Here is a 72,089-nt window from a genome sequence, read left to right on the forward strand (position 1 = left end):
TTGCCACGTGATACCGCAAAATATAGAACAAAAAATGACGTTAGGAGAACGTTAAAATAAATCAGTTGGTGCTTAAAATACTTGTTGCGTTTGTGAATCAAGGGAGATGACTATTCAAGCAAGGGTTGAAGGGAGGCAACTCTGCGAGATTTTCTTAATCTTTTAATTATTTTAAAACAATAATTTTTTTATTATTATTTTAATTATTGTTTTTCTTATGTTTTAAACTTATATTATAAAAGCGGAGCTCAATTCCAGTCTATTGTTTAGTGTGGGAGTATTTTTTTAAATAATTAAAGATTCAAGAATACGAAGTTGACCTACGTTTCTTGAAGAAGCAAGAATGTCGATGTGAAAATCCGGTTCTGAATTAATGCAAGTGCGAATATGTTTATAGAACGACGAAGCAGTAGTGTTTAAATGCTCTTTAATGCGGTGGTGAAGCAATCTGGTAGTGCTTCCAATGTAAGATGCACTGCATTTAGCGCATTGTAGGTCGTAAACAACGTGGTTCTTAAAGCATAAACCTGTGTGTGATATTGGGCAATTAGAGAGTGAACAAGGGGAAGGTGTATGCGATGGATGTTTTCGGTTGAGCTGTTGTCTTAAAGTAGATCCAGTGTGGATGAGTTGAATGTTGAGTCCCTCGCTGCGGATGGCTTTTCGGATTGAAGATGAGATTTTGTCACTGAGGAAGGGTAGTTTTAGAAAACAATTGTTAGAGAAGGCTCGGGTGTTGCGTTTTTTCTTTTTAAGTGAGGATAGGATCGTATTAGGGTAGCCGTTTAGTGAGAGGGTCTGTAGGAAATTGTTAGTGTGTGTATGTTTGTCGGAGATGTTTGTGCATTTGTCTTGTATGCGTGAGATTTCGGCATGTGCGTAGTTTAGTTTGTCTTTGAGAAGTAGTGCAGATTTGAAATGTACGAAGAGGCGTTTGCTGGCGGGTTTTCTGTAGAATTCAGTGCATATGGCACAATTTTTTTTATTTGTATTTTAAAATCAAGTAGAGAAAGAGATTCAGAAGAGTCTGGGTGTTCTATAGTAAATTTTAAGTTTGGGTCGGCGTTATTGAATTTGTGGAAAATGTTAATAGCTTCTTCGCGGGAGTATGTGATAATTAAAATGTCATCGATATATCTAGTAAAAAGGAGATAAGAGTAGCAAGTACTAAGGGTGTGTCTTTCGAGTTTGTCCATATAAGCAATGGCAAGAATACCGGATAGACTGGAGCCCATGGGTAGTCCAGATACTTGTTTGAACGTGTTTTGTAAGAAAGTAAAGTAAGGGTTGTCTACTATAATACGGAGGAGTTGTAAGAGATCTCCTAGAGTAATTCCGAAGCATTGTGGGTTTTTAGATGTAATAATGTCTGCCATGAGATTGATGGCTGGATGTGCAGGAATTGAGGTGTATAAAGAAACGACGTCTAGGCTAAATGGGTATCTGTATAGTTTGAGTAGATGGTGTGGTAGATCGTTGAGTCTGTTAATTACTTGGTTGTAACTACTAACATGGGCTGGGAAGGTAGAGAGTAGAGGTTTAAGTAGGCGGGATAATAACCAAGAGATTTTATGAAGGGGACCGTTAACGCTTGAAACAATGGGTCTTATCTGTGTGTGTGCTATTTTTGTGGGTTTTAATAAGGTGATAAAAGGTAGGTAATTCGCTGTATTTAGTAATAAGATTTAGTCTGTGTTGTTTTGGGAGATGTCTTTTAAAACAAATTTGAGACCATGTCTTGTTAATGTTGTTCTCAATACGAGCAGCAGTGATATTATGTGCTGGGGTGTAAAGGTCGGTATTGGAAAGATGCTCTATAGCAAGGTTGTTATAAGATTCCTGTGATATAACGCAAAATTCTCTGCCCTTATCAGAGGGTAAGTAAACTAAATCTTTGTCTTTAAGGAATTTAAGGGTAAGGTATTGGTTCCTGGTAAGATTGGGAGTAATATGGTGTTGTTCGCGTTCAAGTATTCTGAAGATTTTATGCTTTAACCTTGAAAGTTTTAGATCTAGTGCAATATTAGGAGGTGGGTATAAAGGGTGATCAAGCTGAAAAACAGGAAAAGAGGTGTTGTGATTACCTGAGAGGTTGAGGGGGTGTCATTGTTATCGTGCGGGGCGAAAGCGTGCAGCCATTTTAGGTGGTAAGCAGTTCTGCAGAACTGCGTTTCTATGTTGAGTTTAGCTTTATCCGTCAGTTTCATATATATGTAGTAATTTATAAAATATATATGGCGATTAAGCTACACTGAATATTCGACATTTCGTCCACTCTAGGACCCCTCAGGCTTATGCGCGAATTCTGCGGTTGTTTATCGTTCTCTGTATATCAAATTTCGAGTCTATAGCTCTACCTACGTATGTAACACTTTTGAAGTAAATACTTAAAGTTTACGCATAAATCTATACTTTCGTATATTAATTTTATGTGAGTAAATTAAGTATATATATATATATATATATACACACATATATATATATATATATATACACACATTCCACGTAATAGAGACAGTTAAATATATTACACAAAAAACAGAAAGTATACACATCCATATATGCTCGTAAATGTATGCTACGATTCGGAGTCTGCGACCGATTTTGTTCGAATAGGAATAAAATATCGAGAAAAAAATCAACATGCTAGTAAATGGGCCCATAAAAAAGACACGCACACAGAGAGACATTTTATATATATATATATATATATATATATATATATATATATATATATATATATATATATATACTGGCATTTAGCTCGGCCGAAAAGCGATCACATAGATTTTCCCAAATCTCTGTACCCTGTATATCAAATTTCGAGTCTAAAGACTAAAAATTGACAGAGTTATTGCGTAGGGAAAATGTACACAGACAGACACACAGATAGACACACAGACACACAGACACGTTCACGTTTATAGATATACTAGCATGGATGCCCGGCGTTGCCCGAGGGTTTTGAGGTGTATTCTCAGTAAAAAAAAAAAAACAAACAAACAAAAACGGTCAATTTTTTAAAACTTTCACCCCTATTAGGATGCCTTAACATTTATTGTTTCGGGTTCAAATCAAGTTAGTAAGTTAGATTCATGTCCAAGGAACCTATATATAATATTTCAAGTGTTTAGACCCAAAATTGACGTTGAACTTTGACCCCTTAACAGCTAAGCCGATCACCTAGATTTTCCCAAATCTCAGTACCTTGTATATCAGATTTTGAGTCTGCAACCTAAAAATTGACAGAGCTATTGCGTAGGGAAATGTACACAGACACACAGCCAGACACGTTAATTGTTATAGATATATAGCTAGATAGACTAATAGATTAAATCAAAATAATTACGTATACATAAATATATATGGAAACAATATAAAGATTTTACGCAAATATTATGCAAGTATAAATCATGTAGAATATCTGCAAAAATCAATGTTTAAAAGAATATGCAAATTAGCTAGATATTTTGCCCGTGAATGCATTTCTACAACCCATATATAAGAAAATTGGATTTTCTTTTAAAATAAATAGAAAACAGGGGTTTTAATATGAATATAAATACACACAAAAGAAAAACGAATAAATAAATCATATATATATATATATATATATATATATATATATATATATATATACACTTTATTTTTTTATTACCGTTACCGCAATAGTACTGAGCACTCTCTTCAGGTTTTTACTAAGTACCAGTTTTACCATTTATATATATATATATATATATATATATATATATATATATATATATATATATATATACATATGTATATATATATATATATATATATATATATATATACATATGTATATATATATATATATATATATATATATATATATACATACATATGTATATATATATATACATACATACATATATACATGATGATGATGATAATTGCAACCTTGTCAGACGAGTGCCACTCCCTCAGACATTTAAAATCCATGAGCCCAAATGTCTGAGGAAGTATCTATACAAATATGATGTTACAGAGTCTTAGCTTTGTACGACAGCTAAGTCTCTCTCTCTCTCGGTTCAAAATGTTGATATCCAGCAACAAGCAAGAGCAAGATAGCCAGCAACAAATTAAAATGCACGCCAGCTTAATGCGGGTAATGGTCTTCCGCTTTATGTTTTTTTCAATCAGAGATTTGCTTCTCCTAGAAAGATTGCCTTCACCACGGCTTACGGGAGCCCTCTCTATCCCAATACACATATACACACACACACAAATATACACGGTGCTAGTTGGCCGTTGACCCAGAAAAAGAGTTCATTCGCCCTTTGGAAGGTCTTGTTTTTAATCCTTCAGGAAGACTAGCCGCCCTCCTCACAAAACAAGTCTGGTAGGGGAACTAGTTTAGTCGCCGGTGACCCGACCATGAGGCAGGTAGTACTGGGTTACATGGTACCAGTAGCACATGACATGACCTGACATATACATATATACATACATACATATATACATACATACACACACACACAGACACACACACACACACATCTATATATATATATATAGGCCAGCGGAAAAAGAAGTAAGGCTCATTACTGTCGAGTCCCGATTTCGAATATCGCTAGATGCAGCCACTCTGATGAATCGTGGAAGACGAGACCTGTATCAGTGGATAATTATATTTAAAAAAATAAAATAATATATATTTATATAAAATGTATAAAAACAGCGTACACACAGAAAAACAGACGATAAAAACAAACGTTGCTATTTTTTTTTTTCTCTTTCCTCATGACGCTTATACCAAACCCAAGAATGATTATTCCTAAACGATGAAGACACTGGTTGGTCTTTGGGATATAGTGTTTAAGTAAATATTTGTGTTTGGCTTTCACATTCGCAGTGAAGAATTTTATTTGATTTCTTTTTATCAAATGCTGTCTCTCTTTCTCTCTCCCCTCTCTCTTTCACTCTCTCTATCTTATATATATATATATATATATATATATATATATATATATATATATATATATATAGTAATTTATAAAATATACATGGCGATTAAGCTACACTGAATATTCTGCGTTTCATCCACTATAGTATTCGTCAGGCTTAATCGCCATATATATTATATAAAGTACTAACTAGCTCTACCTACGTATTGAGCACTTTGGAAGTAAATACTTAAAATTTACGCATAAATCTATAATTTCGTATATTAGGTTTATGTGAGTAAATGAAGTAGTTATATATATATATATATATATATATATATATATATGATACAAAATAATTAAAAATTAAAAATTGACAATAACAATAGAAAATTAAGAAATAAAATAAAGATAAATACAAAAAATAAACAAGCATGCACATAAATAATTATACATACATATATACATACATATATACATACATATATATATATATATACATGTATATGTATATATATCACTACGGAAAACCATTACATTATTATAGATGACATCTTTCTCTTTTGGCCACATGGCGAAGAGACACTGATGGAATTCTATCAACACATAAACAGCAGTCACAACAGCATAAAATTCACAACAGAACATTCCATCACACACATCCCATTTTTACGACTATGGTTACCTTAATTTTAATAGTTACTACCCTATCAATATAAAAAAAAAATCTATTATATACAGCCAGGGCCTACGTTTCAAACGAATCTGCTCAGGCCCAATCGAGTACGAAAAACAAGTAGGAATTCTCGCCAACCACTTCCTTCATAGAATAATTAAAGAATCAATTAGGAAAGCAGATGAACATAAGCACCATCGGAACCCAAACACTTTTGTAAACTCCTAATAAATACGTTCTAGTGGCTTAGGCTTTTTACGCATTTCTCGCGTAGAAAATTGTCAAGTAAAAGTTCTAATCAATAGGTTAGAGGTCTGAAGAGTATGTCGGGTGATGGAAAGTTTCTTAACCCAATTTGTACAACTTTTGCATGGTCGGTTTAGCAACGTGAGGTTGTGGAGAAGAACAGTTTTTTCTGTTGACTAAACTTGGGTGTTGTTGTCGAAGTTTCTGATGCATTTTACCCATTTGTTGACAGTATTTGTCTACTGTAACGGTTTCACCTGCATTCAAAAAACTGTAAACAATGATCAAAGACAACATAATTGTCAGCATGACTTTCCTTTGGTGCAACTCTGACTTCGGGTAGTGTCGTGAGGCTTCGTCGGCGTCCAACCACTGAGCTGAGCGTCGCCAGATATCGTAAAGCATCTACTTTTCATCGACACCCCGGTTTAGAAACTGGTCGTTCTTGTTACGCAAAAACGAATATGACATTCTATAACGGTTTTCCTTATTACTGTCGTTCATTAGTGAGCCACCTATTTATCAAGTTTTTTTTCGTTCTAATCTCTCTCAACGTATTGGAAACTGTCGCATACTTTACGTTTAATTCAAAAGCGAGTTCTTGAAAGATTGTGCATGGATTAAGGCTATTAATTGATCGCCGTCAGCATCCGATTGCTTACCATTACAATCATCATCTTCAAGACTCTCGTCGACGACACAAAATTTCGTAAACTATCATAGCATCATCCGTAAGCTGGTAGATCTAGGGCCAAACGCTTCTTTTTTTTTTACACAGTGATCACCAAGGTTATTGCAAGTGCATTACGTTAGTGTGGAGATTTGATGAAGTGTTTACTTAAGGGGGCGGTTCATTAGGAATTTGTTAACATTGGACTTGAAGACCACAGAGTCCCACAGGCGTGCAGTTCTAAGAAAGAAGCTTTGTTCATAGAATCTACGTTTTGATTTAGGCACAGATAAAGAGTGAGGGAAATATTTCACAGTGGATTCAGCTAGACGGGTGTTTTTCGTGAAAGATTGGCGACGGGGGACCAAAGATTGGAGTTCAGACGAGCACCTGCCATGGAAATAACGATAAAACAAGGATAGGCTCGCAACGTCTCTTTTGTGGGAGAGAGGTTGCAGGGTAGAGAAAAGGGCATCCCCCACTAAGCCACGAAGTCTATTTTGTACTCTGTCAAGGCAGGATAGGCTATTTTTAGCAGCTCCTGCCCAGATATGGCAACAGTATTCCATCCTTGGACGTACTTGGCTTTTATATAGATAGAGAATTGCATCAGTAGTGAGATATCTTCTGAAGCGGTAGAAGGATCTCACCATCTTTCCAGCGACCTTGGCAACAGACTTGATGTACGTGTTCCATTTCAGATCAGGAGTAAAGGTCAAAAATATTTCGTTGATATCGCGAGTTGTTTCAGCTACTTTTTGGCCTAAATAATAAAATTGTGTAAATTTGATTTTTTACATCTTGTATTCAAGTTCTGAAAAGAAGATATACTATGATTTAATGATTTAGATAACACAAAAAAAAAACGCCCTTTAAAATCATATATTATAATGAAAACTTATTTGAAAACACATCATTTGGAGACAAAATAGAAAAAGATCCGCAAGAACTTTCTTTACAATTTAATATATAGCCGTTATGTAATAGGTCGAAAACAATATATTATTTGTTAGTTATTGATCTGTCTGTCGATCTATCTATTTATCTATGTGTATTATCGATATATCTATCGATCTATTTATCTATCATTTTCTGTATCTATCCATCTCGATCTATCTATCTATCTTACTAGAGAGATAAACAAGAGATGAATATGAATAATATTTATGAAAACTCTCAAAATATAACAAAACAAATCTAGATTATAGACAAGTTTACCGAGAGAGACTGGTCAGCTGACGGAACTATGTGTATGTTACGTGGATCCGGTTAGCTGGAGATCATAGGGAGTTGGAATTTGGACGTTGAGCAGAGCAGATGGTTTAACAGGTCGTCTCCCTCCTCACCGAGGAGAGGGCTGACGTGTCTCAGAATGTAGACTTAGAATTAATCACGCAAGCAAAGATATTCACTTTCCATTCTTCTGCGAGCGACACATGGAAAGTGAATAAACACTATATAAAACACACTAGCGTTCTTGTAAATAAATGAATATTTGTCCGAAGAGGTTCCAGCCTTTCCTCTAAGAACAAGATGACTTCCAGGTGGACAAGATCAACGACGCATGAAAGTTTGTCCAAAACACATGTACCACACACATGCGTGCGCACACGCGCGCGCATACACATATGGACAATTAGATATAAATATAACAAAAATAGACAGCAACCAAATATCTTAGGATTCAAATAGTGAAGAATCATCAGTAGACATCTAAGAATACTGCTGCCATATCTGGGCAGGAGCTGCTAAAAACAGCCTATCCTGCTTGACAGAGTACAAAATAGATTCGTGTCTTAGTGGGGGATGCCCTTTTCCCTTCCCTGCAACCTCTCTCCCACAGAAGAGATGTTGCGAGCATATCTTTGTTTTATCGTTATTTCCATGGCAGGTGCTCGTCTGAGCTCCAATCTCTGGTCTCCCATCGCCAATCTTTTACGAAAAACGCCCGTCTAGCTGAAACAACTGTCAAAAATGTTCCCCACTATTTATCTGTGCCTAAATCGAAACGTAGATTCCATGAACAAAGCTTCTTTCGTAGAACTGCCCGCCTGTGGAACTCTGTTCCGCCTGCCTGCTTCCCATCTGACTACAACTTGGATGTCTTCAAGTCAAACCTAAACAAATTCCTGATGAACAACCCCCTTAAGTAGACACTTTTTATCTTCACACTAACGTACTGTACATTAAATACCCCGTATCCCTGAGTGGCCTTCGGGCCTTGATAAGTGGTGACCACCTTGTAAAAAAAAAGACACGTACACACATTAGGATGAACTCTTCGCCCCAATTACACATATCGTCATATGGCGCTATGGTACACATTACACAACAGACCCTTTTTCGAAACCCAGCCAGACAACACGTCACAGAAGAAAATTAACACATTCATATGGACTAGTAAATATATAAACGCATAATATAAACTATATTACAAACTGACCAATATAACACGATTTGCGGAGGCTTTGTATAATATAACAATCGAATGCCGATTGCTTATTAAAATTTCATAAACTGTCCAAAACGGCTTCATTTCACAGGATAACACGGTAAACGGAAAACATTTGACAACAACCGTAATTATTTGAACGATGTTCTCGACGTTCAAGATGTTTCTGTTTTTAGATTATTAGCAAGTCAGCTTCTCAATATGATATCAATGTTGTGCAATTCAGATTACGTTGCGAGTCAGATTACGTTGTGAGTGCATCAACGGTCTTATTGAAATAATATTCTTACATATCAACCTGTCACCACAACCGAGCATATTATATTAACTGCGTTTCGGCAAAACGTAGTTTTGTACAGAATTCGCAATAAAATTTCATCACAGAAGACCACAAATTACAGCTGAAGACATAATGTAAATGTAATACCTTTCAGGCTAAAAGTCGAGAACGCGGAAACTCTGATAAATGTTTTGTTAATTAATATATAGGCGCAGTTCCATACCATAATACAACAAATCAATAACATAGAATTAAGCAAACAAATAGAATACAACAAACAAATAAAACATTTGACAAAAAGATTCATTGAGAACATATGAAAACGGGGTATCTCTATACCTTCAGTTTGACGATTACATAATGTAAGAAATATCATCAAATTCAGATAGCAATAAAACCAGTCAGTAAATTAACATTTACTTAACAGCATAGAATAGACATAGGAATCCCTGGAAAAGAGAAATAAACAGATAGACTGTTCAATTTTGACTTATCCAAAATATAAAGGGCAATCATTTGTCTAAATGTACGTATGTATGTATGTTTGTATGTCGCGCAAAAACTTTCGACAGAGGCGACGAATTTTTCACAAGATCGGTATCATTTTTAAGCAGGACACTTAAGACGACAAATATCGAAACATTGTCCCCCCAAATTAATTCCTTCACCCTCAACTTGGCACTTTACTACAGGAGGTGGTAGCAAAAATCGTCCCTTTATGAAAAGTTAATCAAACACAGTCGGTATAGTAGCAGCGTAATTATTTTTAGATTGCATGTTCGAACCTAGATATTAAATATATTTATATTTTTCGATTCCTAAAGTTTTAATATTGAAACAGGGATATTTATGCCATTCGTTTGGTTCGTTCTTTTTTAATTTTCCCATTACGTTCGCTGCATTTAAAAAAAAAATGCCCGATTTTTTAAAGAGGTTTTTACATCGTTCGCTTATTCTTTATTTACTATTTTGTTTCGATTTACCCCGGCCCCCCACACACACACCTCCAAACACCCGGGCAACGCCAGGTTCCCCCGCTAGTCTATAAGAAAATACGAACTGCACAAGCCTTAGTTCATAGCAGAAGAGAAGCTTTTTGAATGTTTCTTCTGGCTTTGGAATGGACCCAGTCAATGCCTCCATCACTGTTTTAGTAAACGCTATATATGTAATATATTTTTGTTTATTTGAACCTCTGTGATGTTAACACGCACCCTAGCCTCCTAGTTCCTATTTTGAGTCTTTATTCTGCCCTTCAACCTCACCATCGAAACCTTGTCCTCCATTTTATTGTTGCTTACCTATCTTCATCTTTTGGAAACCGCCGCTGATATTCAGCTAAGTGCTCTATATATTGCCTTTTGATATCCATTTGTCTGTTGCCATCATTTTTTTTTTCAGTTCAGGGCTAATATCGTGGGTGTCAATTTTCTCGCGAAGGATCTTCTATAGACTTTCTTATTGGACTTTGGGATGTTTGAATAAGCGAGGGTAGGTTATCTGTTGATCTGGAAGGCACTGGTCTGATGAGGTGAGTACACCTGCACTCGTTGCTGAAAGCAAACGCAGTACACCAGCGCTTGGAATCTGTCTGGATATGGGCGCCAGGAAGTCTGTGCCAGTTAGCACAGTTAAGATTCGGATTAAAAATTGTTATAAAAATAAATACAATTTAGGCGCGCAGTATGATTATGATTATGTTGGCGCGTGAAAAAGAAAAAATAACTCCCACGCAAATTTCGGCGTGCCCTTATATATTAAATCGACTCAAAACGAGCGGACGTAGTACAGAGCATCCCACGTGATGTTTCCGTCCAATGGGAGTTCTCCAAGGACATTTTTCTAAACTTTTCTTCTTAAGCTCACTGGGAGCCGGTCCAAATAGTATTTAAGCACACACAAACATCAAATCTCTCTCTCTCAACTGCACTCTCATTCGGACGTTCCACGCGTGTTACGATCACTCTTCCATTTTCACCGCTCCGCGCGCTTCATAAAATTTCACAGGCGAACATTACCTATTACCTCTCTTACCATGTTTTAACATATGGACAGTTCAACAAACAAAGACATTCTCCTTTTTTTATACGAACACTTAAAAAGGACTTCTGAACTCATTATAAAGAGAATTATATTTTATTTGTTAATGGGTGGTTTCTGTGAATAAACCTCCGTTTGTTTTGCATGTAAGTCTTCTTTTTATTTTTATTTATTTGTGGAGGAAGTTAGTTCCTAAAAAGGCCTGACGACCCCCACAAGTCTAATGCTAGTGGAGGTGCAAGTTGTTAAAACAAAAGTGTGGTATATGTGTGGAATCCCTTGGCATTACCAAATACAATTTGTAACCTTGACTTGATGTTATCTGCTGTCATAAGGGGGAGCATTGGTAAAATTCCTTTATTAAGAAACTTGCCTAACTTCTGCCGGGCAAACCGAACTATGACAAAATATAGAATAATGATAAATTTACTAGTAGAAAATTATGGTGGTAGGGAAAATATGTAGAAGGAAAGCCCGTTTTATGTTAAACACCTGTAAGAGTGTGTCCTGGACTATTTTGGAGCATGACACACCCAAAGGGTATAGAATTCTTCAAGCACATGTTCCTCTAACGAAGAATATATTTAACACGGGGCACATCTAAACACTTTTTAGTATTTTTCCATGGTTCTTATGTATAATTCGCAATAAATAACCAGTAAATTACCAACTTGGGACAATAAAGAGGACATGAATACAACTACGAGGATGACTGAAAAGTGCCATTGTTATACTTACCTTAGGATGACTCTAGATTGATGTTCCCTGTAAAGAACATCCTCAGTTACAGTACCTTGAGAGCAAGTCACCAACAAACTCATCTTGTTCTTGTGAACTGTTTTTGGAAGTAATAGATAAATTACTCTAACTGAATAGATTTTAAGTTGAAAAGGTATAAAGTTGCCCCAGGTATAGCATTAATCTTATATATATATATAAATATATATATACATATATACATATATATATATATATATATATATATATTCGCCGTTTGGAAGGTCTTGTTTTTAATCCTCCAGGGAGACTAGCCGCCATCCTCACCAAACAAGTCTGGTGGGGGAACCAGTTTAGTCGCCGGTGACCCGACCATGAGGAAGGTAGTACTGGGTTACATGGTACCAGTAGCATATGACATGACCTTACACAAAGGGCGAATGAACTCTTTTTCTGGGTCAACGGGCAACTAGCACCGTGTATATTTGTGTGTGTGTATATGTGTAACATCATCTTTGTATAGATACTCCCTCAGGCATTTGGGCTCATGGATTTTAAGTATCTGAGGGAGTGGCACTCGTCTGACAAGACGTTGCAATCATCATATATATATATATATATATATATACAGAGAGAGTTAGAGAGAGAGAGAGAGATAAATACCCGTTCACATACACCTTTCACGATAAAGCTAGAACCCAGAATTAGATAGAATCGAGCAATTGCATCGACAACGGACAAGGCCAGACCCAAAGTGGGTTTCGATGTACTGCATCTCATCAGTGACGTGCTCCGACATAGGCACGAACCCAGGTCGTCGCACTCATGAAGTGTGCAATACTAACGACATAACCATATGGGCCACGGCGCAATCTATTGGCTATGTCTCGATTTTTTAAATTATTATATTTTTTTTATCCAGTTCTACATTCTACGATGTGACAAACAACGCGCCCTATACAACTAAGATAGTTACTGCTGGTATGCAGGCGGTAGATATCACATCTACAAACATTAACTGAAATCAGCCGACTCCCCAGACACGATTTCGGAACAACATATAGGTGAGGGACATCACGTAAACGGGTATTTATATATCTATCTATATCTATCTATAATCTACTGTTAATGTCTTATATATATATATATATATATATATATATATATATATATATATATATATATTTAGTGGAAATGGTAATTAATAAAAACTGAATAAAGTGCTCAATACTGTTGTAGAGCAAATATGCGTTTTATTTTTTATTACCGTATCTTTCTGTTAAGTTTTTGTGACCGTCTGTAGCTTCCTCAAACTTTTACAAGTTTGAGGAAGCTACAGACGTCCACAAAAAAAACGGCCGGGTAGCTGAAACAATAATGTAACTTAAGAGAAAGATACGGTAATAAAAAATAAAACACACACATATATATATATATATATATATATATATATATATATATATATATATATATATATGTATGATATTTCTGTGGAAATATACTTTATTTCCTTATAATATCTACCAATCGAATACATCCAATACATATACACTTCTGGACAGTATCTGCTTCGTAGCACAAAATCAATCACTTAATTTTTATGTTAATTAGTGAATCTATTTTTCCCTTAACTCATCAGAAGAAATAAAAACAATCAATCCATCAGAAGACAATAAAGTCCGTTTTGACATGATTAAAAATGGCGTAATGTAAATATATTATAAAATATTTAAATCTTATCTTTCAATTTTCGAATTTTAATCTTTGTGTAGGATAGATTTATCTCGTAGTTGATAGAGATATTGAGTCTATACGGTTCCAGCTGAGCACTGTTGGAATTGTTATTGTTAGTTTTTCCTTACTTAATCGTTATTTGTATGGTAATTGGTCGACTGAGATTCAAACTGATTTCTCTTTTAAAATAATTAATATAAAATTAGTCTTTATATAACTGTGTTTCTCTCTTTCCCTCTCCCCCCTTTCTCTCTCTCTCTCTCTCTCTCTCTCTGTATACTTTAAAGCAAACGCATTTTCTATATGCAGGGTTTCTTTCCAAGAAATAAGCATCTGCTGAACGCACTACTACAAAACGTATTACCAGCTGACTACATAGTGTTCATTTCAAAGTCTAATATTAACAAATTCTTGTCGAGCCATTCCTTATGTCGAGTGTAAAGTATCCTTCCCAATCGCTTCATCGACCACTTCAAAATACGTAGACTTTGTACGGCATACTCACGTTGACTCACCGGTTCTCTTCAGCTCACCGAAGTTAAACAACGTTGAGCCTGGTTAGTAGCAGATGGGTGACCATTTGGGAATTCTAGGCGCAGTTTATATTTTCCGCGTAACTCGGTATTGTTTCCAGTCGTTCTGAACCCCCACTTACGACTGGTATTAAACAATGTCGACTCAGGAGATGTGTGGTTGGGGATTACGGAACTCTTGCTACAAAAATATTCACGCTAGGCACCCTTACTGTAAATATCCATAATCTGTTAACACTGAAAGAAGCCACTTAGACTTTATCCTTGAATGGCATTAGGGCTTTGATAAGCAAAGGTTAGATAATAAAACAATATCCTGGGGAGGCTTCATGTTTTGACAAGCTTCTGGGATTGAGCTTTACTCCTGATCTGAAATGGAACAAGTGCTCCAGTCTGGTGCCAAGGTCGCTGGAAAGATGGTGGGATTCTTCTACTGCTTCAGTAGATATCTCACTACTGATGCAATTCTCTATCTGTATAAAAAGCAAGTACGCCCAAGGATAGAGTACTGCTGCCACATCTGGGCAAGAGCTGCTAAAACAGCCTATCCTGCCTTGACAGAGTACAAAATAGACTTCGTGTCTTAGTGGGGATGCCCTTTTCTCTACCCTGCAACCTCTCTACCACAGAAGAGACGTTGCGACCCTGTCTTTGTTTTATCATTATTTCCATGCAAATTGCTCGTCTGAGCTCCAATCTCTGGTCCCCCTCCCCAATCTTTCACGAAACACACCTGTCTACTGGAAACCACTGTCAAAAATGTTCTCCACTCTTTATCTGTACTAAAACCAAAACGTAGATTCCATGAACAAAGCTTCTTTATTAGAACTGCACGCCTGTGGAACTCTCTTCCATTTGCCTGTTTCCCACTTGACTACAACTTGGATGTCTTCAAGTCCAATGTGAACAAATTCCTGATAAACCGCCTCCTTAAGTAAGACACTTTATCAAATCTCCATTACTAATGATTATCGCGATATTATCCCATTGATTACTGTACACGCAATAACCTTTATCCCTGAGTGCCTTCCGGGCCTTGATAAGTGGTGACTACCATGTATGAAACAAAAACAAAAAAACACTCTTATATAAACAGAAAAATAGTTCATTGTGTGTGTGTGTTTTTTTTTACCATATGTTTGTAACCATCTCCAAGACTGTCCCTACAGGCAATTATAATAATTGAATTTAGGGATGAGGCTAATGCTTATTGATGATGAGGCGTTTGCAGTTCGTTTTGGAACTCAATGATTAGATTTTATTGCTGCAATTGTAATTTATTGACTGATGAGATTGAATATGATTTTGAAAGTGCGATTCTCATAAATTTTATAATTCTATGAACGTATGCTAAAATGAATGTGTTATATTTACTAGACTAATAAATTGACGCATGTTTCCCTATAAATGTCTTGACATTGCCATAAAGCAGAGAGTTATTGTATGAATATAAACTTGGATTCAGACATTATTGCATTACCTAAAACGTCTCAGTTTCTCTACAGCGATGCCTGTATTAGATTTGTTCGTTTCTGTTGCTATTTGTTGTTTTTCCTTGTTTTTTTTTGTTAGTTGTTATTTTTCGTTTTTGTTTTTCGTTGTTGTTGTTGTAAGTTGGTCGTTTTAGTTGTTGGTGTTGTTGGTTGTTGTTGGTGGTTGTTGCTGTTGTTAATTGTATTTCTTTGTTGTTGCTGTTGATTGTTGCTTTTTCGTTGCTCTTTTTGTAGTTGTTGTTGGTTGATGTTTTCGTTGTTGTTGACGGTTGTTTTTCGATGTTGTTGTTGTTTGTTGTTTTTCATTGTTTTTTTTTTGTCGGTTGTTATTTTTCGTTTTTGTTTTTCGCTGGTGTTGTAAGTGGTTCTTTTTAGTTGTTGGTGCTTTTGGTTGTTGTTGGTGGTTGCTGTTGTTAATTGTGTTTCTTTGTTGTTGCTTTTTCGGTGCTCTTTTTGTAGTTGTTGTTGTTGTTGATTGTTGTTTTCGATCTTGTTGTTGACGGTTGTTTTTCGATGTTTGTGTTTGTTGTTTTTGTTGTTTTTTTGTCAGTTGTCATTTTTCGTTTTTGTTTTCCGTTGTCGTTGTTATTGGATGTTATCTTTAGTTGTTGTTGTTAGTGATTGCCGTTGTTAATTGTTTTATTTCTTTGTTGTTGATGATTGTTGCTTTTTCGTTTTTCTATTTGTAGTTGTTGTTGTTGGTTGTTGTTTTCGTTGTTGTTGTTGTTGTTGTTGTTGTTGACGGTTGTTTTTCGATGTTGTTGTTGTTGTTGTTTTCTTTATTATTTTCCGTGGTTGTTGTTAGTTGTTGTTTTCGTTGTTAGTAGTTGCTGTTGTTTCTCTTTGTTTTTATTGGTTACTGCTAGTAGTTGTTATTGTCTGGCATCACATGATTTTCAAATGAGTCAAATAACTTTTGTTAGTATTTGTATCTAGTTAAAATGTTTACTAGAAAGACATCAAGTACTTACTGAATAGCACATTTAAATGTTACCAATGTCGCTATTTTGATAGTTCTCTGGGAAAAACAAGATTCGAACTTAGGACACTCAAGTGATAATCCGTATCATTAACCACCTAGCCTCATTACCTCGCTTAGATCGCTGAGTTAAAATGCTTAATTAAAACCACTCATAACTGACTATTCGAATATTATTATAATTCAATTAAAAACAAATTACATTCATATGAATCCGCATAATAAAACTTTTAACGGCCTCTATTATCGTAGTTTCTGATTTAAATCACGGTATTTTATATGTTAACAAGATAGCACTCTATTAAATAAAATAAAGTCAACGAATTAGTAATTCATGAACAGAGAAAGTATATATTAAACGCAGTTTTAATAGCTAATAATGAAATTTACTAATCTCATTTAGTATTTGAATTGACATTTAGTTTGTATATATATATATATATATATATATATATATATATATATCATATAATCATGTATATATAATCATTCTACCAAAACCTCAAGGGGGTATTTGGTCCCATTTTAAGGGGGACATCTCCAATATTTTCGTCGGATGGCATTCTCCTCACTGATAAGAAAGAAATTACTTAGCGCTGGGCTGAACACTTTACAAATGTTTTAAACAAAGAATCGACAGTGGATCGAGGAGTGATTGATGATATTCCTCAGAGGCCAACCATCGAGGCGCTTGCTGATACTCCATCCATGTCGGAGATTGAATGGGCTGTGAAGCAACTTTCAAATGGTAAGGCTCCAGGTGATGACGGCATACCTGCAGAAATATACAAATGTGGTAGCAAACTGTTAATCAGGAAACTAAGTGCCCTGTTTTCATTAATATGGGAACTTGGTACCGTGCCACAACAGTTCAAAGACGCATCAATTATTCACCTGTTTAAGCACAAAGGAAATAAGTGTGTGTGTGATAACCATAGAGGAATTTCTCTTTTGTCTGTTGCTGGTAAGATTCTAGCTCGTGTAATCCTAAACAGACTCAATGGTTCAATCTGTAAAACTGTGCTCCCAGAAACCCAGTGTGGTTTTAGGGCAGGAAGAGGTACTGTGGACATGATCTTCAGCCTTCGACAACTACAGGAGAAAGCGAGGTAGCAGAATAAGGACTTGTTTGTCACATTCGTTGACCTCACAAAGGCATTTGATACCGTCTGTAGGGATGCCCTGTGGACTGTTTTGAGGAGGCTTGGTATTCCGGACAAGATGTTGAATGTGATTGTCTCCTTTCACTGGGGAATGGTGGCGACAGTACGATCTGGCTGTGAACAAAGTGAACCATTTGAAGTGTCAAATGGAACTAAGCAAGGATGTGTCCTTACTCCGATCCTATATGCTCTTTTCTTTTCGGTGATGCTTGAGACAGCTTTCAGGAACACCTCAGGAGGCATAGGTGTTGAGTATCGATCAAGTGGAGGATTATTTAACCAGCAACGGTTCAAGGCCAAAACCAAGACTTCTGTGCAGACTGTTCTTGACCTCCTTTATGCTGATGACTGTGCTCTTGTCACCCATAGTCTTGATGACATGCAGAACAACCTCAATAGCTTTTCTGGTGCATGTAAGACCAAAGGTCTTACAATGAGCATAAAAAAGACTGAACTTATTCACCAACCAAAACCAAACACAACGTCCTCTTCACAACCAGTGGTATATGTTGATGGTAAAGCTTTGAAAACAGTATCTTCTTTTACATACCTCGGCTCTATTGTGTCTGATGATGCTAAATTTGAAAAAGACATCCAATGTAGAATTAATAAAGCTAGTGAGGCATTTGGTAGGTTGCGACAAAGACTCTGGAACAGCCACGATGTGTCTCCAAAAGTAAAGGTGGCAGTCTACAAATCTGTTGTTCTGCCTACTCTTCTGTATGGTGCCGAAACGTGGACCTTGTACCGCAAGCATATAAATCAGCTTGGCTCCTTCTATATGAGATGTCTGCGTTTTATTTGCAATGTTGGATGGCAGGATTGTGTTCCGAATAGTGAATTACTGGAGAGATGTGAAATCACTGGTATTGAATCATTTTTGATCAGGATACAAATGCGGTGGTCGGGTCATCTTGTAAGAATGGATGACTCAAGAGTTCCTAAGAAACTTTTTTATGGGCAATGGACAAATTCTGTCCATCCAATAGGGCGTCCCCTGCTTCGTTACAAAGATAAACTAAAAGACAACCTGAAACGTTGTGGAATTTCTCTGAGTTCCCGGGAGAGTGCAGCAGAATATCGCAGAAAATGGAGGAATACGTGTTTCCTGGGGACCAAAGAATTTGAACATAACCGCCTTTGTCATAGGGACTTCCTTCGTGCAAATATGAAGGCAAAACACAAGAAACATCCACCTAAAAAATGAATATGTATGCCATTGTGGTTTCAGAGCACGCAGCAAAGCAGGGTTATCTGTTCATTCGAGAAGGCATCTTTGACCTACGAGCATATGAAAGTTCACCATCTGCGGAGGAGTGTGCCGGGCGTCTACAGGATTGCAACTACGCATGTGGTGTCACAGATCTTGGGAGCTGCTGAAGATTGCATACTGACCCATCATTCATCGTCTTCGATGAGAGAATCCACCATATATATATATATATATATATATATATATATATATATATATATATAACTACTTAATTTACTCACATAAAATTAATATACGAAAGTATAGATTTATGCGTAAACTTTAAGTATTTACTTCAAAAGTGCTTAGTACGTAGGTGGAGCTCGTTAGTAATTTATAAAATATATATGGCGATTAAGCTACACTTATGCCTGAGGAGTCCTAGAGTGGATGAAACACCGAATATTCAGTGTAGCTTAATCGCCATATATATTTTATAAATTACTATCTCTCTCTCCCTCCCTCCCCCCCTCTCTCTCTCTCTCTCTCTCTATATATATATATATATATATATATATATGTTGTGTATCAAATTATTAACGAGTTTATATTTGTTTAAATATATAAGGAACGGGTGAATAAAAATCCATGAAACTTTGAGAAAGTGCTTACGATACTATTCAAGTATTCCAGTGAGAAAATAAAAGTATTAAAAGCAGTATTAGCGAAACTATGGCAGAAAATATGAATATCTATTGATTTCAGTGTGTCAAGTTATTAACGAGGTTAAGAAAAAAGCACACTATACCCATAACTTTTTTATTGAAATAATTTTCAAACATTAAATGAACTACAATAACTGCATAGCAATTTCTACGTTGACATTATTAGTAGGGCATATGCGATCCCGTTATTTAATAAATTGCATGTAAAAGACGTTGTTCTACAGTATTAGTGAAATTTGTGATTTCTTCAACAGTTAGTCCTCGCGATACTTCTTAGAGAGCATCCCACAATTCATCTTTGCTCTTAAATTGGCGTCCACTTGCCAGCTGCATCGACTCATGATACTTCAAAGGTTTTCAACTGGATTCAAATCTGGGGAATTCGCAGGCCACTCCATCTTCCGTAGCCCAGAGAACCCCAGTTATTGCAAATACTCTTTGCTTTTGTTTGCTGCATGCAAGGGAGCATTATCCTGCATAAAAATAATGGTTCTTCTGAACGTCAACCTTTGCTTCTTCAGCCATGGTTCAAAGTGCTCCTTTAGAAAAGCTATGTAAGCATTTGACTTCATTTTTACGCCTTCTTGGACTCCCCATGGGCCAATTAAAGTACATCCGGTAATCCCAGACCAAATCATTATCCCACCACCACCTTGTTGGCACCTTAAACGCTGATGACGACCCATACCTTGCTCCAGCCATCTGGGCCATCAAGAGTGACATGCACTTCATCTGTAAACAAAACTTTGGAAAAATCCGTGTTCATGTTGTCCTCTGCCCAATTAATTCGGTTTAATGGAGGATTTATCAGAGGCTTAACAGACTTTTTCAGAAGGCGACATCGATACTTTTTTTAGACATTCTTCAATCCGGCTTGGTCAAAGACTTCTGGATTTGTCTGCCCAGGGTTCTTAACAACTTTACGTTTAATTTGGAGTAGAGAAAGGCATGAAACCACTCTAGATTTACCTTTATCAGCTCTCTTACATAACTTTGTAGGATCCTTGACAAAGTTCTTCTCAGTTTAATGGTACCGCCCTATCATTTTCGATATTTGCTAGCTGTTCTGTAATTGTAGTCTTTTTCATAACTACTACAACCACCTTTACGACCCATTTTATGGACAAAACAAATTGCCTTGTTATTAATTTGACACACCTCAAATACCGTGGATTCAGCAATTATGATGGCAAGTTGCTTACATTGCACGGAACAGTACGAAAATTTCACAGAGCATTAGCAACGTTTCCGAAGCTTTTGATACGAAACTACCGATAAGTTTCTTAAACTGGTATAAAAATGTTACTTTTTGTTTACTATTTGGACTATCTTAAACATACTTTCGTTAAAAGATATTCCAAAATGGCTGATCATCAGACACAAAACAAAACTGCAATACATAAAAAATATACACCATCACTTATTTTATTAATACAAACAGCGAACCCAACCCCCGCCCCCTTATTGTATCTATGAATCAATAAAATGAAGAAACAGAAGTTTATTTCCTCGCTTTTATTAGTAAAAAAAGTAATTGTGTATATTTTTGTATATATTATCTTTGTATTTTGTGTCTGATAATGAACCATTTTGGAATATCTTTTTACGAAATTATTTATATATATTATAATCAACATACTGTACTGTTTCGTTGTATTACAATTCCTCAGTGTGGCTAGAAAGCACTTTTCCCTAGTCGTGAATGTAATCTTCAACCATCACGTTTACAGTCGGCAGTTCTAAACACTGGACCATGGATCAGTACTCGTAACCGCCTCATCAAATGTCTATTAAATAAACATTCGCCAATCTCTTTTACAGTCATCGAGCTGCTAGTTTGTTTACAATAGCCCAATAACCAACGGTGATATACATTTACGACATTGCTCAACCTAAAGAGGGGGGTTATATATAGTCATCCCATGCATTACTAATTCGTTGCATCATAGCTGAGCAGGGTGCATAGACTAGCACCTTTCCCTACCCGTAGATTGAAATTAGGTACTCTTATTAATTTGTATGTTTATGATATACTCCTAAACTAATTAACCGATCGTTATAATTATTTAGCGAAATTATAAAACGTAAGTAATTTAAACACTAGCTATGTTATAGTAATTTTTAATGAACTTTTATACAAATGTGTAAAAATCGGGATTCGTACTTTCGTGAAAATTCAATCATATATGACTTATCATTGTGCTGACTGTCGAGTATATATCCAACACAGTTAAACACAGTTAATCGACCGAGAATCACATTATAAAACATATAAGATGTTAACGGATATTAACTCGAGAATCCAAACAATGAAAAGAATATGATGTTGTCCAAGCCCTAATAATAAACCTGTTTTTTATTTCTCTAGAAGGAATGATTTTCCAAGATTTTTTATCTCCCTTGTCCGGTGTAAATATTCCCATGTTGTCCTAGCCCTAATAATAAACCTGTTTTGTTATTTCTTAAGATGGAATGATTTTCCAATATTGTATTATCTCCCTTGCCCGGAGTAAATATTCCCCTGTTGTCCTAGCCCTAATAATAAACCTGTTTTGTTATTTCTTAAGAAGGAATGATTTTCCAATATTGTATTATCTCCCTTGCCCGGAGTAAATATTCCCATGTTGTCCTAGCCCTAATAATAAACCTGTTTTGTTATTTCTTAAGAAGGAATGATTTTCCAATATTGTATTATCTCCCTTGCCCGGAGTAAATATTCCCCTGTTGTCCTGGCCCTAATAATAAACCTGTTTGGTTATTTCTTAAGAAGGAATGATTTTCCAAGATTGTATTATCTCCCTTGTTCGGTGTAAATATTCCCCTGTTGTCCTGGCCCTAATAATAAACCTGTTTTGTTATTTCTTAAGAAGGAATGATTTTCCAATATTGTATTATCTCCCTTGCCCGGAGTAAATATTCCCCTGTTGTCCTAGCCCTAATAATAAACCTGTTTTGTTATTTCTTAAGAAGGAATGATTTTCCAAGATTGTATTATCTCCCTTGTTCGGTGTAAATATTCCCCTGTTGTCCTGGCCCTAATAATAAACCTGTTTTGTTATTTCTTAAGACGGAATGATTTTCTAAGATTTTATTATCTCCCTTGCCCGGAGTAAATATTCCCCTGTTGTCCTGGCCCTAATAATAAACCTGTTTTGTTATTTCTTAAGAAGGAATGATTTTCCAAGATTGTATTATCTCCCTTGTCCGGTGTAAATATTCCCCTGTTGTCCTGGCCCTAATAATAAACCTGTTTTGTTATTTCTTAAGATGGAATGATTTTCCAATATTGTATTATCTCCCTTGTCCGGTGTAAATATTCCCCTGTTGTCCTAGCCCTAATAATAAACCTGTTTTGTTATTTCTTAAGATGGAATGATTTTCCAATATTGTATTATCTCCCTTGCCCGGAGTAAATATTCCCCTGTTGTCCTAGCCCTAATAATAAACCTGTTTTGTTATTTCTTAAGATGGAATGATTTTCCAATATTGTATTATCTCCCTTGCCCGGAGTAAATATTCCCCTGTTGTCCTGGCCCTAATAATAAACCTGTTTTGTTATTTCTTAAGAAGGAATGATTTTCCAAGATTGTATTATCTCCCTTGTTCGGTTTAAATATTCCCCTGTTGTCCTGGCCCTAATAATAAACCTGTTTTTCTATTTCTTAAGATGGAATGATTTTCCAATATTGTATTATCTCCCTTGTCCGGTGTAAATATTCCCATGTTGTCCTAGCCCTAATAATAAACCTGTTTTGTTATTTCTTAAGATGGAATGATTTTCCAATATTGTATTATCTCCCTTGCCCGGAGTAAATATTCCCCTGTTGTCCTGGCCCTAATAATAAACCTGTTTTGTTATTTCTTAAGAAGGAATGATTTTCCAAGATTGTATTATCTCCCTTGTTCGGTTTAAATATCCCCCTGGTATTTGACATGGATTAATATTCCCTCTCTAAGGTGAAATATATTTGAGAGTAAATTTTTTTAAACCCATTTTGAAAATTTAAATATTCCATATTTGTATAAAATCTGAGCCACAGGCATTTAATATTAATTTATTAAGCACAATTCATCAGATTAAAATTTCTTCGAAATCGCTCAGATAAAAACATTACTTTGAGACATTTTCCGAAATCCAAATGATTGATTCTTACAAAAATTAAAATATTGTTTTTTTTTTTAGGAGTGGTAATGTCGCTTAAGATAACTGGCGATCCATCTTACAATACCGTTCCAAACACCAAAGATGCATGCACTTCTAAATTCATATACAGATCATGATGGATGAATTAAAACTCACTGCTACATATATCTATACTAGCAAGGAGACAAAATGTTCCCCGGGATTGAATAGGGATCAACAAATTTTTCACACTTGCAATACGTTTATTGTCCCTGATATCGGCGAAGTCACCCATTTTGAAAATTTAAATCGATTGATTGCCTGCTCTTGTTGAGGATTTATCGTGGTACACAGAGATAAAACTTTACATCTTTTTTTCCACAATGTTTTGGTAATATTAATTGCATTATATAGAAAATACTGTTAATTTTAATAAATTATTTTTATATAGTAGTTTGAATTAAAATAAAATTTGCAAAAAATCAAGCATTATAGTTAGCTTGTGCTTTAATCAGAATCATTCATTTATAACACACCCCTGTCTTATAGAAGACCTTCTGTTTATTTTATACGCCCGGTCCTTTCCACTTTCTACTCAGAGGCTCTTATGAGTTTAGATTCTATAAGAGTGTTCATTTTTGTCAAAATCGGACTGCCCCTTTCTTAATTAGATTTTTTCCGTTATCAATTTTCAGTTCTTATTGTAGGTATTCAAATACAAAATCTATCGAAGGACACTTTAAGACACATAAAATACATTGGTATGACATTTCAAAACATTAGCCTAACCGTTTCGGAGTCTATAGTGAATGAACTCACAGACACTAACTCTCACACAAAGTCGCTTTTATATATAAATATAAATAAATTTCGTTATGGGAATATTTCATATATATGTACAAAATTCACTCATACAGAGGACAGAACGATAAAATTGTCACCCTAGAAAATATCAATTCAGGTAACTGGATTATGTAATAGAGCTGACATGTATTTAATGTAGCCGACTTTAGCCTCAATAAACCGTCTCCATACGTGTCTGGAACTGGGAGTATGCCTTTTCCACAAACACTGGAGGAGCTCGGCGAATAGTCGGCAGATTTCGGCGATCAGGCTGGTGTTGGTGTTGTGGGAGGTCATGTTGGTGATGTTCCCAAGATATGATCAAACCAAGAAGTCCAGCTGGTTCATGGCGGGAGAGGAGGTGGACTAGTGAGAGAAGGATACAAAGTGGTAGCACTTCTTCAGAAGCCCCAGCATGATTCTCTTTGGACTTGTTGACCTGCGGTCCTGGATATGACCTTAAACTATATCCGATGGTGAGGGCCCCAGCTTGCAGGCCTTAAGGAGTGTGGAGCCATCCTTTAATTGCAATTGCTCCCAGGTCCACTCTGACCCAGAGTGGTAGCACCTGTTAGGGTCCCAACTATGGGTTAAATAGAATACGACTTAAAAAACAAATATACTATATTAAAAAAAATCGTTCTTCAAAATCACCAGATTCGGCATTAAATAACCTGAAAAGGGTTGATATGCCGTAAAACAAAACAACCAACCAACTTGTTGACCTGCGCCCCCCTGCTATCACAACCATGGTCTGTCAGTAGTAATCTGATTGCACCAGAGGATCGTCCCAATTTTTAGCACATACAGATAATATTGGTGTTGACTTCAAGCCGACTTCAAAGATAGGATGTGGCATGATGTGGTCTTCACTTGAAACCACACTAAAGACTATAGCAGTGACCAGAAACTTTGTTTCCATCACTATGGGCAGGTCCATGTTGTCCGGATTAGTATTTTGAGCGTGCTTGCAATCATCCTTCAGTAATACGTTTATTGGTAGATAGTATGAGTTGCACAGCGTATCTCCGATCTTGCTCGTTGTACATTGCGTCACGTTCATACCTAATAGAAGACTTCTATCGCTCTTTGGATTTTGACAACTGATCGACAAGAAGAAAGGCAGCAATAAAAAAAGAATACCGGTTTTCATCAAACGGAAATGGAATCATGTTGTCTTTTCTAAGGCGATAATTTTATTGTTCTAACCTGTACATGAGTTTTTTTTTCTGTAGAGACACCAACTCATACATAATGAAACAATTTTGCTATTAATATTATATCTACAATCACTTTATTTTTTTACATTAATCTTTTCACGCATAAAAAACTAGTTAGTCAAAATCTATTTTTATTTAAAAAAAAAACAAAAAAAAAAACTTCTACTTCGAACGTATGAACGTCCGCCCAAAATTGTTGCAAAATGTAGCGTTAAACATTAAACGTAATTTTCATCGAATATAATTGTGCTGCTAATCAATAAGCAAATATTCTTTTTAAGTGGTCCGTTTTTCGCTCGGTTATGCATGAAATAAGAGGACAAAAACGATGCATACTTTCTCTTGTCGTGCCTATAATTCTTACAAAATTTACATGTTAAATTATGCATTAGCACGTTCTCTTATCAACTTGCACTAATTCTAATGTTAGGTATGCGCACGAAGCTTCAATATGAAGGAGTATGAAGTCTAATATGTTCGCATCGAATTTTGTTATTGGCCTATACTAATAATGTCAGTACTGGCATACACTTGTATTATTATATCATGTTTTTCCTACAAAACATTTATTTATAATATACAATTAGATATGAAACAGATTCGCCTTTGAAAGAGATTTTGTCTTTGCTAAATCATACATGGTGAAACGATCAATTTGTCGCCCTAAAAACACAGCACTACAATTTATTTAAACACTTGTATCGAAAAATTCAATTCAAATAAATAGATTATGTAGTAGAGCTAACATCTATTTAATTTAGCCGCCTTCACTGTCAATCAGCGCCTCGATACGGTCCGGAACTGGGTGCATACCTTTTTCACAAGCGCTGAATGGTGAATGCTCTGGAGAACTGCAAGCACTTGTGCCCCCACGACGTGAACACCCTCGACAGACCCGACAAGCTGCAAAATCCCACCTCCACACTGTAGAGATCCCTAGATGTACAAGATCTTTCTACTCCAGTAGTTTCTTCCCCAGAACAGCTAGACTTTGGAATTCCATTCCACGTCACTGCTTCCCCAACTGTACTGACATGCATAAGTTCAAGTGCAACGTGAACCAACATCTCGCTGCCCTAATCCCTACATAGTACCCCAGTAGATGTTTCCCCTGATAGTAGCCCCCAACACCAAAGTGGCAATGTGCCTTGTTTGGGGTGAAAATGTAATAAAAAAATTAAAAAAATCGGCGGATGACGGCGATCAGGCTGGCATTGCTATTGTGGGAGGTCATGTTGGTGATATTCTCGACATATGATCAAACGAAATAGTTCAACAGGTTCAGGTGGAGGGAGGAGGAGGAGGGGGCAGTGAGAGGAGGGTACAAAGTCGTAGCACCCTTTCTGAAGCCAAGCCGTCATACTAGCCTCTGTCAGCATCCACCTGATTGCACCAGGGATTACGACGCTCTTCCGCACATCTATGTACACTGGTGTTGACTTGCAAACCCACGTTGAAGATATGAGGCGGCATGATGTGGCCCTCACTTGAAACCATACAAGAGACCATAAAGTTGTCCAGAAACTTCGCGGAGCTGTTCCCTCAAGCGTTTAATCGTCCGAATCTGCATTTTCATGGTGCTGGGCATAGTCCTGTTGTCATAATTTAGATTGGTAGAAAGCATTAGTTGTACAGCGGTGTATCTCCGATCTACCTCGGGGAACATTGTGTCACTTTCAGAAATAGCAGAAGGGTGGTATCGGTTTTAAGACTTTTACACGACTGGCCTATTAGTAGATTGCTTGCAACAAAAAATAAAAACCGCATCGGAAATGGAATCATGTCTTTTCTAGGGCACAATTTGATCGTTTAACCCTGTATATGAATAAGTAAAACAAATGTGTCTATAGTAATCGTTCAAATAACGGCAGTTATATAGTTCATACCAAAAAGAGCAGTAAAATAAAATAATCTGCTAATTTCTTGTTGGCTTTCTATATTTAGTTATAAAATAAAGTATACCAAAACTTTCATACAAACAAGGCCGATAGCCATTAGTCGCGTGGTCTCGTGTAATGAATGAATCTAGTAATGTAGGATTGACATTAAATTCTTAAAGATAAACTAAAATGACCGAAAAATGGGCTGAAATGACTTAAATAAATAAAACGTAAATGACTTAGAATGACTTTAATGAACTTAAGGATGAATTGAATGAGCTTAAGAATGACTTGAATGCTTAGAAATAACTGGACTCCTTCAAAAACAACTTGAATGATCTGGAGTATGACTTGAATGGCTTTGAAACTCACTGGTTGTAAAGTGGGTGATCATTTTACATTAAATTAATACAGAAAAGTGATCCCCCACTTTATATCACAAAGTCACAAACATAAGTACAGCATGTAGTAAGAACAGATACTACACTTTCATCTTAGCCAAACAGCCAAGAAAGGGGTATTTATTTGCTTCCCCACCGAGAAAATTAGGCACTAGGCCGATTTTTAATGTGAGGAGTGAAGGGAAAATGGGGGCCAGCTCTCCGGGGAGTAGGGGAGCTGGATAGTGACAATTGGTATGAAGGGTTGCCCCTACATTGACATTTATTATTTAAGAAACTAACGGAACGCTAGCTTCTCCAAAAATGCTATGTGCTCATATCTAGGGGTATTAAACACGTAACAAAAAAAAAAAATGCACAAAATATATTTATCGTATATAAATGAAGTCGAAAACGAGAGCATTTATTTTCACATAAAGAATAAACAAAACAATATTTACAAATATTAAATATGCTCGGGTGATTTTAAGTGTGTGTTGAGTAAAGGAAAAAAAAGTAGTATTCGTAGGCAGGCAGGAAGGCTCGAACCTGTGACGCGAAGGCGGAATAGAAAGTGGAGTTGTGTGTAGGGGGTGTTCGTTGTGTAAAAAAAAAAAAAAACGGTTGGAGTAGGCAGGTAGGCTCGAACCTGTATCGCGAAAGAGGAAAAGACAGTGAAAAAAAAACAAAAAACAAAAACAAAAAAACTCCTTAGCTGTTGCGCCAACCACAAAACCGGAAGTGACGTAGCTTTGGATTAAGACTAAACAATCAAAAATAGGCGATGACTTTCGAAAATATCGACCCCTCCCCGTAGAAAAGTGCCCAGTTGAGGGTGAAGGAATTAATATTTTGGGCCAATTTTTCGATATTAATCGTCCGAAGGGTCAACTTCAAAATGATACCAGTCTCATGAAAATACGTCGCCTCGGTTTTAGTTGGACATACAAACAGACATACAGACATACATGCATACATACATTTAAACAGACAGGGGAAAATAATATTATCGACTGTACTTATATTTTTATTTAGAGTTACCATTTTTAATCCTTAATTTTATAATAACGTGCGGCAGATGAAGGCTTATAAATTCTTCAGGTGCATCTTTTCGTTGAACTCGATAAACTGTGTGAACAATTTTATGGTTCAATCTTGTATAGCAGATTTTATGTTTACATTTTACTGATTGTTTAAGTATTATTTATATCTGCAGTTTCCTGAGATAAACGTTAGTTAAAATGAAACATTTTCAGAAAAAAATTTAACTGTATGAATTAAAGTTCAATTTATCACTGTTATATTTTACGTTTGATTTGAAGAAAGATTATTGTATATAAATAATAATGTTATATTTTACGTTTGATTTGAAGAAAGATGTATTGTATATAAATAATTCTCGACGTAATGTGTTCAGCGTCTAAAAATACCTGAAAAGAAGCGTTATACATGGTAAATATGGCTGACACTAGACACATGTGAAAGAGAAGTTAAGCATTTATTTCCGATTTTGTAGTTTTTTGTTTTTACAAATGTCTAACCACGGAGGCCATTCGAGATAAGGATTAATGAGTGTACATTGGATTACTTAAGGAGATGGCTCATCAAGAACTTATTTACATTAGACTTGAAGTCAATTGGAAAATAGAAAAACGGAACAAAGTTCCACAAACGCGGTTATAAGTGTAACGAGACTTATAAAGAGATGCTGGATGGTCCATGGGAGAGGAAGTATCTTATATCCGAGTCACATACAGGGTTACCCGGAAATAAGATCTCAGCCGAACCCTATAGCTCTCCTATTTCCGGGTTGTACTTATATAAGAATTTCTTATATTAGAGTTACACTGTATATTAGCACATGCTCTAATTTGGGACCAGACGAAACTCTCTCTTATATCCGTATGTCTTATATAAGGGTTTCTTATATCCGGATTAACTTGTATTTCTTTGGCCAGGTAAATGAAATACATGAACAAAATGGAGTATATTTGATGTGGGTTAGTCTTTCGTAATATGGTAGTTTGTGGATGCTATAATAAAAGTAATACGAAAATTGTGAGAGATGTTGGTTGGTTGGTTGTTTTTGTTTTACGGCATATCAACCCTTTTCAGGTTATTTAATGCCGAATCCAAAGATTTTGAAGAATTTTTTTTTAATAGAATATATTTGTTGTTTTCACGTCAGTTTCTATTAAACCCATAGTTGGGACCCTACCAGGTTCTACCACTCCGGGTCAGAGTGGACCTGGGAGTAATAGTAATTAAAGGATGGCTCCACACTCCCCAAAGCCCACAAGCTGGGGCCTCACCACTGGATATAGTTTAAGGTTATATCCAGGACCCCCATAGAGGGACTTTTACCCTCTGCAAAGGGGCAGTCGGCCTATTCTAATGCCCCGCCGACAGGACCTAAATTGTGAGAGAATAAAAAGAAACGGTGCAAGAACGAATGGGTTGAAATTGTTTTAGCTAAGAATGGAATAGCAATCAATATTCATTGATCCATCGATAACACATATTCATTGTTGCCTTATTAGTCAGGTTGTATTATTTGTTCCGTTATATTTATCTTATGTTTACGTTTAAGAAGTGAAGCATACATAAAAATGACTAAGTTCAGCATTTACCCCCCTATTTAGCCCCCCAACTCCCCAGGGAACGTCAAATCCTGGTGAAAATGAAGAAACGGATAAGTTTTAGGCCTTATCATATATAAATTTCAGCTCTGCATCATGCAAAAAAAGAAATGAGTAAGTCCATCATTTGCCCCACGCCATTTAGCCCAATAGGTCCTAAGGCCTTACCATATTTAAATTTAAGTTTAGCAGCATGCAAAACTGCTAAATAGACATGCACAGAAAATTTTTGACAAATATAGTAAAATAATCCCAAAAATGGAGCTTTTGTATTAGCCCCATAAGAGCCCCTGGGGAACACCTAAGAGTTATCGCGAAGTATAGACAAACAAAGTTATATAGAAATCAGTTAGTTACAACTTTTCAGAAAATTTGATAAGACTTCAAGGCATCAGTTTTTTTAAATAACCATAACAGTAGCACTTTGTGCTATTTTAACCCAAAAGGCCCCCCCCCCTAGGAGAGCAACCGGAATTTTCCGGAAAATCTGTTCTGTTACTTTTTTACTCATATCATGTTTAATGTTTGTACAAAATTTCAAAAAATTCCAAGTCGTAGTTATTGAGAAAAGTGCGAACAGACGAACGGACGAGAGTGAATTCACAGGACCCGCCTCTATTTCTCGGGGTGGGGGGAGAATAGTATATATTTTATGTCTAAAAATAATACATCATTATAAACAAAACAATTATCTTACATATATTAAAATCATATCTTAGTTTGTCTAATAAACCTCCAGTCTTCAATAATATGAGCATATGATGAGATTCAATATTATATTTAAATCCAAATTTTAATTTGAATTTTTCATGCGCCCATTTTTAGAAGAGAAACACCATTTGGTCACAGTCTGTTTTATGATGAGACTTCAATTGGATTGGAATCTAATGGATGACTCTGATCAATTTTGACAAGTGACGCGCGGCACATTTATTTTTTGGTAATTTTATTAATTAAATGCCCATTTTGTTGCATCATTAGGCATTAGATATGACCATTCAAATGATTCATAATTTCGTCCACAATGTTTAAATTGTCGGTAAATTTTAAGTACGAATTAATTCCGGAGCACGTTTCGAATATTAGCGTAGATATGCACTTGATACGGATTCATAATGAGATTTTGTCTGGTTAAGTATGAACTTATATTCAAACTATTTGTTTATTTGAACGTTTATATTGCCCGACTAGCGGTGGGGGTAAAGTAAAGAATAAGCGAAGTAACAACCCTGTTAAAATACAAATAAAAATAATCGGGAAACCAAACAAAAAAAAACAGCGAACAAACGTAAAATTTCTTTATAAAAGTAATCTGAAAACACAAATCAAAAAAGAAGAGAAAATGATGAACGTGTTCGGAAAAACAAAAAAAAAAAAAACACAGGGAAAAGCGAAAAAAAATGACATAAATAACCGTTCGATTCGGTTAAGTCCCCGATGCGTTTCATCCAGTAGAAAGCATAGAACGAAAACGATCGTTAAAATACCATTCCAGTTTTTTAAGCAACTACAAAACGAAATAAAGCGAAAAAAATGCATGAATAACCGTTCGATTTGGTTAAGTCCCTGGTGCGTTTCACCCAGTCGAAAGCATAGAACGGAAAGACACGGTAAAATTCTATTTCAGTTTTTTTAAGCAACTACAAATTATAGAAAACCCTACCAGCGTTACTTCGTAACTGTCCCTTGTGAACGATCTCAGAAACGCTGTAAATGGTGGCGGGGGAAGGGGGAATTTACTTCCATTGGTTTTAACCGATTGTGGTAGTGAACTCTCACCAGAAAATCGGAATCTACGATTATCGAGTAAGTGGAGAGGTAATATGCCTATCACACCCCAGATATTGTGCTGTACGTGCATATTACATTTGCAAAAATGTCTTCATTTTTAATCCTATTAAGGTCAAAATCATATGCGAAAAATTAGTTCATTTTATATATATAGGGATTATCACAGAGAAGGAAGTGGTGTTTAACGTGAGAGCCACTTCATGCCATCTTACATACTCGAACTCGGTTTGAACGTCAACACCAAACTGTAACTGGATATGCTGAAACTTATGGTCATTCTGACAGACCCTGAGTGTGGAAGCAGGATTCTGTGCCAGCTTACAATCCAAAGAGACCAATGCTTGGCTTCAGAAGGAGTACTGCGACTTTATATTTTTCTCTCACTCGCCTTCCCATCATTTTAAGTACGAACTAATTCCGAAGCACGTTTCGTGTATCAGCGTAATATGCACTAGATACGAATTTATATTGAAATTTTGTCTGGACAAGTACGAACTTCTATTCAAACTAGTTGTTTATGGTGAACATTCTTATTGTCCGATTATGACAGGGAAGGAGCCATGAAAACTAGCATTATTCATTATATATATATATATATATATATATATATATATATATATACTAGCATGCGTATATATATATATACTAGCATGCGTACATATATATATACTAGCATGCGTATATATATATATATATATATATATATATATATATATATATATATATATATATATTAGCATGCGTGCCCGGCGTTGCCCGGGAGTTTGGAGGTGTTTGCTGAGCAAAAAAAAAAAAACAAGGTCAACTTTTTAAAAATTTGACATGTTTTGGGCTCAAATCAAGTTTTTAAGCTAGATCCATGTCCAAGGAACATATATCTAAAATTTCAAGTGTTTAGACCTAAAATTGTCGGAGGAGTTTGGTAGAGTTCTCAAAGGTCAAATCCTTGAATTTTGACCTCTTAACAGTCAAATTTTTTGCCGTAAATCGATCACAAAGATATTCCCAAATCTCAGTACCCTGTATATCAAATTTCGAGTCTGTAGACTAAAAACTGACAGAGTTATTGCGTAGGGAAATGTACACAGACAGACACACAGACACACAGACAGACACACAGACACACAGACACGTTCACTTTTATAGATATATAGATAAAAGTGAACGTGAATGTCTGTCTGTGTCTGTGTGTCTGTGTACATTTCCCTACGCAATAACTCTGTCAATTTAAGTCTACAGACTCGAAATTCGATATATAGGGTACTGAGATTTAGGAAAATCTTTGTGATCGGTTTTCAGACAAAAATTTGGCTATTAAGGGGTCAACGTTCAACGATTTGACCTTTGAGAACTCTACCAAACTCCTCCGGACATTTTTGGATAAACAATTGAAATTTTAGATATAGATTCATTGGACATGGATCTATCTTACTAATTTGATTTGAGCCCAAATCAATAAAGGTTAAGGGGGTCATAATAGGGTCAAAGTAAAAATTAACCGCTTCTTTTTGCTCAAACACCAAACACCGGGGCAACGCCAGGCTGAAATGCTAGTATGTAATAAAAAAAATTACTAACCCAGGCATAAATGTATTTCTTTATAAGTATTTGATATTTTATATCGTTTAATTTAAAAACATATACGTTGAATTCAATACAATTTAATGTCTAAAAACGATATATTTATAGGAAGACCGAAAGCAACGATATAAAACTACAAACAATAGGAACCTGAATACGAGCTTACGCTTGCCCATTAATTGAATTTATGTATACGAATTAAGTATTAAGTAAATACTTTTATTACTTGCTCTTAGCAACTTCTAGTTTAATTATTATTTTTTTGTTTTGTTAAATTTTACGGCATTTTGTAGTCCTACTTTCATTCACATAAGTAATGTGTTGTTAGTTTTTTCTTACAGGGTGAAACAGTAAAATATTTGTCCTTGGAAAAGACGTGATTCCATTTCCGTTTTATGAAAAACGATTTCTTTTTGTTGCAGGCCATCTACTAGTTGGCCAGTTGTGTAAAAATTCCAGGAGCGATAGTACACTTCTATGATATTTGAAAGTGACACAACGTTCACCGAGCGATATCAGAGGTCCGCCACTGTACAGCTCATGCTCTCTCTCTCTCTCTCTCTCTCTCTCTCTCTCTCGATTAAAGTTATGCCTGAAGGACCATTGCCATCACACTCAAAGTGTATTGCTGAATTGCCAGGAATTACAAGAAAGTGACCAGGGTGATATAAAGTTTCCGGCCACGTTTTTGCAACGGTTGTAAGTGAGGGCCAGACCATGCCACCTCACATCTTCGAAGAGGGTTTTAAAGTCAACACCAAAGTGTATATAGATATGCCGAAGATTATGGTAATACTGTGGTGCGCTCAGATTGCCGCTGACAAAATCTGGGTGTGGCAGAAAAACTGGGCGCCGCCCCCCAAGAGGCCCAAGCTTTGCTTCAGAACAAGTGCTAGGACTTTGTATCCTTCTTTTACGGCCCCTCCTCCCTCGACCTTAACTCACTGGACTACTTTGTTTGTTCATACGTCCATAATATCCCCAACATGACCTCCAACAACGCTAAATCCACATTTCGAATGTAAACCGTGATTTTTCGATTTTATTGACGCATGCGCAATTAAAAAAAGCAAACATTATAACAGAAACAATTTAAATTTCCGTTCCATTTTTAAAACAACCCCAGAACACGTTTTACCCTTACTACGACCTACGATTTAATGACTGGGCTAGTAGGAGACAGCATCAAGGAACACTTTCCTTCTGGAACATACATGGAAAAATAGCAAATCGGATTCACGAAGAAAGCGTTAAGGAACAAGGGCCAGTTGTTTATTAATAATAGATAATAACCGTGGGAATTAAGTAGGGGCTGATAGGATCGATTACTAACTATATGATAGTGTGCCGCATATATGGTTACTGTGATGCTTTCATTTATATAAAGCAATTCCACAAGGCAGGAAACCACGGTTGAGCATATAAAAAAGGACTAATACCTATAAAATAGGACTATTACATATAAAAAAGGACTAATACCTATAAAATAGGACTAATACCTATAAAATAGGACTAATACCTATAAAAAGGACTAATACCTATAAAAAGGACTAATACCTATAAAATAGGACTAATACCTATAAAATAGGACTAATACCTATAAAAAGGACTAATACCTATAAAATAGGACTAATACCTATAAAAAGGACTAATACCTATAAAATAGGACTAATACCTATAAAAAGGACTAATACCTATAAAAAGGACTATTACATATAAAAAAGGACTAATACCTATAAAATAGGACTAATACCTATAAAAAGGACTAATACCTATAAAATAGGACTAATATCTATAAAAAGGACTAATACCTATAAAAAGGACTAATACCTATAAAAAGGACTAATACCTATAAAATAGGACTAATACCTATAAAATAGGACTAATACCTATAAAAAGGACTAATACCTATAAAATAGGACTAATACCTATAAAATAGGACTAATAAATATAAAAAGGACTAATACCTATAAAAAGGACTAATACCTATAAAAAGGACTAATACCTATAAAATAGGACTAATACCTATAAAATAGGACTAATACCTATAAAAAGGACTAATACCTATAAAATAGGACTAATACCTATAAAAAGGACTCATACCTATAAAAAGGACTCATACCTATAAAATAGGACTAATACCTATAAAATAGGACTAATACCTATAAAAAGACTAATACCTATAAAATAGGACTAATAAATATAAAAAGGACTAATACCTATAAAAAGGACTAATACCTATAAAATAGGACTAATAAATATAAAAAGGACTAATACCTATAACAAGGACTAATACCTATAAAATAGGACTAATACCTATAAAAAGGACTAATACCTATAAAATAGGACTAATACCTATAAAAAGGACTCATACCTATAAAAAGGACTCATACCTATAAAATAGGACTAATACCTATAAAATAGGACTAATACCTATAAAAAGGACTAATACCTATAAAAAGGACTAATACCTATAAAATAGGACTAATACCTATAAAATAGGACTAATACCTATAAAATAGGACTAATACCTATAAAATAGGACTAATACCTATAAAAAGGACTAATAACTATAAAATAGGACTAATACCTATAAAAAGGACTAATACCTATAAAATAGGACTAATACCTATAAAAAGGACTAATACCTATAAAAAGGACTATTACATATAAAAAAGGACTAATACCTATAAAATAGGACTAATACCTATAAAAAGGACTAATACCTATAAAATAGGACTAATATCTATAAAAAGGACTAATACCTATAAAAAGGACTAATACCTATAAAAAGGACTAATACCTATAAAATAGGACTAATACCTATAAAATAGGACTAATACCTATAAAATAGGACTAATACCTATAAAAAGGACTAATACCTATAAAATAGGACTAATACCTATAAAAAGGACTAATACCTATAAAATAGGACTAATACCTATAAAATAGGACTAATACCTATAAAAAGGACTAATACCTATAAAATAGGACTAATAAATATAAAAAGGACTAATACCTATAAAAAGGACTAATACCTATAAAATAGGACTAATACCTATAAAATAGGACTAATACCTATAAAAAGGACTAATACCTATAAAATAGGACTAATAAATATAAAAAGGACTAATACCTATAAAATAGGACTAATACCTATAAAAAGGACTAATACCTATAAAATAGGACTACTAAATATAAAAAAGGACTAATACCTATAAAATAGGACTAATACCTATAAAATAGGACTAATACCTATAAAATAGGACTAATACCTTTAAAACAAGAATAGAAATAAATGAAAATCTAGTTCAGCATTTCTTTTATAGCGCATGTTTTGATTATCGTTGCTTTCGGCATCACTTAAAACAAGTTTCTCGCTGTCACATGTTTATTTTACCAGGTGCGCGTTTCTCCTTCTCATAACTGACCGATTCTTGTACTCGCTTTTTACATGTTCATTTCTTTGACGTCGACTTTCTTTTTCTCGGAACTCACGCTGTCATTAGCCATCCATTTCTCGCCTGCGTATTCACAAGTTTATTTCCTTCTACGTCGTCTTTCTTTAATTCCCGAACACATGTTGCATTCTTCTCTGTTTACATTCTCTTCTCGCGCACACTTCCTAATTTGAATATGCGTTTTTCTACTAATGCTGCTACTGCTAATCTCTTTACATGCTGGCCAGACTTTGCTGCTGCCGATTTTTTCTATGCGTTATCTTACGATTTTCCACTGACGAGGAACGCTAGACATAATGATGTGATTAAAGTTTTGATTCTTCAGAGTAACGTAAAAAAAACTATCGTGTAATTTATATCTGCTGACAGGAGTGGATACTGTTGTTTTTGCGCTTCAAGTCACTATTGTGAACACCGGGTAATATCTGAAAAGCTGCGAGACGGTATATAAATATCACGAAACAAATGATAACAAAATAACTTACATTAGGAACCTGGCTAAAAGTACACCGTACAAAACTGTCTTACAAATGCGACAGAAATATAAGAAAAAGCCTGCCACAGAAGTAGCCCAAAATAATAGCCACAATGTATTAACACTTTTCAGTTAGCAAACAGATCAATCAACAGCGCACCCTGTATATTCTATATAAACTATCTATGAACGTATAGATAAAAAAGGTATAATAGACCAGCTAAAAAGAGGTTTTACTTTTGGTCAGAAGAGGATGATAATGGCTGTCTATGATAAAGGCTTGATGACCAATGCTTTTAAGAATACAAGTGGTGTCGCTTATGACAACGAGGACAATTTTGACAAACCAAACCAGAGAAAGTGAGCCAGCTGACATCCGATTATACATTTCTGGTAGACGATGGCTATCATACAACGCGACACAAGGGTGTAAAAATACTTTATATATTCTATATCTAGAAAAAAAAACTGAATATTATATGAAGCAGCAAGTCCTGGGAACAGTTTAGAACAGATAAGTGGTTGAACTTGCGATGTAAATATTAATATGATTTTTATATAAATTTTTAATTCATATATATAAATATATATATATATATATATATAATACTTAATTTACTCACATAAATTAATATACGAAAGTATAGATTTATGCGTAAACTTTAAGTATTTACTTCAAAAATGCTCAATACGTAGGTAGAGCTAGTTAGTAAGTTATAAAATGTATATGGCGATTAAGCTACACAGAATATTCTGCGTTTCATCCACTCTAGGACTCTTCAGGCTTATGCGCATACACCTGAAGAGTCCTAGAGTGGATGAAACGCAGAATATTCAGTGTAGCTTAATCGCCCTATACATTTTATAACTTACTATATATATATATATATATATATATATATATATATATATATATATACATATATATATATAGTAATATATATATATATATATATAGTAATATATATATATATATATATATATATATATATAAATGAAAATGTGGGTTCGTTCGGAGTTAATTGTCTAAAAAACACTGGACGGATGGCTTCCACGTTTTGGTATAATATGTTTACTATATCCATGTGTGTTTTTATATATTTCTTTTTAATTATATCATTATGCTTAATTTTTCTATGATAAATAGCTAGATTTCTTTTTACCGAGAGGCCATTTTTTATTTAGGGACAATTATTTATTACCGCTTCCTGTCACGTGACCAGTGTAACAATTTAGCGGTTTTTCTGCTAGATCTGGAGATTTCGTTCACAATCTAGCGGGAAATTCTAGAAAATCTGGAGGTATTTGGCACCCAGAGACACCCGCATTAGATTGCTTGAAAATACTTTTAAACATAAAATAAACTCATTCATGTAAGTAAAAAAAAGTAGCATTTATTGCCTTCGGTAACAATTATTTATTGATTATTTGTTTTGTTTTTCACCTTTTTTTCGACTAACTATTCTTAAATCTCACTATAAAATCGATTTTTCCAAGTACATTTTAGGTGGGGGGGGCATTCCAATCTCCCCGAAGGGGTTTGTATTACTGTACACGGGTTTGTATTACTGTACACATAGATTCGAAAAAGTTGTTAAAAAAAAAATATATAACAAATAAATGTTATCAAAGGCAAGATAAGTTACTTTTCTGCCAAACTGGCTAGCGATTTTCTGGACATTTCTTTCTCCTGATCTCGCGGGTTTTTTTTAAATCTCAGTTGACAACATTGCATCACTAAAAAAACACGACAGGCTTAATGTAAACCGAATGTGTTTACAATATCGGTAAATTTTCAATGGGTGTATTGATAATGTAACCATGTGATTGAACTTTAATTTAAATTAACCACACGTGGTCGAAAAATGAATGCCGACGCTCAAAGTGTATATACATTTTGATTCCTCCCTTTACTTAAAAATTCACCAAAAATCAGGAAATTAACGAATTTTAATGAAAATTGCAGTATTTTTCAAATAATGATCGCAGAATATAATGAACTAATTATTTTTACTTAACTCTTGGTGAAAATGTTTTATTTTGTTTAAACAAAAAATACCTTTACTAAAGTTATGGTTTTCAGTAGTAAATAAAAAAACGCAAGAATTTATTTTTGCTTTTTTTTAAGCATCGTAATTTGTAACAATAAAAAATAATTTTTACAGTAACATTACGAAAAAAGCCCCGTAAGTCCGTATTAATGTATTCGATATAACTCGAAGAAAAATGGATTATCGGATACTATTCAGGAAATTAAAGATTTAATTAGATTCCTATTTCAGTCACCTAAATTATTTAAGGTGAAATGAGTTAAGGAATTTATAGCCACACCTAAGTATTTTTTTTTGGTAAATATCCAGATACGCTACTGCAGAACACCGACCACTCTAATTTGTTTGGGGGGGGGGCGCGCGCGCCAACATCCCATCCGCCCCCCCCGCTCGAACCCCCAATGTACAAAGTAAATTCGTCGGAAAATGTTAAATGGTGTTCTAATTGGTAAATGTCGGTGCGTTACTTACGGAAAATTTGCAAATTCGATGTTCCAGGTAAAAAAAAAACAGATAAATTACCCCCCCCACTCCAACTTGGTGTGCTTTCCTTTTCTTATTTTATTTCTTTTTCAGCTAATTTTAAATTTTCCACCCAAAAAGCGCTATAATTTATTTTTGAAAATTAGAAAATTCTATGTCCTGGAAAAAAAATCCCCTCCCCCCAACATAGTTTGCTTGGTGAAGCCGTCGTTTATGCTACAGCGTGCATGCGCGTAGCATAAACGGATGCTGCAAAATGATGGAAAGAAGTTCGTGGGTTCAAGGGTAAATACCATGCAAACGGGAAATTTGCCCCAAGTTTGACTATCAGATTCGTTGTCAGCGACCTCAATTACCTATAAAAAAACAAATTAGAGTGGTCGGTGTTCTGTTGTAGCGTATCTGGATATTTACCTTTTTTTTTCTTGCTTAAAAAAATAGCATTCATACAGTAAGTGAGGTAAACTGACTTTTTCGTTTAAAAATGGAATTATTTCCCTTTCGCTATTAACTTTAAAAAAAAAAAAAAATTTTTAATAAATATTTTGTGGGTTTTGTATTACTGTACACATAGATTCGAAAAAGTTGTCCAAAAAGAAATATATAACAAATAAATGTTATCAAAGGCACTATAAGTTACTTTTCTACCAAACTGGATATATTTTTCGTGTTTTTATTCAATGTAACATGTTTATTCAGCTCGAAAACCATACAGTGTTTACCGATGTATTGGAACATTCAAGATGGCGTCTGATTCTCTCTTTAACACGGTAAGTGTGGGAAAAGATGTTATAAATAAAAAACCGGATAAAATACTGTTAAAAACTCGCTCAATATATGTTACCGTGACATAGGTTGACATATATTCGGTGGGTTTTTAATAGTATTTGTATAGTTTTTTTTATTTATAACACCTTTTTCCATACTTACGGTGTTAAAGAGGGTGTGAGACGCCATCTTGAATTTTCGAATACATCGGTAAACACTGTATGTTTTTCGAGCTGAATAAATATGTTACATTGAATAAAAACACAAAAAATATATCCAGTTTGGCATAAAAGTAACTTATCTTGCCTTTGATGACATTTATTTGTTATATATTTGTTTTTTGACAACTTTTTCGAATCTATGTGTACAGTAATACAAACACCCATTTTGTGTTTTATATACATAAAGTACAATTGTTGAATGTTACTGTTTTGATTATATTCGTTTGGAGGGGCACAATTAAAAAATTAAGAAAGATTTAAATAAAGCAAAATTTAAGTTTCCGTTCCATTTTTACAACAATCGTTAAACAGTGCATACTCAACAAGTTTTATCGTGATTTATAAGGATATTGAAACACTAAATCAACATTTTATTTATTTATTTTAGCATAATTAATGATGGAAGTATTTTTCTGTTTATTTTCTTAACATCTGTTAAAAAAAATAAATAATTTGTACATTCTCTTGAAAAAAAGAATCAGACTTTTCTCTACTTTCACATGTGTTCCATTTTAACAAACTGAGCCACAGCAACGCGTGGCCGGGTACAGCTAGTATATATACAATCAACACCAGCAGATAAAATAAATGCTTGCCTCAATACTGTACTTTTTTGTTCCATGTGAAGACATTAAACTTTACTCAAAATATGCATGTCCAGTTGCAGACTGTTCGATCCGCACAAACAAATTTGCATCACTTGTGGGAAATTGGGTACAAAAAAGTGCCAGCTGATCAGAGTTAAGGGCAAAATTCTTTGACTATTAAGAATAGTTAGTTTAAAAGGTTTTTGCAGATATTCAAATTATAAGAATTCCATTTGACTGAGCGAATGAGCTATTCTTGCAGGTCAATACAAAGATGCCCATGAACTTAACGCTATTATTCAATGTAAAATTCCAAGTGAGGTAGTCAAATACAAATCCATCGACACTGTTGTGAAAGCAGATAAAGTGGTTAATTATCCAACAGCTATATTTGCCAGGGATGCCACCGCGTGTATTGCAACTGAAATTTGGTGTACTAATTATCATTTTGCGAAATATAAACCAATCCAAGCTTGGCAATGGCACATAGCTTGCAGTAAAAAAAAAAAATTAACAAACAATATCATAGAAACAACAATCTTAACAGGACCTTTCACAGATGAATATATCTTCATTCCATGCATTCCTATGATTCCACCGGATACATCATTACACTTTAGGACATTGCACTTTCCAATTTTATTGTCATTTGCAATAACCATCAACAAATCACAGGGAACAATCTTTACAATTGTGGGCCTTACAGTTACACACTGACTGTTTTTTCACATGGAGAATTTATGTTACGTATTCAAGAGTCACCAAACCGGAAAATCTCTATATCAGCTAAGAAAATGGAACAACAAAAACTGTGTACCCATGCAAAATGGAAATTTAAACCTATAAGAAACATGCTTTTTCTCATTTTGGAACTTTTTCCATTGCGCCAATTTGAGCCACAGCAACGCGTGGCAGGGTACAGCTAGTATATATATATATTTTTTCCTTGTCTTGTGGTAATTTGTTACAAGGTAAGTGGGCGAATTTTTTTTTCTGCATATATTAAACAGATTTATATATACAAACACATATATACATTATTAAACATTTAACCCAAACATTTCAAAATGTTCCGGCTGCACCCAGACATTTAAAAATGTTCCGGCTGCACTCATAATTAATATTATTTATTTGAGGCTTCTTTGCTTTAATGTACAATGCTTAGTCCATTTACATTTCTATCACTCTGCAATACTCTTGTATTTTCTACCATAATTCTTCGAAAGTCCGAATGGAGCTATATATACACAATATATATATATATATATATATATATATATATATATGGAATGAGGCTATATATACACAATATATATATATATATATATATATATATATATATATAGTGCTCCGCAAAAATTAACAATACACATTTGAAACTGCCAGATTTTGTATTCTAGCTTTCAAATGGTAATGAACCTTTTATAAACATAGAAAATGTATTGAAACTAAGATAGGAACAGTGGGGAAAAGAACGATTTTACACGACGCGAAGTTAAAACTCAATAACTAGCACGCAAAATTTTACAACACATATCAAATTCATTAGATTTCTCAATAATTTTATGGCGGTTTATTATAGTAAAATGCTTTCAGTAATGTTCAGAATATCCAATATTCTTGTCAGACCGGATCTCACCGCATAATGGACTCATCCAGATCCTGTATAATCATCTCCTAAGGCTGATACGGCGGAGCGAGATCTCAACGGATATTGTACCTCGGGTAGCAAGATCTTACTGATATCTGCAACTACTACTATTCTCTTTATCTTTTTCTCTATACCATTGTACTTTTCCTTAATACAATGAAAAAACACCTACTACGTGTTTTCCCGTGTCGTTCTTGTGAACCCAACTGAGCCCAACAACAAATAGACACTCAGTAAGCAATTAATAAATGCAATGCGCCATTCCTAATCTAATTACCGTATTGTAAGCAACCACATCATGGGAAAGAATAAACAGATTGTTCAAGAGTTCAGAAAACGAATTGTAAGTCTTCATCGTGTGGATTGAGATATAGAACTATATTCAAATAGTTGATGGTTCCATTGAATTCTGTTGGAACAAAATTCGGCGCTTGAATTCTCACAAACTAATCCTTCCTTTGGCCAGATCAGGTCGTCCTCAAAAATAACCAAACTTTCTTAAAAGTTATTAACAAGAAGGGTTATGAATTCGCCTAGAATTACTATTGGAGAGCTGCAGAAGGACTTTGAAAACAGTGAAATTACGTTATGGATACAATCAGTAGAACCCTTCATCTTAAAGACATCTTCTCTAGATCAGCAAGGAAAACTCCCCTTCTTAAGCCAAAGCATGTTTGTGCTAGGCTTGATTTTGCAAATGAGTATGCCTATACAGTTTTGGCATAACCAAAATTGACTTGTTTGGCACTCTAATACCACTGAAATTTTGGAGAAAAAGGTATTGAATACAAGTCAAACATTTTTGAGGAGGATCCATTATTATATGGAGTTGTTTTAGTGCAGGAGATGTAGGAAAATTGGAAATAACAAAGGGAAAACATGAATTGATACGTTATAGGAGTATCTTGGAGAAAAAAATCCTAAATAAAGTGTGAAGTTGCTCAAATTGAAAACAGATTGGAGCTTTCAACAAGATAACAATTCAAAACACACTGCGAAACTCAAACAAAATTAGTTTAAACCAAATAAAGTAATTGTATTAAAGTGGCCTAGTCAATCTCCCGATCTCAACCCTACAGAGAATTTATGGGGAGAATTGAAATTACGGGTCCATAGAAAAGAACGTTTAAATCTGCGAGAATGGGAGATAATTTGTGTGAAAGAATGGAATAAAATAACACATTACACATGTAAGAAGTTCGTAGGAGATTATTCAAAACGTCTGCATACTGTAATAAACAATAATGCTAATGCTAAAAATACTAGATATTATTTTGTTAATCTGTTGTAAACTTTTGCGTTAGTAATTATCGAGTTTTCTATTCGTGTTGTGTTGAATTATTATTATTTTATTTGTCTCACTGTTTCTTACATTTAATACATTTTCTATGTTTATAAAAAAGTTTCATTACCATTTGGAAGCTAGAAATACAAAAACTGACAGTTTCAAATGTGTATTGTAAACTTTTCGAAAGCACTGTATATATATATACTAGCAGGGGTTACCCAGCGTTGCCTGGGTGATCGGCCCCCTTCCCACTCCGAGGGGTAACAAAAAAAAGTCACCCCTCTGGATTTACATGCTTGGTGCTGGCCTCCCCCCTTCAGGGAGAGATAATCCCTAACTCCACCTTCAGGGAGGAGGGTGCTTGGAGGCTTCTCCCCCCACAAAGAAAAAAGTCAGCTCCTCCTGGCCTCTTCGCCCCCACCCACCCTTTGGGGGGACACCGGCTCCCTCCTTTGGGGGGAGAAACTGCCAAGCTCCCCCCTTTCGGGTGAGAAAATTCCAGGCTTCCCCTTTTGGTGGGGGGATGGTTGCGTGGCCTTCGTTATAAAGATGGCCGGCCAGCTGAAAAAATGACGTCATCGCCGAGGTCCCAACAAGCAAGATATGTGGAACTCTTAGACTGTCAATAATGAACAGTAATTTTTACAGACAGCGTTACAAAACTTCAAAATTGGATTGAAATAAAGAACACGATGATTTATACTGAAACTCATCTAATATTAATAATAAAAAAATAATGAAAAAAACACAAGTTGTTTGTTTAAGTATTATAAGCAATTAAATATTTCGTTGTATTATAGATTTTAAAGATTAGAATGCGTTCTTTAATTACTTATAAATTACATTTTAAAAACGTGAAGGAACACGATTTGATTTGTAGTAAACTTGAAGTTTATTTAATATAATTAAATGAAAATTATGCATGTAAGATTATGAATATTTGAAACAGAACACAAGCAAGACATTTGATATGAGTTAAGACAATAAACAAATATTAAAATTAAACTATTTTTTTAATCAAAATGATTTTTTTAAAAATCAAAATGAATAAACATTCATTTTGATTTTATGTTTTATGTTTAATCGAAATGAACAATATTTTTTTAAAATCAAAATGAATATTTTTTTAATCAAAATGAATATTTTTTAATCAAAATGAACCACAATATTTTTAAATACAAATGAACCACAATATTTTTTCAAAATCAAACACAATATTTTTAATGGGTTCGTATTACTGTAACCATAGATTCGAAAAAGTTCCCCAAAACAAATATATAACAAATAAATGTTATCAAAGGCAAGATGAGTTACTTTTCTACCAAACTGGATATATTTTTCGTATTTTTATTCAATGTAACATGTTTATTCAGCTCGAAAACCATACAGTGTTTACCGATGTATTGGAAAATTCAAGATGGCGTCTGACTCCCTCTTTAACACGGTAAGTTTGGAAAAAGGTGTTATAAATAAAAAACTGAATAAAATACTGTTAAAAACTCGCTCAATATATGTTACGGTGACATAGTTTGACATATATTCGGCGGGTTTTTAATAATATTTTTTCTAGTGTTTTATTTATAACACCTTTTCCCATACTTACCGTGTTAAAGAGGGAGTGAAGCGCCATCTTAAATTTTCCAATACATCGGTAAACACTGTATGGTGCCTGTTTAAACGTAAGATATTTAATTTTTTGAATTTATATGAGAAAATTTGAAAACCTGAAAATGTTGTGAAATGATAAATTACTTTTTATTTACATTTTTTATGTTGTTTTTAACGTCTGAATTTTCGCCAATAACCTGGCTTTATCAAGGAGATGTCAGTCCGATTAAGATTTTTTTCTTCTTAATAATGATGTAATGAGAGGTAGAAGCCTCCCGAAGAGAAAATACGTCTTGACTCGGTGCTGTTTAAAATCCGTGTGTGTGGTCGCTTGGTTTAAGCGCGAAATTTAACCAATGGAAATCACACATTTTCGAAAACTTTTTTTTATGAATTTAAATTAGAACATTTGAAAACCTGAAAATGTGGTGAAATAATAAAATCATATTTTTACTTTTTGTTGTTGTTGTTGTTGTTGTTGTTGTTAAAGTCCGTATTTTCGCCAATAACCTGGCTTTATTAGTTCGATTAAGTTATCAGTTCGATTAAGTTTTTTTTTTCTCCTTCACAATGATATAATAAGAGAAACTGCGTCTTGTCTCGGTAACTGTTTTAATCCGTGTGTTGTCCCTTGGTTTAAGCGCGAAATTTATGTAAAGTCACACATTTTAGGAGACATGTTCTTTTTTTAAATGAATTTAAATTAGAAAAGTTGCAAACCTGAAAATGCAGCGAAGTGATAAAAACATTTTTATTGTCCTTTTTTTATTTTGTTGTTAAATAAAGTAAATTTTCAGCAATAATCTGGCTTTATCAAAATGTCATTTCACAACATTTGCAGGTTTTCAAATTTTCCCATTTAAATTCTAATATATTTTCTAAAATCCGTGACTTTACACTGCCTATTTAATTTTATAATCCGACTTTTACTTACGAAAGTGTGTTTAATATTTTCGATAAGATGTGTTGAACTTTTGTACAACATAGAACTAACGTAAATATATATACATATATATATATATGTATATATATATATATATATATATATATAATTAACGTACACACACCCACACACACACATATATATATTTATGTAGAGAGAGAGAGAGAGAGAGAGAGAGAGAGAGAGAGAGAGAGAGAGAGAGAGAGAGAAAGAAACAAAAAGGAACAAACCGTAGTAAGTGTTCATCAACGTTTCGTCTTTATTTCGAGACTTCCTCTGGATAAATGAGATTAAGAAACAATTAATCTCCTTCATCCAGAGTAAGTGTCGAAATAAAGACGAAACACTGATGAACACACAATACGGTTTTCTCCTTTTTATTTCTCTATTTTGTCGGAATACTATTTCAATTATATTCATCATAGATATATATATATATATGTTTTCGGAAATGTAATCGCATTTTAGGAAATAGTTTTGCTGCGGGTTGGACGATACTTGTATACTCTTACTTGTATTGCAAAAATCTAAATATTAAAAAATGGGGCGTATTTTACGTTTGTCTTTAAGTTTTTTCCTACATGAAACCATTGTAAATATTCATATTTTTATTGCATATAACACTGCAAACGCAATATATATATATTTTTCTTGTTGTTGAATAATCGCCCTAACACTTGACGACGGATTAAAATACTCACTCCCATCACGCTGAAATACCCGTTTTCAGGTCGCAGAAGATTAGTAACGTTGTGTCCTGACAGTACTTGATGAGTGACTAGCAAACCGCCCGGCATTGTCCGGTAGTAAAATATGCATAAATTTTAATTAATGTAGAATTCTTATTTATTATTAGCGGTTGCGCCTCGATGGCACACACAACGCCGATTCCAAAAAAAAATCAAGTACAGTCAACATCAAGTACACACAACATCGTCTTACCATCAACGCTTGCCTTGTGAACTCAGAGTATGAGACATTCCCATATGCACAAAACAAAATCACTGAATGATGGTTAAAATTATTTCGAACTTGCCAGGATATGAACCTGATATCTTCTGATCCGTAGTCAGACGCGTTATCCATTGCGCCACAAGTCCTGTCCGCATGCCGAAAGATGATACCGCGACTGTATACAGTGCTTAATTCCGTTGACAGGTAACTTTTTCGATAATTGCACGAAACGGACCCCAAACCCTTATTTCGGGTTTTTGTGTGACACGGCGTTGTTCGTTACGAACCATATATAGATAAGGACAATCTAGGAACTGACACCTTTCAGGGGAAAAAAGAATTTTTCAATTCAGTGCATCCGTTCGAAAGTTTTATTGGTGTATATACACAGACATTAATAACTGAATAAACATTTAAAATTCTATTAACCGTAAGGATAAACAGAAATACTGTAGGTCTTAAACGTAACGTTAAATTCCTTTAAAAACTAAAGTGCAACATATAAGCACAATTGAGACATGTGCATGCAAGTATTATGGTTTTTTTTAACAGTTCACTTCTTGTAAATAAAACAAAGAAAGAATATTCGAGCTGACATCGAAACTAAAACCTAAAGAGGGCGAGTCAATACGATAACCATTAGACCAGCGTTATTTGATCTTTTTAAAAGGAGTTTTCAAACTACGTATTCATTTCATATTCGTGAAACAGATAGCAAACATATAAAAACTCGATCACTCGCACGGAACAATCTTTTAATTTTGAACCCTTAGCAGCCCTTTTTACCGGATGAAAACCGATCAAAAACTTTTCTACATTTCTGAATACCGTATATGTCAAGTTTTAAATCTATAGATCAAAGAATCGTTGAGTATATAGTTTTAAAATAGTCCTCGCACACATGCCTCCATTTTCACCTTTATATATATATATATATATATATATATATATATATATAGATATATATATATATATATATATATATATATATATATATATATACTAGCAGTTCAGTCCGGCTTTGCTCGGGCCCTATGTACTGTTCATAACTTGCCCTACGTGTGAATACACTTTATGTAAGATTTCAAATGACCGCATTATATTTATTATTTTAGTCTCAAATAAAAATACAACTTTACCCATGTCCAAGTTACCTACATCTAAAATTTCAAGTTTTTATACCGAATTTGGTAGAATCTGAAAAAGTCAACTCTTTAAACATTGACCTTTTGGCATCCAAATTTTCGCCCCAAAATGAGTAAAGTGCTTGTCGCATGTCTGAATATCTGTTATGTATGAATTTCAAATTTTTAGACCCAAAATTGGCTGAGTAGTTTGCTAGACAACGCAAAGGTCAAATTAAAAACTTGCCCTATCTCTGAATACCCTTTATGTAAAATTTCAAATGTTTAGACCAGAAATTGGCTGAGTAATTAGGTAGAGACCGCAGACGTAAAGTTCTTTTTACTTGAATCACAATTTTGACCCCTTACATTTATTTTTTCGAGGCTCAAATCAAATTATGAAGTTTGATCTATGTTCAAGAAAAACGCATTTAAAATTTCAAGTTTTTAGACCCCAAATCGGTGGAGAAGTTTGGTAGAGTTTTCTAAGGTCAAATCGTTGAACTTTGACCGCTTGACAGCCAAATTTCTGGCAAAAAAAAAACGATTAAAAAGATTTTCCTAAATCTCAATACCCATTATGTCAAATCTCGAGTCTGTAGACGAAAATTGACAGAGTAATTTGATAAGGAAAGTTACACAGACACACACACATACACACATATTTTTTTACTTTCATAGATATATAGATTTGATAATACCAAGTGTCATGTTTAGAATCATAATCACAGGGATTTACTCTTATCTAAAACCGTTAGAAAAACATACATTAGCCACTCATGTCTTTAATTCACCATAAAGTAATCGGATATACTTGAATTATATACTTTAGTCTGGAGGAATCAGAACCCACATTTATACCAGTTCCATGCTTTTCGTAGACGTGCTTCAAGTCATACTTTATGTAGAATTGCCTCTTGATTTATATATTTATGTTTGTATTTATTCATTTCAAAGTCCTGTTCGCTGCAACACCCTTTAAATGCAATCATCTTACTGTAATAAAGGCATTATCTATATATTAATTTGCTTGTACGTACGGTGTCACGTCATCATCATCGCAAACAATAATTAATGAAACGCATCATCAGCATCGCAACATAAATGAATGTGAATTATCTCCCTTCATTGTTCAATCTTTATCAGTTTAAATATAGTATAGTATTTTACTTACATTTTTAACGATGTCTTCTGGAACGCTTCTGTTTTTTTTTATTCAATAATAAATATATTTTTTACATTTAACGCTACGAGTTCGTTTTTTTTTTATTGTGCCATTTTATCTTTTTTATTATTTTTATTTACTTTTGAGTGAGCCTTACATAAAAAAATATGTTTAGAAATAAATGTTACAAAAGTCAAGAATAAATCACCAGTCACCATTGGCAAATACACTGAGTAACACAGAGTCCAAACATATTTTACGTCTTGTTCTGTTTTGTTTTTGTTTTACGGCATATCAATCCTTTTTCGTGTTATTTAATGCTGAATCGAGTAATTTTGTAACATTTATACAGCTTCACGTTGTTTACATAGTTATTACTTATGATTTGTTCGTTTTATTTTGCTTCTTTTACAGGCATTCATCATCTTCTAATGCCCACCGAAGGGCATACATATTTAAATACTATAAAAAATGAACACAACAATTTTTTTAAATATTTGTTTCATTACTTACGATTAAATTTATTTAAATAGATATTTGGGTTTGTATTACTGTACACATAGATTCGAAAAAGTTGTCAAAAAACAAATATATAACAAATATATAATAATATAATAATATAATAATAATATATATAATGTTATCAAAGGCAAGATAAGTTACTTTTCTACCTAACTGAATATATTTTTCGTATTTTTATTCAATGTAACATGTTTATTCAGCTCGAAAATCATACAGTGTTTACCGATGTATTGGAACATTCAAGATGGAGTCTGATTCTCTCTTTAACACGGTAAGTTTGGGAAAAGATGTTATAAATAAAAAACCGGATAAAATACTGTTAAAAAGTCACTCAATACATGTTATTGTGACATAGGTTGACATATATTCGGCGGGTTTTTATTAGTATTTTGCATAGTTTTTTATTTATAACACCTTTTTCCAAACTTACGGTGTTAAGGAAGGTGTGAGACGCCATCTTGAATTTTCGAATACATCGGTAAACACTGTATGTTTTTCGAGCTGAATAAACATGTTACATTGAATAAAAACACAAGAAATATATCCAGTTTGGTAGAAAAGTAACTTATCTTGCCTTTGATAACATTTATTTGTTATATATTTGCTTTTTGACAACTTTTTTGAATCTATGTGTACAGTAATACAAACCCAAATATTTATTTCATATTTAAAGATTTTCAGTATATTTTATTTAACTAAAGAATTTTTCCATTATTTTTATTACATTGTTAGGTGAAGTTTCAGAATAGTTAAAACCATATTAAACCATATTAAGAATGGCTTTCAGCATGATTCTTACAATAGCGGTATCAAAGATTTTTTTCCCTTATTTTAAAACAAACTATTAAAAAAAGATATAAGACCATTACATTTTTTTTCATTAAATCGCTATTTAGGTGAAGGTCCAAAATAGGAATTTAGGAAAACTGGTCCCTTATTGAATAAATATCAATTGAAAACACATTTTATGATCGTTCTTGAAGGAGATATTGTCTTTTAAAATAGACTATAGCCCCCCATAATATTTTTTACAAATATTTGTACTTGTTTAAGGTTTTTTTTTTTTTTTAAAATAAAATCGCTTTTCTAAGTGTCCGTTTTCTATCTAACTGGCTAAGTTCTTAGTGGCTTCACTTATTTTAAAGCGTTTATTATGTTCATAAACGAGACCGCATATCTTTTTATATTAATATAAAAAGAATTTACTTATTTACTGTTGTTTATAAAAGGGTAAAATCGATTTTTCTACCTCGCCGACTGTTGTTTGTTGTTTAATTTATTTGGAATCGTTTATTCGGTAAAGAAAAAAACCCCACAGAAAACAAACAAAAAACATGTCGAGTGTTACATGAGATCTAGAAATAATGTCCGGTATATCACATCTTCTTAGTAATCGCTAAACAATAGAAAATTAAAGAAATTACTGAGGGAGATTTGGTTTTAAAATGAAAATAATAAATTTTAATATTTTTTAAAATATAATTTAGGGGGGGGGGTTAAAAACTATATCTCCCTCCGAAAAACAACCAACAAAAAATGAAATTAAAAGATTCTTGATAAACGATAGCGGAGGTTTTAATAAAATTGATTAATAAATTTTTTTAGTGATTACTTTTTCTCTTAATGATTGATTTTAGAATTTTGAAGTAAAAATTTAAAAAAATTAAAAATTAGTTAACGAGAGATTGTTAGCACATGGCATCTCTCGCGCCAAAAAATATTTCGCTTTTAATTTATTAGTTAATTTTTGCAAAATTTGACAGGACGACAACAAATGTTGATACTTGATAAAATTATAATTTTAAATAACGTATGAGTGTATTTGGTATGAGAGAAAACAAAAACATACCAAAAACAAAAAACTATCATAATTAAAATCCAAAACAAAAAGTAACGAAGAATCGAATCGCTTCCGTTTTTTAATTTGTTGGTTTTGCTTTTTATTATTGTTTTTATGACTCCAAAAAACATAAGAACAAAAAAAATTGTAATTAACTTTGTATGAACATAAACGCTTTAAAATAAGTGAAACCACTAAGAACTTAGCCAGTTAGGTAGAAAACGGACACTTAGAAAATCGATTTTATTTAAAAAAAAAAAAAAAAAAAAACATTAAACAAGTAAAAATATGTTTTTTTAATATTATGGGGGTGCTATAGTCTATTTAAAAAAAAACAACATCTCCTTCAAGAATGATCATAAAATGTGTTTTCAATTGATATTTATTCAATAAGGGACCAGTTTTCCTACCTAGCGAAAGGGAACGAGTTTTCCGGGGTCGAGTTTTCCCGAGACGAGTTTTCCGGGCACCCCAAATTAGTTAACCCTTCTCCCCATAACCGTTTTTTTTATGCAGTAAAATACTTTGTTTCAATAACTATGGTTTAAATAAATATTTATTCCTTATTAAAAGATTTACAGAATATTTTATTTAACTGAAGAAATATTTATTGTTCATACATATATTTTCCCTTATTTTTTTACATTGTTAAGTGTAGTTTCAGAATAGTTAACCCCCTCCACATATTAAGAATGGCTTTAAGCATGATTCTTACAATAGTGCTATCAAAGTTTATTGAGAGCTGTTCAATATTCTGGCTTAATGGATCATTTAGCAAGGAATGAAGATGGTTATTCTGGTGTACCAGTTATTCTACCATCTACATTTACAGGAAGTCCTAGGAATCTACAACAGCTTCATCAAGATGCAATGGCAGTTTTCTGTGACCTATTTATTACTCACACGTGTAATCCAAAATGTCCTGAAATATTAAACAACTTGGGGTCATCAGAACTTTCACAAAATCGATGTCAACAATGTCACACATTTTTTTAAAATTCACAGTCGAACTCCCCAGAACCTGCTGACTGACCACTATTCTCACTCCAAGCAGCTGATCGACGTCCCTGTCACCGCCTCAATCATCACCAGCACTTCGTGACAATATCAACAGCATCAGTTACGATCATATTGACCTTCAATAAAAGTTTAAACCAAAGTTCTTTTTTTGTTCTACTTGCTTCCATACATTAATTTTTGTAATATAACAATAAGGAATTTCTTACTGATGTGTTTTAAAAGATTTTAACTACCGTGGAATTTCCACGGGTCCTGCAAGTTAATATTAATAGAGTATATAATTGCTTTAATTCATTTCAGAATAACACGTAATGTCTTAATTTTTTTTGGAGTTCGATTCTGCATGGCTTTAATCAAATATTTTGGAAGATAAATATAAATCACGTTGTGTATAATAGCTAGACATATAAATATATATATATATATATATATATTTATATATATATATATATATATATATATATATATATATATAGGCACAGAGAGAAACATTGATTGATAACTAGATAGTTATATAGGTATATAGATAAAAAATATATTGTGCAGTTGTTTTAAAATGTCGGAATCTGCAGACAAAGAGGTAAAATTAGTTTTTACAAATTACCCAGTACAGCAGGCCCTGTCGGTGGGGCATTAGAATAGCCGACTGCCCTCCCCCCCCTGCAGAGGGTAAAAGCCCCTCAATGGGGGTCCTGGATATGACCATAAACTATATCCAGTGGTGAGGGCCCCAGCTTGTAGGCTTTGGTGAGTGTGGAGCCACCCTTTAATTACCATTGCTCCCAGGTCCACTCTGACCCCGAGTGGTAGTACCTGTTAGAGTCCCAACTATGGGTTAAATAGAAACCGACGTGAAAACAACAAATACATTCTATTAAAAAAAAAAAATTCTCAAAATCTTTGGATTCGGCATTAAATAACCCGAAAAGGGTTGATATGCCGTAAAACAACCAACCAACCAACCAGTACAGCAGCAGAAAACAGAAGAAAACATATGGACGAGACCTAAAAAAAAACTATTTCAAAGTAAAAACAGAAACACGATGACGAGATGTAAGTTTCTTAAGCATGTCAACTTTAATAAACCTAAAAGTTATATAGAAAGCACAGAACATCTACGAGACACTCGGAATATCAATTTACAGCTTTCCAGAAAAGTAGTCTAACACTAATTATTCTGAAATTTTAATAATATGTACATATTTAAGAAGCACTAAATAGTGTACCAGATGCCTGTTCAACGTTTATGACACCGATATTGTCTAATGTCAGCACATTTAGGAGATGACTTCGACGATTTCCGGGAGGTGACGGAGATAGAAAAAGTGCATTGAAAATGGTGTCGGCTATTTCAAAAACTAAATTCTGGTTCACAAAACGTGACTCGTTCTTTCTAACGTTTTAGTTTTTGAGTTAATCTCTATCTTCTTCTCTTATCTTCTCTTCTTTCTTTCTATCTATTCTTCTTCTATCTATCTCTTCTATCTTCTATTCTATCTTCTTCTTCTTCTTCTTTCTTTCTATCTTCTTCTATCTATCTTCTTCTATCTTCTTCTATCTTCTATCTATTCTATCTTCTTCTATTCTATCTTCTATCTATCTATCTCTATATAAATAAAATGAACTCATTTTTCCCGTCTGATTTTGACATTAATAGGATTAAAAATCAAGATATTTCATGCAAATATAATATGCACAAACGGCAGAACAATATCTGAGGTGTGTTATAGGCTTATTATTTCTCAAATTCCTCGATAATCTTAGATTTCTATACTTTTTCTGTTGAGAAGTCACGGCCAAAATCGGTTAAGATCAATGGAAGTGGTAACAAATTGTTCTATAATAAATTCCTCCTCCCCCTGCCACCACTTAACACCGTTTGGGGATCGTTCACAAGGAACAGTTGAGAAGAGAACACCGGTTTGGCTTCGTAGTTCTTTCATGTGAAGTTATTTAAAATCACTAAACTAAGCTGCAGTGCTCTGTGGCGTAGTGGTTAGCGTGCTGGACAATTCACATTATATTTTCACGTTCGCGCCGACCTACCGTAGTCGTTTTTTTTTTTTTCCTAAACAACTGGAATGGACTTTTCTTGGTGGCCGAACTGTTAACGTTGCAGATGTTTGTTTGTTTGTTTTTTTTTCACACTTTATTTTCCTACTTTTACTCATGACTCCGGGTTTGATCCTTCCTACTTACCTAGCATAACATCTTTTAAAACTCCCCCCCCGTCCCGGAAACAAACACTCGGGCAATGCCGGGTACCCCCGCTAATAAATAAATTAAAAAAAAACAAGTTTTTAACGACATTCGTACATTTATGTTAAAACGACTCTTTTCATGATTAGATTAACTTTTCCTCAAAGGACAATGCACTTCTATGAATAATAACGGTATCAATATCAGTTATTAATTCATAGATAACATAGATGTATTAACAATTCATAGCAAAAACAATAAAAACAACAGACACAGAACAAAGATCAATAATCTCAACATAATAAGATAATAGTACAATCATGAATAATAACCGCAACTTGGAAACTTTCTCTCGAAAATAAAAAAGAAAAAAACATTATCTGCCAGTATTGTGGTCGACACAACCACAAACGTTTTCAATAAAAATACAAATATTTTACTATGTTTGCACTAAACTGGACTAGACTAAATTTAATAGATATTAGGAATGGATCAAATAAAAGAAATCAAAATGGCCGATTTTGCTTCGGTGCTATGGTTTCTATTACTCTTGCTAACTAGCCTGGATGCCCGGCGGGCCCGGATGTTTGTAGGGTGTGGTGAGCAAAAGAAAAATGTAGTAGTAGGCAGGCAGGCAGGCAGGCTCCAACCGTACTGTGAAGGAGAAAAAGAACGAGAAAGAAAAAAACGTGACATTTGTGCCGTTGCATCCATCGCCAAACCGGAAGTAATGAAAGTTTAAATTAAGGCTGCCCGGCATTGCCCGGGGGTTTGGAGGGTATGGTGAGCAAAAAAAAAATGTGGTAGTAGGAAGGCATGCTCCAACCGTACTGTGAAGGAGGAAAATAACGAGAAAGAAAAAACGTGACATTTGTGCCGTTCCATGCATCGCCAAACCGGAAGTAATGAAAGTTTAAATTAAGGCTAGTCAATCGAAAAGTGGAGATCACTTTCGAAAATATTAATGAAAAAAAGCGACCCCCTCCTTGTAGAAACGAGTCGGTTGAGGGTGAAGGAATTAATATTTTTAGTCATTTTTTTTTATATTTGTCGTCCGAAGAGTCGACTTTAAAACGATTTCGATCTCGTATAAAATCCCCACCTATGTCGGAAGTTTTAGGCAGATATAAAAAAAATTGCATGCATAATACATACATAATACATTGTTTGCATACAGAGTTTGCATGTGGCCGAAAAGAAGTTGTTACAACAGTACAAGTAAATTGCGACTCGAAGAGATTATTTCAAAGGAGACTAGATTTTAATTTGTGTTCTATCAATAAAAGTGCCAATACCCCCCCCCCCAAAAAAAAAAAGCTTTTTACTTATTAAAGGCACACGTGTGTTCTCTAGAAGCAAAATAAGACTAGCTCAAAATGTCTGCTTATAATTGCTTATTTCTATAAGAACGTTTAAATCTTTTTTTCTGGAAAAAAATATACTACGTCGGTAATCCGTTGGTCTGTAAAAAGTTATTCGATAAGAATATTAGCTGTTCAAATATAATGTCTATTCTTTCCGTCTTAATTGGAGTTCCTCGTACCGATAAAAAAGCAGGAAACTAACAAAAATTGAAGGCACATATAAAAATAAGCCAGATAATAAAGTAAAGGATATACTTGGGAATGTCGCCAAACGTGATAGTCAGGTGTTACAGCGAAAATCAGGGAAACAAAGACGATGGTACAATACCAAAACCGCATGATGTGGCCGCCATCTTTTCCGACCTGTAAGATTTTACAGTAAATTGGCGATTATGTTTCGAAAGCAATTAAATCTGCATAGAAATCGAATAAATTGCTGTCGCGCGTTTTTCTCAGATAAGTAAATTCTTAGTTAATTGTTTCTTGACGCCAATAAAATTCGCTTAGATATTCTGATTAAACTGACGTCGAAAGCTGACTCATTGTCTAGAAAAGTATGAGACCAATATCAGGCGTTAACTAGACGTGTGGCAATCAAATGACCAAGAAAGATACGTTTTTTTTTTTCCAGGAATGTGTTTAGTAGTCGCGTTTTTTTTTTTTTTTTTTAACATTCTCATGTTATAAATTGTGATTTTATTTGTATGACAGTTTTAACAAAGGCAGATAAATGTATATATCAACTTATATATGAAAATACATGTTCATCGGCTTGTGTTTATGTGTAAATGCGTTCTATATGAACCCCGAAACAATTGGACTAATTTTTTGGAAATTACACGTAATTGTACGTTACGTGTCTAGTATTGTTCTTACATCTTTTTTTTTATGGGAATTCATTATATGAGGTTTCCTTATAGCGCAATATAGTCTTAAATGTATTGTGAACTAATTCACTGTTGTGATGAACGTTAAGCTTCTTCCTTGAACACCGGGAATGATCCTCAGCAAGAGCAGGCAATAAATTGATTTTATTAATAGATTGGCGATTTAGCCGATTTTAACGAAAACATAAGTATTGGACATGTGAAACAATCGTGTATCTCTATTAAATCTCTGACAAACACGGATCTGCCCTCTAGTTATATACATATATATATATATATATATATATATATATATATATATATATATATAGAGAGAGAGAGAGAGAGAGAGAGAGAGAGAGAGGATATAGGTTCCTTGGACATGGATCTAACTTAATAATTTGATTTGAGCCCAAAGCAGTAAATGTTAAGGAGTCATAATAGGGGTCAAAGTAAAAAAAAATTAACCTCTGTGGTGTCTGCAAAATTACTCAGACAATTTCTGGTCTAAACATTTAACAGTTTGCATAAAGGGTATTCAGAGATAGAGCAAGCTTTTTTAATCGGTTTAGGTCGAAAATTTGAGCTACCAATATATAAATCTATGTATGTCTGTTTGCATGTCTGCCTAAAACTTTCGACACAGGCGACGAATTTTCACAAGATTAGTATTGTTTTAAAGCTCGACCCCTCAGACGACAAATAACGAAGAATTGGCTAAAAACATTAATTTCCTCACCATCAACTGGATACTTTTCTACAGGGTGGGGTCGCTTTTTTCACCGATATTTTCGAAAGTCATCCCCTCTTTTTTATTGTCTAGCCTTAATTTAAACGTACGTCATGTCCAATTTGGCGGTGGTCGTAACAGCAAAGACGTCAAGTTTTTTTTACCGTTCTTTTCCGATATATACTACAGCGGAGATCCGTTTAAAGCATTTAAAAAAGAATAAAGTTTTTATTTCGACTGTATCTCTCGAGCTTGTCAGTAGCCGAGTGGTTCGGGTCCTTGCTTATGAAGCCAGACATGACTTCTGTTGCCAGGGTTCGAATCTCTTAACTGACGTTAAGCGTGGCACCCTGCACTGATGATTCCCGAAAGGATGAAACACTAGTGTCCGTAGGTATTTAATTATTATAGTAAACAATTATGTCATCCCCGTTAAGAAACTTGTTTCTTATCGTTGAGCATTTTTAGTTGCAATAAAGTCGTTCAACTTAGCTAATATGCGTAGATCGTTATATAATTATTAGATCACTCTCACTGACGTTAAAAGCATTTAAAAAGAATAAATGTTTAATTTCAACTGTATCTCTCGCGGTTGTTGATAGTCGAGTGGTTCGGCTCCTTTTTCCATTGGGTGTATAGCAACACAATGAAATGATTGTATACTCAAGGAATAGACAGCGTTAGAGAGAGACAGAAATAAAGGGAGAGAGAAAGAAAGAGAGCCAGAGAACGACAGGGAGAGAGAGAAAGAGAGAAAGAGAAAGAGAGAGAGAAAGAGAGATAGAAAGAAAGAGAGAGAAAGAAAGAGAGACAGAGAGAGAGAAAGAGAGAGAGAAAGAAAGAAAGAGAGAGAAAGAAAGAAAGAGAGACAGACAGAGATAGAATAAAAGAGAGATAAAAAGAACGAGAGAGAGAGAGAAAGAAAGAGAGAGAGAAAGAAAGAAAGAAAGAGAGAGAAAGCCAGAAAGAGAGATAGAGAAAGAAAGAGAGAAAAAGAGAGAGAAAGAGAGAGATACCCAAAGACAGAGAGAGAAAGAGAGATAGAAGGAAAGAGAGAGAGAAAGAGAGAGAGAGACCCAAAGAGAGAGAGAAAGAAAGAAAGAAAGAAAGAGAGAGAAAGAAAGAGACAAAGAGAGAAAGAAAGAAAGAAAGAAAGATAAAGAGAGAGAAAGAGAGAGAGACCCAAAGAGAGAGAGAGAGAGAGAGAAAGAGAGAGAAAGAGAGAGAAAGAAAGAGAGAGATAAAGAAAGAGAGAGAGAAATAGAGAGAAAGAAAGAAAGAGAGATAAAGAAAGAGAGAGATAAAGAGAGAGAAAGAAAGAAAGAGAGATAAAGAAAGAGAGAGAGAAAGAGAGACAGAGAGAAAGAAAGAGAGAGAGACAGAGAAAGAAAGAGAGAAAGAAAGAGAGAGAAAGAAAGAAAGAGAGAGGGAAATATAGACAGAGAGAGAAAGAAAGAGCGAGAGAAAGAGAGAGAGAAAGTAAGAGGGAGAGATAGAAAGAGAGAGAGAGAGAAAAATGTGAGAAAGAAAGAGAGAAAGAAAGAAAGAGAGAGAAAGAAGGAAAGAGAGAGAGTGAGAGAGAGAAAGAAATAGACAGAGAAGGAGAGCGAGAAAGAAAGAAAGAGAGAGAGAGAAGAAACTGAATGAGATAGATAGATTTAAACTTCATGCGATTATTGTTAATTGAAGTATAAATAAAAACAGTATGAGAAGGAAATTGAAATAAAAAATATACAAAATACTGTTAGAAACTCGCTCAATATATGTTACCGTGACATAGGCTGACACATATTCGATGGATGTTTAACAGTATTTGTACAGTTTTTTATTCTTAACTCATTTTCCTAAACTTACCGTATTAAACACTGAGTACGGCGCCATGTAAAAATTTCCAATACATCGAACACACTGTATGTTTTTCGAGTTGAATAAACATATTACATTATATAAAAACGGTAAAAATATCCAGTTACGTAGAAAAGTAACTTATCTTGCCTCATAACATTTATTTGTTGTATATTTGTTTTTTGACATTTTTTTTTCGAATCTATGTGTACAGTAATACAAACCCATTCCGTCGTATTGTGTCAGTATTTACAAATAGAATATTTTAATCAGATTTATAACGTAAAAAAATGCTGTATTCTTTTAGAAAATTGAGGGAAGATGCAAGCGCCTTGATGGGAACAATCCTTGATAGATACTTGCCTCTTTTGCAAACTTAAACATATTCATTACATTTCGGATAAAAAACTTCTCTCTATTTCTAAACATATTACGGGGCAGGGGAACCTTACTACACACTAAAGCAACGGTGTTTTACAATAAAAATATAAGAATACTTTGTCAGGTAGGAGTGTGTGAACTTAGAACAAAACAATTGGAACAGTAATATCGACTGCGAATTATTTTCATTATTTCATATATATATATATATATATATATATATATATATATATATTTCTTCCCTGATCTTTCTTATTTATATTTATGTCTCAGCAGTAGACAGAAAAGCATATCTTATTTTTCTTTTATTAATATTATTGGAATTTTTTCCTTTTTTTCCTTGTACACATTTTTGTGAATTATTCCATGGATTCCTGCCTTTGCATTATTATGGACCATCTTCTTCCAATTACGGGATTTCCTTGGATTTTACTTGTGCAAATGGAAATTCAATTAACTTTCTTGAAATTATATACTTGGATTTTACCGTCATTGGATTATTTATCTTTCAGCAGACTATCCATTCATGTGTAATCACTTTTTTCTTCACCATATTCCCTCTGCTTCACTTTTTTAGTTTTCAAGTAAGATCTTTGACTTACTTGTTGTTTCATCAAATATTTTTGCATGCAAAATCCGATCCCGCATTTTGCTAATTCCTACCCTCTGATGAGAAGAAAAGTCGTTCTTCGAAACTTCGAAGATTAAGTACTATCCACTTATCTAGTGTTTCTTTTTCAGATTAAATATGCTTTTAACTCATTTCAAAGTGTTTTTTTAATGTTTTATTAACTGTTTGCTGGTATTATAAGCTCTATCTCCTATTTGGTTTTATCGAGCTTTTATATCTGGCTGAGATAACTTTATAAATATTAATTCTTTAATATTTATAATATACTTTAATTTTACCATCTTGGATTATTTTGGTAAATTTAATTGTAATTTTTATCTTATATATATATATATATATATATATATATATATATATATATATATATATTTAGGTAGGTATTTAATTATTATAGTAAAAAAAAAATAATTATGACAGCCCATTTAAGAAATACGTGTCTTATCGTTGAGCACTTTCTGTTGAATTAAAAAGTCGGTCAATTTAGCTCTTATGCGTAGATCGTCGTATAACGATTTGATCACTGTCTGTCTGACGTAATGAACATTTAAATTTAAATGTTTAAAAATTCAACGCTATTTCACATGATTAATGGTAGCCGAATGGATACGGCCTCCGCTAATCGAGCCAGAGATGTCTCGTGTCGCGGGGTTCGAATCGTTCGACTGGTAGTAATCGTGACACCCTGCACTGAAGAATCCCGAAAGGATGAAACACTAATGTCTTGTAGGTATTTAATTATTATAGTAAAAAAAAAAAAAAAAATTAATTATTATAATTAAAAAAAAAAAAAATATATATATATATATATATATATTACTTCAACTTTTATTATCAATACTATATATTATGGATAATATAATGATAAATACTTTATCGGATATATAATAATAAGTACGTAATATGTATGAATTAAAATGTCATATCTAAGCGTATTTTAAGACCAGGCCACGCCGGGGATGTGCGCTACTATATATTAGGTACAATATAATTATCAACAGAAAAGTCGGTCTATAATAATATTAAATACGGACTACTATAGGACCGGGAAACACTGGGAGACTTACTGGTATGTATATAAGTCTCTTTGTGTGTCAGTGAGATTCTTTTCTAATAGGTTTTGCAATTGCTGAGCCCCTCCCTTGTAAATTACACGCAAAGTTAATTTGTGTGCGGCAGTTTTATTAAGTATAATTCATAGAGAAATTCGTCCGATAAGTATCGAAAATCGAAAAAAATCTAACCCTAAAAATATTCTTTGTTTTTTATAGATAAAAAAAAAAAATTACAGGTAAATATATACGTTACATTGGAGGAAACTAAGCAAATCACAAATCTTCTTAAAAAACAAACAGTTCCATTGCTATCTGGAGATATAGTTCAGTGGTAGAGTATCCGCCTATAGATAAAATGATCGCTTGTTCAAGCCCATGTGTACTTCACAATTTTATTTTAATTTATCTTATTAATGAGTTTAATTTGCGATAAAAGAAGTACTATTTAAAATCGCCGGAAATCATTTCTTTGTTTGCATATTTTTAAACTAAACATTAATCGGAAGTGATTTGCCAGAACATTTATCAGCTGACGTTATATTTTAAAGAAACGCAGACGGAATTTGATAGACAATTATTATTCTATTTTATTTTATTTCTATTTTTGCCAATTAATCCACCGTGAAAATTATCCCTCGTAATATAGAATACATACGCAATCTGCATGAAGTAAAATATAATATTAAGCGTATTGTACGAACGGGCAACACCGGGCGTTCACTTAGAACATATATACTTGCCTAAAATGTGGTCTTCATTCTAGACAGATCGCAAAAATGCTATGATAGAAGATGTTTCCCTGCTCACGGAACGGATATTGTCATTTTCAAATCGTATTCTGCTTTCATTTCTATAACTGATACGAACAATAATGTTTTTATTACTTCTCTGACCAATAATCGGACACGTTTCGCGGACAAAGACATGTGCTGTCTGTTCAACATTACCCACGAGAATATCGGAAGTAGATCGATCGATTATGCTGTGATTAACATGTAACTTCGATCAGTTGTTAATGGAAAGTCATCTTTCATTTACTCAAGATGCAAGATTAATATCTCCTTTTTCCGATATGTGGCCCCTCGAGAAATTAAGAAATGTTCCCATTCCTCTCGTCCCTCCTCTTTACACACTTATAATTTAAATACATACACATACGCAGACACATGGCCTCCACACACGCAGACACATGGACAAACACACTTATGATTTAAAAACATACACATACACAGACACATAGCCAAACACACTTATAATTTAAATACATGCACATACGCAGACACATGGCCCCCACACACGCAGACACATGGCCAAACACACTTATGATTTAAAAACATACACATACACAGACACATAGCCAAACACACTTATAATTAAAATACATACACATACGCAGGCACATGCCCCCCACACGCAGACACATAGCCAAACGCACTTATAATTAAAATACATACACATACGCAGGCACATGCCCCCCACACGCAGACACATAGCCAAACGCACTTATAATTTAAAAACATACACATACGCAGACACATACGCCCCACACACGCAGACACATAGCCAAACACACTTATAATTTAAAGACATACACATACGCAGATACATACCCCCCACACACGCACACAGCCACACACATATATGTGTGTCCAAACATCACTTTGGTTTATAACTTAATTAGAATTGTATTTCCGTAATTTTAAAACAACCTGACTAAGAAATTGAAAAAAAGAATTTTAATGCACAATTCAAACGATTTTTATTTATGAAAAATAATTTCTTTTAAATTTTGAAAATTTCCAGTTTCGCATAGTTGTGCTCTTTCAAAAATATTAAACATGAAAAATTGCAGAATCTCTGGATTGCGATGTAACGCCCTCATTTTGTTCCTAAGGGTTTCCTTCAATTCTTGCAGGGTTTGGGCTTTGACATTTCTACCAGCTCGCAGACCGAAATAAGGGAGTTAAATCGCAATCCGGGGCAGAGTGGACCTGGGAGCAATAGCAATTAAAGGCTGGCTCCACTCCTCTTAAAGCCCGCAAGCTGGGGTCTCGCGATCGGATATAGTTTAAGGTCATATCCAGGACCTCCGAAAAAATAAATATGAGAATGTAGTATTATATTTGAAAAATGTTGCTCCAGTATCTGAATGACTTTTTATCACCGCAAGAAAAACAAGACAGATGAATCATTTAGGCAGGAAAGAAGAGGAAAAGAGGGAAACATAAAGACACGGCTTTATAGAGAGAGACGGGGATATAACAATTTAAATATAAAGATATTACACATAATTTAATTTCTATTTATATTTATATGACCCCTTGGAACGCCGCTTACAATTGCAAGTCTATTATAAAAAAGAAAGTTTCTGGGTGTAAGTGTGTGTGTGTTTGTATGTTTGCTAAAAACTTTTCTCGTTCGCATTGTACACACACAAACTTTGCATCGTTAGAATGACTGATCTCTCGGACAAATAATGTCGAAAAATTGAAAAATGATGGTCACTTGTTTCGTGTAAAAATTGCGTTTTATATCAAACGGGGGTCACCTAAAATCGTGTTTTTCTAAACGATTTTTACAACTGCGCATATGTCAACCAGTGTTCTCACAATTAGTTTGCATGCAAGAATTTCCAACTTGATTTCATAATTAGCGCTCTGGCCCAGTGAATTAGGACGTAGTCTAATAAAAATTTGTTTTGAGGTTCATGCAAGCCATGTAGTCCTTTTTTTGTTGCGTATAATCAGAGTTGTTTTGTAATTTCGGCGGCGAATTATATTAAAACAAAAATCAATTTCTTTATTTTTATTTTTTATATAGCGTTTAAATCAATTGCGGGTAAAATTTTTTAATCAAAAGCAACACAAATTCTAATTCAATTACGATTCCTTAATTAAAAAATTACTATCTTTCATTACCTTTTTTTTACTGTTTAAAACTTATTTAATTCTAATGACAATTTCGGACGCTAAAACCAACGCAAAACATATGGATAACAGAAATGAATTGCAGAGTGAAATGTTTCTACTATTTATTTTTATCGAAACTAATTATGCTAATCATTGATATTTTCTTTCGTTTTAAATTACTGCAATCTCCGATGTCATGGCAACCGCGTAATCGTGGCCACATCGGTTCAAGAGTTCATTTTTCTTCTTTTTTTTCTTTTGCTTACAAAATCTTTCTTTACCTTTCGCTTCCAGCTGATTTCACCTGATTTAATTTATGCCTCCCCCACCCAGCCCTTACAATTTTTTCTATTTTCGACCGGGCAACGCCTAGCGCTCATCCTTTGTCCCCGTTTTCACATTGTTTACCTCTCCTCTCCATCACATTTTTGTTTTATTTTTAAGCGGATTTTACGACTGGCCAACCCACCCGCTGTCACATTTTTTTTTATTTTAAAACCGGGCAACGCAGCCACCTATCCCACACCCGTTGCCAATTTTATTTTTATGACCGGACAACGCCGGGCGCCGAACCACTAGTTTACTATAAAGGGCAAAAACTTCAAACCTTGTTATAAACAATAACTCATCTCGGAAAAAAACGGGTTAGAAAAAATAATTTAATATCTACCAATTTATTAAACTTTTGGGAGAATGTCTCTTCAACAATTCCAGTAAAAATAGTTACAAACACATTTTCTCGAAAACTAAAGCTCTGTCTGTCCGACTCCAGCCGCATAATCAACACCTACAAAAATCCTGTCTGCCCATACTAAGAATTTAGCAAAATTATTATTAAAAACAAAAACCTTACATAATGAACCTAACGTAAAAATTCTAGAGGTTTTATCCATCCAGCGCGGCCTCAGTCTAGATTAAACTCACTACATGAGTTTTGTAGTGTAATTCAAACGTTCTCGGTACGTTAATACTTGATGCTTCGCCAGGGCTATCAAGAATATTTTTTATCGTGACGCCTACCACGACTTAAGAGAGTCCCATCTACCTTCGAGAGAAGGATAGACCGCGCCAGATTCTCAACCTGGTATTTTACTCCGCGTGCTGTCTATACCACCAGCAGATATCTAGAGATTTGTAAAACGAAACGCCCAACGCTATATGATATGTACTACAAATTTAGTCGTAACATTTTAAAATGTCTTGTGGCATTATTAATGATAAAAAAGCGGGCGGGAAAAGGGGAATAATGTAAATTTTAAATGTAAAATTTTATCATATTGTAATTTTAATATATTTGCTTTAACATTGTACATTCATTGAATTTGATACACCGTAAACACATTACCACGTCTCCCTAAAGTTTTTTTCTACAAATAGCCAGGTTGCAAACCCAGCAGACAAATAACCGCCTGAAGACGACTAAGGTTTCAGTAGAAATGCAACAAGACATAACATATGGATCCTATGGACAAAAATTTGATAATACTACAACAAGATTAATACGCAAATTGGAAAAATTTTGAACGAAATCAATTAAACCAAATATAAGTTGTTGTTTAAAAATGCACGATATATATATATATATATATATATATATATATATATATATATATATATATATATAAAGATTTATATATATATATATATATATATATATATATATAAAGATATAAGAACAAGCAGTTACTAAAACGTGTTAAAAAACACTTCGAAAAAGAGTTAAAACATATTTAATTTTAAAAAGGAAGCACAAAATAAGTGGATAGTCCTTAATCTGCGGAGTTTCGAAGAAATACACTACCTCTCATCAAAGGGTAGGATTTAGCAAAATGCGGGATCGGATTTTGCTTGCAAAAGTATTAAATGAAACTACAAGTAAGTCATAGATTTTACTTGGTAACAAAAAGTAGATGCAGAGGGAATAGAGGGAAGAAAACAAGTGATTTCACGTGAATGGATAGTTTGGTAAAGGGTAAGATATCCAATAACGGTAAACTCCAAATATCCAGAATCCAAAATGTTATTTAAGTTTCCATTTCCACAAGTAAAATCCAAGGGAATAGCGTAATTGGAAGATGGTCCAAAGTAATCCAAAAGGCAGAATTCCGTGGAATAATTCACAAATAGGTACAAGGAAAAGGGAATGGTTTCAAATAATATTATTAAAAGTCAGATAAGGTGTGCGTAGAAAAAAGAAATGGAAGGAATTTAAAACTCGACTGTCAAGGCTGGGCTAATTTAATATATATATATATATATATATATATATATATATATATATATATATATATATATATATATATATGAGCAAACAGTAAATGAAATATGTTAATATATTAGCTTTTATATCTGGCTGAGATAATTTTATAAATATTAATTCTTTAATATTTATAATTTACTTTAATTTTACCATCTTGGATCATTTTGGTAAATTCAATTGTAATTTTCATTTTATATATATATATATATATATATATATATATATATATATATATATATATATATATATATATATATACGTTGTTCGGCTGTATGATTTCTCACATTCTGAAAAATTCTATAGCATTGCTGGATGGCATCGTCCTTGGGAGTTGAAAATTCCTACTTGTGAGATATCGGCTTGGGGTTATTAGCTTGTTGGATGACCGAGTCTCTTGTTTCAACGAAGTAGGTTCATTCCACAGTCGGATTTAGCAGCGGTTTGCTTGATCTGTGTTCGGGCGTTTAATCAGTTGTGGCAGGGGGAGGAGGAATTTATTAGAGAGAAAATATTTTACCACTTCCATTGATCTTAACCGATTTTGGCCGTGACTTCTCAGCAGAAAAAAGTATAGAAATCTAAGATTATCGAGGAATTTGAGAAATAATAAGCCTATAACACACCTCAGATATTGTTCTGCCGTTTGTGCATATTATATTTGCATGAAATATCTTGATTTTTAATCCTATTAATGTCAAAATCAATCGGGAAAAAATGAGTCCATTTTATTTATATAGAAGATAGATAGAAGATAGAAGAAGATAGATAGATAGATAGATAGAAGAAGAAGATAGAAGATAGAAGAAGATAGAAAGAAGATAGAAGAGAAGATGATAAGTTCCCGTCTTGTAATCGATTTTTAAAAAATTCTAAATATCAGTTCACGTCTTGCATTCGATTTTTTTTTAATTCTAAATATAAGTTCGAATGACACTTCATTTCCTTTCGACAGATTGATTATTGCTATCTTTTCTGATGAAGGGGATAACAGATTCACTGATTCATATAATAATTAAATGATTGATTTTGCGCTACGAAACAGATACTGTCATAAATTATAAAAGTCAACTGAATTAAAGGAATGAATTATAAGCTGGTCAGCATCATGAAAGTTTGAAATATAGGTTTTTGTCATTTATTCTCTATATTGCTCTGTTATTACATTGGGCTTCTTAAATAAGGATTAGTATATATTATAAAAAATATATTTCTAAAGAAATATATATATATATATATGGGTGTGTGTGTGCGTGTTTGTATGCCTATGCGCGCTGTCAAATTATTATCTTTCTTATATATATATATATATATATAACTACTTCATTTACGCACATAAAATTAATACACGAAAGTATATATTTATGCGTAAACTTTAATTATTTACTTCAAAAGTGCTCAATACGTAGGTAGAGCTAGTTAGTAATTAATAAAATATATATGGCAATTAAGCAACACTGAATATTCGGCGTTTCATCCACTATAGGATTCGTCAGCCTTATGCGCGAATTCTGTGGTTGTTTCTCGTTTTTATATATGTTGAGGATTTCTAGTTGGCCAATCAGCTTTCTAGTATCCACCGCGCCCCTTCCTATCAGCCAATGAGCATGCATTTTATCGAACAAAGGATCTGTTTTAGAACTAGGTTAGTGGTTTAAGGCAGACAATTTTCCTCCTTTCTTTCTTTTTTATATATAAATATACATATGTGTACACACATACATGCACACATGCATATATATATATATACATATATGTGTGATCGTTTATGTTTATTAATGTTTATTTAATTTAGTTATTTGTTTGTTTTCTATTGCTTTGTTAGTTTTAAAGCTATTTTGTATCGCTATCCTAGAGTAAGTTTTATTTTGTAAACACAGTTGTTTATTATTTCTCGTCTAGAGTTTAATAGATTTTGGGGTTCTTTAAAGTATCGGATAGCAAATTTTTCATGGAGGCATAATTTACATGGGTTGTCTAAATGTCTGCACGTGGTAGCTTGTCTTATTATTTTCCATTCGACTACCGGCGAATGTCCACTTTCTTTGAGTTCCCAGTATTTATTCGCTGGTGTTGTTTTTATACGGTGTTTTTTATTGTTGAATTTACTTTTGTGGTCATAGTATCGGGTTTTGAAATCTAAGGAAGTCATGCCTACGTAATATTTCTTGTTATTTAGGTTTTCTTTCGCAAATATTGTTGCTTGATAAACTACGCTTTTTGTTAGACATTTATTTTGAACTGGGCAACTGTAGACACCGCACACTTTGCCCAGTTCAAAATAAATGTCATACAAACACGCACACACACCTATATATATATATATATATATATATATATATATATATATATATTTATAAGAATTTGACAGTGCTCACAGACATACAAACACGCATATATATATATATATATATATATATATATATGGATTTATGTGTGTGCGTGTTTGTATGTCTGTGCGCACTGTCAAATTCTTATCTTTCTTATAATATAGATATTGTATGAAAGCGTTATTAAATGGAAATATGTGTTTAATATCTATTTTCATACATATTTAACGTTTTATTTTTCCTTTTCCTGCCTGACAAGATTTCTTTATTATTTTTCCAATGCTTCTGGACATGCCATCTTATTCGCATTTGGTGACACATGTCGGAAACTATAGTATTCTTTCTAACACCAAAGAAATACTGGAGTATGTGTCGTATATGAAATAGACTGGAGTATGTGTCGTACATGAATAGACTTCGTGGTTTAGTGGGGGATGCCCTTTTCTCTACCCTGCAACCCATCTCCCACAGAAGAGACGTTGCGAGCCTAGCCTTGTTTTATCGTTATTTTCATGGCAGGTGCTCGTCTGAACTCCAATCCCTGGTCCCCCCTCGCCAATCTCTCACGAAAAACACCCGTCTAGCTGAATCCACTGTCAAAAATTTCCCCCACTCTATATTTGTGCCTAAATCAAAACGCGAATTCCATGAACAAAGCTTCTTTCTTAGAACTGCACGCCTGTGGAACTCTGTTCCGTCTGCCTGCTTCCCACCGGACTACAACTTAGATGTCTTCAAGTCTAATGTTAACAAATTCCTAATGAACCGCCCCCTTAAGTAAACACTTCATCAAATCTCCACACTAACGTAATGTACTTGCAATAACCCTTATCCCTGAGTGGCTTCCGGGCCTTGATAAGTGGTGATCACTGTGTAAAAAAAAAAAAAATTGCTTATAAATAGATACACACTTCAGAATACAACCTACGAATAAATAATTCATTCGTTTGGATACAACAGAAACTTTGCTTATTCGCCAAACATATTTTTAAACTACTGTAATCATGTCTAAAACATGTGGATGACAAATTAAAGCCGCCCCCCCCCCACATTTTGGTTTAACCCTTTGTAAATATATTTTCACCCGACGCGTATTTAAG

General features: G+C 34.0%; 1 pseudogene; it reads right to left on the reverse strand.

The window, feature by feature from the left end:
* Positions 1-28,254: 28,254 nt before the first annotated feature.
* LOC145284321 (U2 spliceosomal RNA) lies at positions 28,255-28,392 on the reverse strand (annotated as a pseudogene).
* Positions 28,393-72,089: the final 43,697 nt, after the last annotated feature.

Source organism: Euprymna scolopes, chromosome 8, assembly GCF_053919585.1.
Source record: "Euprymna scolopes isolate OS-2025 chromosome 8, ASM5391958v1, whole genome shotgun sequence".
In the NCBI taxonomy this organism is placed as follows: domain Eukaryota; kingdom Metazoa; phylum Mollusca; class Cephalopoda; order Sepiida; family Sepiolidae; genus Euprymna; species Euprymna scolopes.